We start from the raw sequence: 71815 nt of genomic DNA on the forward strand, positions 1-71815 counted from the left end.
ATTATCTCAGCCAATTTTCACAAGACCCTTCACTATAAGAAAATCATCACCCCATTTTACAGATGGGGAAACTAAGACTGCTGCTGCTGCTAAGTCATGTCAGTCGTGTCCGACTCTGCGACCCCATAGACGGCAGCCCACCAGGCTCCCCCGTCCCTGGGATTCTCCAAGCAAGAATCCTGGAATGCATTGCCATTTCCTTCTCCAGTGTAGGAAAGTGAAAGTGAAGCTGCTCAGTCGTGTCCGACTCTTCTTGACCCCATGGACTGTAGCCTACCAGGCTCCTCCGTCCAAGGGATTTCCCAGGCAAGAATGGGAAGAGTGGGTTGCCATGGCCTTCTCCCAAAATAAGACTAAAGAAGATTAAATATCTACTTGATACACTTCTAAACTGTTCAACCTTTGTTTCTTTTATTTTCACAAGTGGCAGTATGATTTTTTATAATCAACCAAAACAAGAAGGATTTTCCCTTACTGTGCTCCATTTGCACAGCTAGTAAGAGGTGGAGCTGCGACTTGAACCAGGTCTGTCTAATACCAAAGCTCAAGTTCTGCCCCTTTTGTATCATCTCAGTGAGCCAGTCCCTTGGGAGTCACAGCTCTTCCTAACATGTTTAGTACAGGTCGTTTTTTGCTTCCCTTCCCTTGTCTCCCATTCAAAACTTATAACAAAGTTGCAGTAATCAAAACAGTGACGTACAGGCATAAGGATAGACATATAGACCAATGGAATAGAACTGAACGTCCAGAAATAAATCCATATATCTATGGTCAATCGATTAAATTGAGATATGGTCAATTGATTTTTCATAAGAGTGCTAAGTCCATTTAATGGGGGAAAGAACAGTCTTTTTAACAGATGTGCTAGAACAACTGGATTTCCAAAAGAAATGAGGTTGCACTCCCACCTCACATCATATACAAAAAGTAACTCAAAATAAATCCATGACCTACGTATAAGCTCTAAAGCCACAAAACAGTTAGAAGGAATCAGTGGCAAATCTTCATGACGTTGGATTTGGCAATGGATTTATAAATAAGACACTTAAAGCATAAACAAAAGAAAAAGGGATAAATTTAACTCTGTCCAAGTTAAAACCTGTTGTGCTTCAAAGAATATTATCAAAAAAGTGAACATTTGTATACTGTTGATGGTACTAATATAAATTAGTACAGCCATTGTGGGAAACAGAATGGAAATTCATCAAAAAATTTGAAATAGAACTATCATATGATGTAGCAATCCAACTTTAGAGTATATCCAGAAAAAAAATGAAATCTGGATCTCAAAGGGATATCTCCACCCTCATGTTCACTGCAGCATCATTCACAATAGCCAAGATATGGAAACAATCTAAATGTCTGTGGACCAATACATGGCTAACAATGAGAAATTTTATATCTCTATCTATAGCTATAAGGGAATAACATTCAGTCTTTAAAAAGAAGGAAATTCTGCCATTTGGGACAACATGGATAAATCTGGAAGACATTATGCTAACTGAAATAAGCCAGCAGAGAAAGAAAAATACTCTCTTGTATCACTTATATATTACTCTAACACAGTCAAAGCCATTGAAGCAGAGAGGAGAATGGTGATTGGCAGGGGCTGGGGAATGGGGAAAATGAGAGCTGTTGGTTAAAAGGTACAAAGTTTCAGATATGCAAGAACGAATCCTGAAGATCTAATGTACAGCATGGGGACTACACTTATCAACTCTGTGTTGAATTCTTGAATTTGCTAAAAGATTATATCTTAAGTGCTCTCACCACAAAAAAAAGAAAAAGGAAAGAAAATGGTAACTATGCGAGGTGCACGGTGATAGGCAATGTTAATTAGCTTGATTGTGGTCATCATTTCACAGTATAAATGTATATCAAACATCATGTTGTACACCTTGTGCTGTGCTTAGCTACTCAGGCGCCTCTGACTCGTTGCAACCCTATGGACTGTACCCCACTAGGCTCTTCTGTCCATGGGATTCTCCAGGCAAGAATACTGGAGTGGGTTACCATGCCCTCCTCTAGGGGATCTTCCTGACCCTGGGATGGAACCTGCATCTCTTATGCCTCCTGCATTGGCAGGTGGGTTCTTTACCACTAGCGCCACCTGGGAATTCCCCCTCATAGGTATATATTCAAAGGAACTGAAAACAGGGACTAGAACAAAACGTTGCACAGCAGCATTTTCACAGTAACCAAAAGGTGGAAACAGCCCAAGTGTTCATCAACAGATTAACGGATAAATAAAAAGCAGTATATCCATATAATGGAATGTTGTTTCACCACAAAAGGAATGAAGGGATTTCCCTGGTGGTTCTGTGGTTAAGACTCCACACTCTCAATGCGGGGGGTCTGGGTTCAATACCCAGTCAGGGAGCTAGATCCCACATGTTGCAACTAAAGATCCTGCATACTGCAACTGAGACCAGGCACAGCCAAATAAATAATTTTTAAAAAAATTTTGTTTAAGAAAAAAAGAAATGAAATCTCATACATGCTACAACATAGATGAACCTTGAAAACACTATCCTAAGTGAACGAAGCCAGACACAAAAGAAAAAATATTGTATGATTCCTCTTATATACAATATCTACAATAGACAAATTGATAGAGACAGAAAGTAAGTGTTGGGAGGTTAGAGGTGCTGGGAGAAGAGGGTAATGAGCAGTTATTTGTTAACGAGCACAGTTTTTGTTTGGGGGTGATGAACAGTTTCAGAAATCTGCAGTGGTAATGGTTACACAAAACTGTGACTGTAATTGATGCTACTGAATTATACACTTAGGAATCACCAAAATGGCTAATTTTATGTTACATATATTTTGTGTGTGTGCTCAGTCGCTTCAGTGGTGTCCAACTGTGCGACCCTATGGACTGTAGCCCTCCAGGTTCCTCTGTCCAGGGGATTCTCCAGGCAAGAACACTGGAGTGGGTTGCCAGGCCCTCCTCTAGGGGATCTTCCCGACCCAGGGTTTAAAACCTCATCGATTATGTCTCCTGCACTGGCAAGCAGGTTCTAGCGCCACCCGGGACACTCAAATTGATCTACAGTCCTAAACAAAATCCCAGTAGGCTTTTGTTTTGCTTTTGTAGAACTTGAATATCTCATTGTAAAATTAATGTGAAATTTTAGAAAAAGACCCAGAATAGACAAAACCTTGAAAACGAACATCCTGGTATGTCCAGGGCTTGGATGAGAGGCCCTCTCCAAATCATCCTTCTCACATGGTTCTGACCCCACACTCTCCAAGAAACCACCGGATTTTACCTGCCGTGTAGCTTGATTTGGGGTTGGAGACGGGCCCCAGGCAGGACCACAAACACTATAATAACTGGAAAGAAATCTTCACAATTGTGGAGTAATAGATGAGTACTGTGGTTTGAAAAAGAGAAAAAAAAAAAAAAAGAACCAAGTTGAAGGTCCTAAACTACCTGATTTCAAGACTCATAAAGCTATAGTAGTTAAGACAGTGTGGCATTGGTGTCAATAAATACAAGATCAGGCTTCCCTGGTGGCTCAGTGGTAAGGAATCCACCTGGTGATGCAGGAGACACGTGTTCGACCCCTGCTCAGGGAAGGTCCCACGTGCTGCCGAGCAGCTAGGTCCATGTGCCGCGACTATTGAGCCTGTGCTGTAGAATCTGGGAGTTACGACTACCGAGCCCACGCACTGCAGCTACTAAAGCCTGCAGGTCCTACAGTCTGTGCCCCACAAGAGAAGCTGCCGCAATGAGAAGCCGACACCCTGCAACTAGAGAGCAGCCCCCACTCACCGCGAGTGAAGGAAAGCCCATGCAGCAACAAAGACCCAGGACAGCCAAAAAAAATAACTCACTAAATAAATAATTTGTTCCAAAGACAGACAAGATCAGCAGAACAGAGAATACAGAAACAAACACACAGACACATGATAAAGGAGAAAAACGTAGTCCTTCCAACAAATGATGCTGGAACAATTGAATATTCATTTTAAAAAATGAACGTCATACCATATACAAAAGTTAACTCAAAATGGAGCACAGACGCAAAATGTTAAACCTAAAACCAGAAAACTCTTAGGAGAGAACCTTTGTCACCTTGAGTTAGGCAATGATTTTTTAGATATGACTCCAGAAGTAAAATCCATAACAGCAGAAAGTGATAAATTGGACTGCATTGAAAGTGAAAACTTCTGCTCTTCAAAATACATAAGAGAATGAAAAAAAAAACAGCCATAGACTTGGAGAAAATATATGCAAGTCACATATCTGATAAAGGAATGTATCCAGGATATGCAAAGAATTCCCAAAATTCAACAATAAGGAAGAATCCAATTTAAAAAATGGGACCCCAAAGGAGACATATAGATGGCAAATAAGCACATGAAAAGGTGCTCAGTAAATAAATGCAATTTAAAAATCACAATGAGATACTACTACATACCTACTAGAACGGCTAAAATGAAAGAGACTGACCCTATAAAGTTTGTGAAAGGATATGGAAGAATTGGGGCTCTGCTTGCAAGAATGTAAACTGCACAGTTTCTTAAAAAGTTAAACGTACACCTACCGTATGATCCAACCAGTCTGCTTCTAGGTGTGTTTACCGCTGAGAAATAAAAACACATGTCCATATGAACACTTCTATAGTCACAAAGCTTTAGCTGTAATAGCCAAAAAGTGGAAATAACCCAAGTGTTCACCATCACTTGGACTAACAAATTATGACATCTACATATAATGGAATATTACTCAGCAACAAAAAGAAATGAACTGCAGATCCATGTAAAAACATGGACGAATATCAGAGTGACTATGCTGCATGAAAGAAACCAGACCAAAAAAGAACACATACTGAATGAGGCCCATTCTACCAAATTCTAGGAAATGCAAAGAAATCAGACCAGTAGGATGGGGGAGAGTAGGACTTGGTGGGGGAGGGGGAGTTGGGAGTAAGTACTCCCAGATGGGCTTCCCAGGTGGTGCTAGTGGTAAAGAACCTGCTTGTCAATGCAGGAGATGTAAGTGATACAGGTTTGATCCCTGGGTAGAGAAGATCCCCCGGGGGAGGGCACGGCAACGCACTCCAGTATTCTTGCCTGGAGAACCCCATGGACAGAGGAGTCTGGTGGACTGTAGTCCATGGGGCTGCAAAGAGTCAAACATGACTGAAGTGACTGAGCACAGCACATTATTAAGAGGCACAAGGAAACGCTTGCCTCTGTGCTGTTCCCAAATAGACACTGGGCTCATTCTTAACTGCAGGACCTTTTTACTCGCTATTCCTCTTCCATGGAACATTCTTCCCATTAGCCACACGATTCACTCTCTGGCTCTCCTCAGGTCTCTGCTGAAACATCACCTTATCAGAAAGAGTTGCCCTGACCACACTATATAGTACAGCATACTCACGACCACCCCAACCCCCATGTAGTCAGACTCTGTCCTTATACTGCTTTACTTTTCTTCTGTACACTAACCAGATCATGTTTCACTTAGCACTGATACATACATAAATATATGTATGTATATATAAAAAAACATAGACCAAGATATTATATATATATATGATTACAATTATTACATATATATTTACATATATATATAATAGTTTGGTCTATGTTTATCTCCCCCTACTAGAGTGTAAGAACTCTGGGACCAAGTACTTTGTTCTATTCACTGCTCTGTCTCCCATGCCTAAAACATTGTCTGGCATTTAGAAGATGCTCAATAAATACATATTAAATGAATGAACCTACTCAAGAGGCAGGTGTGATTATCATTATCTTTTTTGTAGCTAGAAGTTGTCACTACTCTACAGTTACATAACCAGCAACTGAGGGAGCTGGGCTTCTAGGTCAGGTGACTTTGGCTCCAAAATCCAAGTTCTGAACAATTATACTACATAGTCTCAGAGGCTGGGAGGTCACACTCACAAATAGATAATCATACAACCAGGTCGGCAAAGTGACTAAACGTGAGAATACAAATCAATTTACTCCTTTTAGAGAGAAATCTGTCAACAATCCCCAAATCTGAAACTAAGAACCCCTCTTCTAATCAAATAATCAATCACGAGAAAAAGAATGTTATCTGGGACTTTCCTGGTGGTCCAGTGGCTAACACTCCACATTTCCAGTGCAAGGGGCCTGGGTTCAATCCCTGGTCAGGGAATTAGATCCCATATGCCACAACTAAGAGTTTGCACACTGTAACTGAAGATCCCACATGCCATGAGGAAGATCAAAGACCCTGCGTACTGCAACTAAGACTGGGCACAGCCAAATAGATAAATGAATGAATATTTTTAAAGATATAAAATAAAAATAAAGTTTAAAAAAGTGTTGTCTTAAGGATGTTTATCATGGAATGGCCTCTAACAGAAAGATGTGGAAACAATGAAAAAGTCCCCACAAGGGAGTGACTGAAATGCAGGAGAAGTGATGTGGAGGCCGGAAGCTACAGAAAATCAAGCTGGATGTGACTGATTTTTCTCAAAGGCAATATCATTTGCTTAGAGTCTGGGGACATGGGGAAAGGGTCTAGTGAGAGGAGTCTTGAGTATGCTGCTTTGGAAAAGCTGTTGTGGGAAATGAGAGTGAAGGTAACCCAGAAGAAATGAAGAGATTGAGAGGGATGGAGATAGCCAAGCTGCGATGAACACCATGAAAGTGAGGACAGCCCGCATAGCTGTGTGGTTTATGTGATAGGGTTCTGGCGCCAACATAAGAAAGGTGGGTAGAGATCCAGACAGGGCTAGGGTGGTGGTGAGCATGTGTGAGGAAATACCAAGTGATCGGAGCGAGTGATTCAAATGATCTCCCATGTGGTCCTGGCTGGGAAGCTAAGAAGAAAGGCCAGGAAAGGGCTGCAGAGAATATGCAGACATGAGGCACTAAAGGACACTATAGTATCATCCTAGAGGATGGGATGATCATGTGTATGACAGCAGAGGTCAAGCAATTCCAGGTCTCAACATCTAGGCATGTATCCTCTAAATAACTGAAGAGAAGCCTCTGGAATAGGAAGATCTGGAAATTGGAAGGAGCACTAGTTTAGTCATTACATGGGCATCGAAAGCTCTAGGGATAATGACTGGAGCCTCAATAGATACAAGGTAGTTAGCCAAGTGCCAAGTTGTTGAGACCACATGGAGTTAATGATACTTTGTGCCAGTTATTTTGGATATATCATCGCATTTTATCTTCCTAATAATCAGTTGTAGAGGTAAGGACAGACAGATGAAATGACTAGACTTGGAAAGTTCAAGGTCAGTGTCAAAGTCTTGAGGTGTTCATTTGACTATCAGGGAATCTAAATAGAGAATATAGATTTATCAGGGAAGGATCTGATTTTGAACATCTTAAGTTGTGAGATGTGGAGATGTAGGGCTAGGCTCAACAAAAAGACTGGGGATAAGGAATTCCTGGGTGGTCCAGAGGTTAAGAACCTGCCAATGCAGGAAACACAGATTCGATCCCTGGGCTGTGAAGATTCCACATGCTGTGAGGCAACAGAGCCTGTATGTCACAGCTACTAAACCTGCACTCTAGAGCCCACAACCTGCAACTACTGTATACCCTAGAATCTGTGCTCTGCATCAAGAGAAGCCACTGCATTGAGAAGCCGATGTACCTCGACTAGTGAGTAATCCCCACTTGGAGCAACTAGAGAAAGCCCTCACACAGCAACGAAAGACCTGGTGTAAACAAAAAATTAATCTTTTAAAAATTCTAAAAAATTGGGGTTGAAGATATGGATTTCTATGTTAAAAGTATTGAGTTGATAACTGAGAATAGAATGGAATGGAACAGAATGGAAAAGGGGAGAGAGAGCTTTGGCGTGTGCTCACATTTAGAAGGTGGGAAACAAGAGGAGGCAACCATTTTTAAAATGTAGGCAGCATATTGTAACAAATGGCCATGAATTCTTTGCAGCTCCTCCCTTCAAGAGGTGAGGCTTATTTCTCTACCCTTTGACTTATTTTGGCCAGTAACAGTGTGGCAAAGTAATGCTGTACAAGTTCTAAACCTAGGCCCAAGAGACCTTACAGCTTCTTTTTGCTCACTGGGAACCCTTCTAGGAGTATGTAAGGAAACCTGAGTTAGCCTGCTTGAAGGAGAGAGGCCCCAGATGGACTAGCCTTCACAGCTGAGGCACCAAACATGTGAGCCAGTGTAGCCAAAAAAAGCTGAGTTTGGCCCAGACCACAAAAACTACCCAACTGCCCAGCCCAAACTGCTGATTCACAAAATCTTGAGCTAACTCAGTTATTATCCTAAGCCATTAAGTTTAGGAGTGATTTGTTACACAGCAGTGGATAACTGATACATAAATGATGACCTCAGAAGCCAAGGGGAGGGAATTCCCTGGTTGTCCAGTGGTTAGGGCTCAGCACTTCCCCAGTTGTGGGCCCAGGTTCAATCCCTGGTCAGGGAACTAAGATACAGCAAGTTGCATGGACACGGTAAAAAAAAAAAAAAAAAAAAAAATCCAGAAAACAAAACCAAATAAACAAAAAAGAAGCAAAGGGGAAAATAGCTTATATGAATAGGTTATACACAACACAGAGGTCAAATTCAATGGGAATGTGACAGAGAGTACCTTTCCAGGTTCAAAGATGTGGTGGGGACAGAGGCTAGAACAGGGTTGGAAAGTGAGGGTTAACTGTTAGGAGTGGTTTTCTCCTAGGAGTTGGGGGTGGGGGGCTACAGAATCACTGAACTTCACTTTTAATATCTATGCACTATCTGCATTTGTTGATTATGTAATCTTTTTAACAGCTTTTTTGAGGATTGCAAAACTTTTTTGAATAATTCAGTTCTTATGTTTTGAAAACTAGTAACTAGAAAATGGAAATGGGTGGTATATATCAGTGGTTTCAGCTGTACCAGAATCATCTGAGAAGGTTTACCCAAGTATTGATTCCAAGGGCCCATACTTGGACTTTCAGATTCAGTTTCTTTGACAAGGGCCAGGGAACCTGTTTTTCTTCACACAGCTCCCCAGGCGTCAAGGTTGTCAGAATGAGAAGAAAAGAGTTCTGAGGACAGAATCCCCGGAAATATCTTAATGTGGAGGGCCTATAAAGGAGAATGATGATTTTCAAACTGAGTTTCTTTGGAGAACCAGGGCTCCCAAGAGACATTTACAATACATGCGTGCTCAGTTGCTTCATTCATGTCCAACTCTTTGCGACCAGGGATTGAACCTGCATCTGTCTCCTGCACTGGCAGGCGCGTTTTTTACCACTAGCGCCACCTGGGAAGCCCACAGGAGATGTTTACAATATTTGTTAATAAAACAGCAATGAAAGTTGCTTAGTCGTGTGGGACTCTTGGCAACTCCATGGGGTGTAGCCCAATAGGCTCCTCTGTCCATGGGATTCTCCAGGCAAGAATATCAGAGTGGATTGTCATTTCCTTCTCCAGGGGATCTTCCTGACCCACAGATCAAACCCGGGTCTCCTATATTGCAGGCAGATTCTTAACCATTTGAGCTACAGGGGGTTCCCAGCAATAGGTACCACTTAATACTATGTCCCAGGCAGAATGCTAAGGCCTTTATATTTATTAATCCATCTAGTTAATGATATTTCTCCATTTTACAGATGAAGGAACAAGTTCAGAGGGGAAAAATAATGTGTTTAAGCTTAGCTAGGTGGAGTCAGAATTTGAATTCAGGCTGTGTAATTCTAGAGACTTGCTGCTTTTGTTTATTTATGCAGGGGGAAAAAAGTTTAGTTACTATATAGAATTAATTTAAATATTTCCTCCCATATATGTGTTAGACCTTTCGTATAATGCTACTACGTATTTCCTTCTTTTTTTTTACCCCAAATCAAACATAATTTTATTAATTTCTTATACAACAGACAGTAACATCAACTTTTTTTTTTAACAGAAATCTCAGGTCATTTGAGAGGCCAAATAGATCTGAGGAAGAAAGACAATAATTAAACAGTTGAATTAATTAATAGGCACTACAACACCACCTAAAACCTACTACTGTGGTGGTAGTGGGCTAAGGAAGATTAAGCTACAAATAATCTCATGCTAATGTTACAGATTATATAGCAGGAGTTTGAGTCTGCTTTCCAGAAGACTATGGTACAATCACTTGGCACGAGGGGATATTTGGCTGGGGAAAGAAGTTCAGGCCAAATGGAAAGGAAAAGGGACAAAAGAGAATCCAAGTGACAGAATCCAAGCAAAGGGTGATGGATCATGCTTTTTTGTCCCAAGATGCATTTGCTGCATGTGCTACCATGTATTTCTCTGAGAATCCAGACTGTGAGGTTAAGTCAGGAAAGGAAGTAATGTACTTTTTTATATCCTTATCTCCACGGCCCTTAGTTTGCACTCAATGCATGTTTGTTGATTAAGTGAATGAATGTGTGGTTTGGGATCTGAAAGTTTTGTTATTTTAAGGTTAATATTTCAATCATTTTAGAGTTCCTCTCCATAGACAGCACTGCCTTTAAAAGAGCAAGTTCACTGGAATTGTGAGGCAGACTGCAGGCTGGTTGCTAGGGCTGTACAATGAAGGGTGGATGAGGAAACTGCATCAAACTGATCTTTTTCCTTAAAGAAGGCAAGGAAAGCCAAGAAAGAGGCGACCCAGGCGCACCTGTCCTGCGGAGGGAGACAAGACAGATTTGAAGAGGTTTACAGGCTGAAGGGAGGCGACCAGTGAAGAGCGAAAGATGAAGATGGGTGGGGTCAGCGGGACGGTGAGACCCAGGAGGGAGGGAAAGAGGGGGGTCCCAGGGTAATTAGCCTGAGGCAGGAGGGACACCTGTTCCTCTGAGTCTTTGAACACGAGGGCTGTCAGAGATGCGGGAAGGTTTTAAGCAGAGGAGAGAGGAGGAAGGCAGGAAGCAAGACTTCAGGGAGATGAGAGCAGCCCGGCTACCGAAGTTTCTCTTCCAGCCCTCACCATAAGGGCCACGGATCAGAGCAATTAACTTCAGCTTTCTGGAGACTGACAACGGGTTATGAACTTTAACAAAAGCAACATAAAAAATCCATTTACTATCATTATGACTTCATTTTAAAAAGAGGGGTGATATTTAACACACCAAAAAAGGTAGAAAGAACCAAATCTCAGAATAAATCTACTCTGCTTTATGACCGACTCATTCCGTTGCTTATTTTTCTCATTTCATCGGAAGGATGGCTGATCCCTTCCTCCCGCACGAGTGCGTGGGGAGCTCCAGACCGCCCACGCCGGCAGCCGCTTTGCATCCCCGCGGGGAGAATATTGAGCCTGGCAACCCGGCGGGCGCGGGTGCCTCTCCTGGGGCCCCAACAGCCGGCCTCGGGCCGCCACCTCTATCCGCCCAGCAGGCAGCGACTAGCGGGTCCCCGACAGCGACCCAGGGCACTCCGCCCTGGGCTAGCCCTGTCCCCGCCGAGGCCCTGCGGGGCGCAGACCCAGACGGCGACTGCAGTGCCAAGGGGGGCGCGGCCCGTACTCGAGGGGCGCCTCTTCTCGCCCCACACACCGCGGGCCCGCCCCGCCCCGCAGTCCCTGGAAGCTCTTTTGCGCTGTTTCAGCGCGGATCGCCCCCCGCAGGGCAGCCGGGGTGGGGTGGGGGAGGGGTGGGAGGTGAGTGCCAACTCGCTGGTCCCAGTGCCCCGGTGCCCTCCTCCTCTGACAGTTCTGCCCCGCAGGTGTGAGGACACTCTCGCTCGGCTCCGGGTTCGGATATCCGAGGCTCTCCGCTCAATCGTCCCGGATACTCAAGGATCCGAGTGCACCCTGATTGCAGGAGTGGGGGTGGGGGTGGTCTAGACGATCACACCCGCTCTCACCCCGCGAGGGCCGGCTTCTCCCGCAAAAGTGCGAGCTTCGTAGAGCGCCCACTCAGGGCGGCCGGGAGGGTCCTTGCGATGCCCATCCTCCAGGCGCCCGCCCTACCTGTCGTAGCTCCAGCGGCTGTAGGACAGGGTCCGGTGGCTGCTGACACCCTCCATCTCCTCCTCCCGACTCTGCTTCGGACTACGCTGGCGGCGGCGGCGGCGCGGGGATCGGAGCTCGCCTGCTTGCAGCGGGCCGGGCCAGGGCGCGGGCGGAGGACTGTACCACTCGCCCCCCTCCGGGGGGTGACCCCCCCCCCCCGCCTCCGGCTCTGCCAATGGCGGGGACGCGCGGGCTGCGGGGACCCGCGCCCGCAGGGGGCCCCCTCCCCCGCGCTCGAGTCCCGCGGGGGCGCGGCTGCTGCAGCCAGAACCGCTTATTTATTTATTTCCGATGTGTGCTCTACGTCGCCATAGCAACCGTTCCATCTTTTCCGGAGTCACAAGGGCACGGCTGTTTTCAAACCTTCCCGGGACGGGGACTACTTAGAGGTTTTCCTTTCTTCTGCCGGGGTAGGAGGCCGGGATGAACCCCCGATAACACAGACCACCTGGACGGATATCCCCCCCATCGCCGTCCTTCTTCTTGGGATCTTTATCCATTAAACCTGTCACGGTCTATTGCCTCCCTTCTCAGGGAAAAGAATACCTATCTCGGAATTTCAAAGATTCCCGCCGTGTCCCCGCTCCCATGCCTTCAGCAGGGAAAGCCTTTAATCACTGGCGTGCCCCCTCTCCTAAAACTGTCGCAGCTCTGCGTCCTCCTTACCCTAGAGAAAACCCACTTCTTCCTCCCTCTAACCCAGCCAGATTCCCTTGGCATATTGTGTCCCCTTTGGGTTCTGAAGACCAAGTTCTGTAAACACTCCTACTTCAGGGCCATCGCTTTCTGTTTATTTTCCTTTATGCGTTCCCTCCATTACCACTCAGAATCCTTTCGGAAAAAACCCCCAGGTATATTGGCATAACTTCGTCTACACCTGGCTGAGGGTGGCCCAAGGACGAGTGTCTACGGGAGAGGAGCCCGTTGGGTGGGCCGGGCTGGGTGCACAGAGCCGACCGCGCAGTGGTTCTGCCCCGCCCCTTCTTCCGTTCCCTTCCCCCACCCCGGGCTCCTGGCTTGGGGATTTACAGGTATAATCTTCTTGCAGAGGTCGTGGAAGCCTAAGAAGGCCCTTCCAGTGCCTCAGCTGTGGGGAAGCTGCGCAGACAGGCTGAGGCAAGGTCCGGGTGGAGGTGTCAAGGTTCCCTAGAGGTGGAGTGCGCCGCCGTAGGGCCCAACCTACACTAATCCAAAGATCGGGGTCAACTCCCTTAACTAGCCTTGCCTGTTAACCTCCTGGATCACAGGGCTTGCCACTAGCAGCTCACCTGTTGCATCCAGGTCACAAACGTATTTTCATTTGTCCTGACCAGGTTTTTCTTTTTTCTTTTTTTTCAGTAACTAAGCAGACAACACTGGACAAGGAAATGGCAACCCACTCCAGTATTCTTGCCTGGAGAATCCCAAGGACAGAGGAGCCTGGTGGGCTACAGTCCACAGGGTCACAAAGAGTCAGACACGACTGAAACGCCTTAGTGCACATATATCAAGGTTTTATTTTCATTCCGAAGAGTCAGGTGTTGACCATCACATCACTGGGGGCACTTCCTTAATTAATCACTTGTGCTTCAGAGTCTGGTTCTGGAGAACCCAGCCTTAGAAAGGAACTATGTTAGCAGTTTATTGAGTGACAGGGCCTTTGGGAGGTAGGATTTATTATATGAGACCAGAGAATGCACTCACTCTAATGTGGACTAAAGCAAGAAACTCTAATGTGGACTAAAGCAAGAAAGACTTCTTTAGCAGGTTCAAGCTGAGGTTCCAGCTGCCCTGAGTCTTGGGTTCAATGACCCAAAAGTCCAATAGTGCCAGAGGCCTCTTTGTTAGATGAGGACACTGAGTGGAGTCTGTGGAAAGTTCCAACAGGAGATCTTTTCGGTCTGAGAGCTAAGCCATGCCTTCGGCAACACAGAGTTACTCATTTGAAAGAGCAGCTCATGATGTGCTACGGGGCCCAGGTAGCCTGTGAAGAGTTGAAAATGGGATATCAAGACACCTTGATCAGAAATGCCCATCGCAGACTGGGTTAGCAGTCGTTAAGTTGGCCCAGTCGTTAGCGAGGTGATTATGTTCACTAGTCTTAAATGGACGATTCATTGTATGATGACAGTGGTACTTTGGGGTCAGGTTCAGAGAGTGCAAGGACGTTGCATGGAAAGAAAAGGTGGTTTGGACTCCATGTCATCCCCCTATTGCACCAACCTGCTCTCTCAGCTCACATTCACACCTGTGGGGGTGTTTCTGGCTGCCATAGCTATAGGAGGACAAAAATTTGAGCCCCAGCCTATGGATGGGTTGGCTTCACACCATGTGCAAAACAAAAATGAATTGCAACATCACACACCCACTCAGGAGGAGTGCTAAATGTGAGTGGTGAGGGAAATCCTTCTCATGGGCAGTACACTTGGCCATCGGCTTTGCAGGTAGGGAGGCACGAACTGAGGGGAGAATACACATGGACTTCTGGGCAGTGGGGAGTAACTGAACTGGGTGGTCAGAGGCCTGGATGAAACAAGACTGGAATACTGGAGAAGGAAGTCTGGGGGAAAGGGGTGTGGATGGACTAACAGGAGCAGCTTCAGACTGGGCAGATTTTTGAATCTCAGTGCTCACCAGAAAGCGTCTGTTGCAGAGGAGGGGCCTTCAACAACCAGGTGCTCAGAATGATGTGTCTGGTGGGTATCAGTTTCTATCCTCGACTAAGAGTTTGGGCCCACGAACAGAGTGGGAAGGTGACAGAGATGGAAGCTCAGCATAGACCCAGAAACAGGGCTTTCTCTCACTGAGGCAGATTTGCGTACTGCTACTGCTGAATGCTCATTGCAGAGGCTGGATCCTCATTATGCTGTCATTCCTTGAGACTGCCCCAACACCGGGGAAGCTGATTGCATCAGACTCCCTCCACCCTGCAGAGAGCAGCAGGGTGTCCTTACTGGAACTGAAAGCTTTTCTGAATATGGACTCATCTTCCCTGCTGTAGTCTTTTCTCCAGCAGGGAGAAAAGATTTATAGAACATCTTACTATCAACCCAGGATCCTGTAGAGTGAAATCTGTTGATGGGTATGTTTTATGGTGAAGGATTATGACAATGGTTCTGTACAACAATGGGTCTTACCATATTCTTCATTACCTGGAAGCCAAGTGTGGAAAGTAGGAATGCCCTTTCAAAGACTTCACCTCAGCTCTGGGATGACAACCTTGGATCAGGTCACTGTCTTTCCAGGATGTAGTACATGTATTAAGCTATTGGCTGATAAATAGTGCTATGTCTCTGGTAGTTAGAACACACAGGGCCAAGCAGTCAAGGGGTGAAGTAGAATTGACCCCTTTCATCATCACCCTGGGGACTTCCTTGCAGGAACTACGTTCCCCATTTCTGTGACTGGTTCTGGTCTTTCAGGGGATGTCTTCCACTGGTTAACATGGAAAGTTCTCCATTTTGGGCTCTCCGTGCCAGTGGACCATCAGGTAAGGAAGGGTCATCTGACACCTGGGTGCTGGAGGGGCTCTTGATGCTTTGAGGCCTGGTGATGGCAGCAAGTAGGCAACCACAGCCAGCACCACCTGATGATGGCAAAGCCAAAGGCTCACACCCTCAGGACAAGTAGTCAGACCACTTTGGCAGCTGGGTTTTTGGGGAAAGAGGTGGTAAATATTAATAGCGGCTTAGGAGCAACCACAGCAGGGGAACTACACTTACTTACTTTATTCTACTGACTCTCCTGCTGAAAGTTTTTCTTTTTAAACGTAGAGCTTGCAGCTGACCACTGCCTTTAACAGTCCCGGGCAGATCAGTGGTTAAGACTCCGTGCTTCCAATATAGGGGGAGTGGGTTAGATCCCTGGTCAGGGAACTAAGATCCCATGTGCTGTGTAGCACAGCCAAAAGAAAAAAGAAAAAAAGTCAATGACAGAGTGGACTGACTTCTTGTGGGTCATGAACAGATCTGAGCAATGAAAGGGTCTATCTTTGCAGACTCTTTTGGTTCCCTGTGCCATAGCCCATAATCTCCCTGACTTCAGCACAGCTGTGATAGACAGCTCTTTGCACAGTGCTTGCATCCCACTTCAAGCTCCCCTAATCAGCTGGAAAAGTATGCTCAGTCCACCTGTGCAAGCACCCTGCAAGTATGAGGAAGTTAATCTCCTAAGAAATTCTTCAACCAATGGGAGAACTGGTTAAATGTCCCAGCCTTCAAGTCTTTCTGCAGGATAATTCTCAGTGAGATGGAAATGACCAGCTTAATACCATAGACTGTTTTTCTTCCCCTCCTTGTCTCCATTCACTTGTTTCTTGGAGGATATTATTGGTTGATTGTGCCCTCCTCTTCCCCAAAGATATGTTGAGGTCCTAAGGCCTGGTATATGCAAATATGACCTTATTTGGCAACAGAACCTTTGAAGATGTCATCAAATTAAGATGAGGTCAGCAGGGTGAGACCTAATCCAGTAAGAATGGTGTCCCTACAAGAGGGATATATGCACACAGACCACAAGGAGAATGCCATATGACAACAGAGGCAGAGACTGTAAGTGCTGCAGCTGCAAACCAAGGGACAGCTGGGCCTTCCAGAAGCTGGAAAAGGCGAGGAAGGAACCTCTTCCAGAGGCTGCAGAGGGAGCATAACCCTATAAATCCCCTTGACTTCAGACTTCCAGCCTCCAGAACTGCGAGAGTAAGAAAGACAGCAAGTTTGTGGTACTTTTTAAATGACAGCTCTTAGGACTCTAAAACAGATTGCCTTCCCCATCAGCTACCTTCCCCCCAAGTCCTTGCCACACATTTTACTTTCAGAGGACTCAAACTAAGTAGGTCCCTTCTCCAGCTGCATTTTAGGTCAAAATTTGGGGTTTCTCAGCTACCCTTTACCTTGATCCATCTCTCACACCCCCATCAGCTGAGTAGTCTTACCTGGGACTGTTTGGATGTGATCCTGCCTTGTACCATCTTCTTCCAACCTCCAGAGTTTGGAGAGGGCCCCTCCCTCACCTGCCCCAAACTCTAGTAACATACTGACAGGCTGGGCTCTTTCATAGGATGCCCAGGACTACTCATGAGCTTTGGTACCACTCTTTACCCCAGATGGAAAGCCCTAGAAACCTCATTTTGATAGTTGGGGCCTGGACGAGAGTTCCTCCTGAAAAGTGGAAGCTCTAAGATTTTTGTATAGAGGGTCTTGTAGATTACAATATGATGGGAATGAAAGTGGGCCCTAGGAGATTTATGAAGAGAAGTATCTCCAGGAGCTTTGTTTACCTATTTTGTACCAAGCTAGCCTCTCCAAAGTAGAAGGTGCCTTTTCTTTACCAGGCCCTTGGAAAGCCTACTCAAACTAAACTGGCAACCAAAAGACTTCAGTTGGTACCAGGGCACCCTCTGGTGGCCATGCCTCAGAAAGCCTCAGCCTTACAGCAGTGTCCCTCATGGGACTAAGTGGTCCGTTATCATGGACACAGAGACTGTTACAGAAACATCAACATAGGACTAGCAGCCTGAATGAGGCAGAAGATAGATCAAGAGGGACCAGACAGACCATCATGGAACAAACTGACCTAATCACAGTCTAGATCAGCACCAAATGCAACTGTTTTCCCTTCTGCGAGACATCATTGGGGAAAAGGGGGACAAAGCAGGATTTTCATTAGCCCTCTAAGAGCTTGAATGGATTCCTAGACATTAGTGAGTGTAAAAGCAACTCAGTTCCAGCAGCTGGGCCCTGTTTGAACATTCCTGGCAATGCTGACCATGGCTAGTATGTGGGAGAAATGCTGATTTCATCAGATAAGACTGATGTTGCAGCCACAGCAAGGCTTGCTGGAGCACAGCCTAGCCATTGCTAGAAGTTCTGTGGGTGCTGGAAGGTGAAATGGTCTTTCTGCCTAGAATGGGCTGAGCAGAGCCAAACAAGATGCCACCCCCTGCTGAAGCCTTGCCTTTGACTCCCCGCCTTAGGAGGTGGGGGGACTCAGTCTATCTGTTCAATCCTTCTTGGCCAGAGCAAGACGCTACGCCTGCTTCCCTCATAGGTCCACCAGTGATTATGGGCCATGTTCTTCACAGGATCCAGAACTTTCTGGTCCTTGCCAGAGACCTCTTTGTAAAGGCCTCCCAGAACTTCCCTGGCCCAGCTTTTCCCAGGGACAAAGCTCTAAAGTCATTCCCTCTCTAGGGACTCCAGCAGAGCCCAAGGCCTTGCCTATAGCCAAGCAGCCCACAGGCTCAACTGAGGAGGCAGGCTGGAGTCAGGAACAGGGAACCGTGTGCTGATTCCCATGTCCCCGCCATGCTCTCCAAAGCTACATTTTTTTCACAAGGACTTTGGTTCGGGCTGACGGAGAAGAGGTTTATGGTGATTACGGACCCATAGAGAGCAGAAGCTGGGGTCATACGGTCTCCGGTCCCCTCAGCTTCTCAATCCCTCCCTCCACAGTGGAGAGAGGGCAAGTGGAAGCTGAGATTTATTCTCACAAAGGTCTCTTCCCCTTGCAGAGGCTGGGCGGTACTGTGTGGACTTCCTCGGTGACAACGTGTGTCACAGAGTAGGGGACACAGATTACCCCAAAGAAACGTAAAGCCAGATGTTCATATCTGCACACAGTTGTTCACCAAGGAATGTTAGCACAAGATTGGAAATAACCCACATGTCCAACATTAAAAAATTTAGTCTGCCCACATTTCATAAAATTTAAGTTGAAATTTCAAAAAATCGACTCCTGATTCAAAGAACTTGAGATTCTGGAAGGATCTGAGGAAGCAGGTGTCCCCAGAGAGGACAGGTAACAGAAACTGTTGCGGCTGTCATGGCAACTCTATTTTTACCTCTAGGCCGCTACATCCTTGGAAACACAACTCCCTATACACGGACCATTATAAAACTGCCTAATATTTTGATCTTTATCTCACTTTCTTCAAAGCACTTCCTCTTCTGTGCCCAGTCAATTCCCAGTGTTTTTCAAGACTGAAGTCCCTCTCTAGCTTTCAGGCAGATTTAAGCCTGCCCTCTACTGTGTCTTCCCAAGACTTATTCCTATCTTTTTATAGCAACTAATCCATTTTGTCCTATTTATTTTTGTCTCTCCACTTTAAGACTGAAACTCGGGCCAAGGGGTAGAGAACATGGTTCACCTACTTATGTATCCCCAGCTTCTGATACTAGGTCTGGCACACATAAGCATCACTAAATACTGATAACTTGTAGGATGAGTTAAACAAATGACCTGTCTGGTATGCTCCCTCCCTCTGGCCCTTCTCCAAAGGATCCCAAAGCCCCTGGACTTATTATGTCCAGTGTGTCTCGAGGTAATTATCTTACAAGCCATCCATTGATTTATTCACATCACACACATTTACTGCAAACTGAATCTGTTTGGGTTGTTCTGGTATCTAACAGCCAACAGAACAGACAGTCTTGCCCCTCACAGAGCTTATGTTCTAACAGAGGGTAAAGAGACAAGTTCAAAATGGTGAGATAGATGCTAAGAACGAGACAGTTGTGGGATCGTGGCATGGGAGCACTTTCCAAGAGGAGGCAGCACCTAGACTAACCTAGAGCAGGAGTACTAAGCCAGCTAGAAGTGCTGTATTCCAGGCAGAGGGCAGAGCAAAGGGAGTCCAGCCTGTGAGTTTATGGACAAAGCTGAAGAGCCAGGCAAGGCCATGCTGAGCCTACAGATTGTGGCAGAAGTGTGACTTCACCCTGGCAGTAGACACCTATGAACTTCCTGGTTGGATTTATAAGAGCAGCGTGGCTGCTATGAGAACGGATGGAAGAGGGGGAACCAGGCAGCTGTCCCCTTCTACTCCACACTGACTACCACATCAAACACTTCTATGACCGGAAGTGCAACTGATTTCCTCACGCCAAGCGATGCCCAGACACCAGCTGAGTGTTCTCCAACCTAACTCAATTCTGACATCATCTGCCTGGAGTCAGCACCAGAACCTAAGGCTGAAGTCTCAGTCCCACAAGACTGCTTCCCCTCCATTTCCGCCTCCCACCTCCATTTCAGATACCAGTCTCAAGTCCAGGTTGACACCAGAGCTTCTCGTCCACTGGCTATGAACTGGAGGTTCCCACAACTGCCTCCTCAGATTCAGTCGACTTGCTGGAGCAGCTCACAGAACCCAGGAAGTCCACCTACCGTTACTGCTTTGTTACAAGTCATTAAAGGATGTGACTCAATGGCAGATGAAGAGGCACAGGGTGAAGTCTGGAGGGTCTGGAGCAGAGGTCCCTGTCCCTGTGAAGTTTGTGTGCCCTGTCTTCCTGGTATGTGTCTTGCTGCTGGACACGTGCCTGTTCACCAATTCAGTTCTCCAAACTTTGGGCTTTCAGTGGAGGCCTCATCACATAGGCACAAGTGATTAAGTCAGTGGTCATTGATTGACTGCTCCAAACTTCAGCCCCTCTCCTGTCCCTGAGCTGAATGTTCTAAGCTCCAATAACATGGTTGATTTACCTGGCAACCAGCCCCCATCCTGAGGTGATCAGCTGCTATACAAACATCATTCCATTAGCATAAACTCAGGTGCAGTTGAAAGAAGTTGGTTAGGGATAAGATTCTCTATCGTTATTGGTCTTATTACTTAGGCAATTCCAAAGGGTTTAAGAACTGCATGCCAGGAATCTAGGAACGTGAATGAAAAAATTTATTTCTTATTGTATCACAGTATCACAGAGGGCAAGAGGGATGGCTGAGTTGTGATGAACTGTTTGAGGCATGATGGTGGGTGGGTGAATTAAGGATTCACCCAAGGTTTCTGGGCTTTGACAACTACGTACATGGTTGTGTTATTCCCTGAAGAAGTGATTTGTTGGGGAGGAAGCGACAGTCAACTGAATATGAAATATGCTGAATTTAAGATGCTTCTGAGACATCCAGGTGAGAGATGTGGTATTTCTGGAATCAGGAAACCAGTTCTGAATTTCAGTCAGAGTTGGAGCCTAGGCATCATTAACACAGAGAGAGTAATCAGCCCCAAGCTTCTCTCAGCTCTTCCAGGCAGAGGGCCCAAGATGGAACCCTGGGGAATGGAACTTGTTAGGGGTGGGATGGGATAGGGGGGTGTCAGAGGAGGAAGGACCAGTTTGTTAAGGGTGTTGGGAGAAAATCAGGGAAGTGTGGTATCACAGGACTCAAGTAACACATGATGTCACACCCAGACACTGCAGTGTTTTCAGCAAAGGCACAACCACATACAAAGAGAATGTGTGAAAACACATTTCATGGAAAAAACAAACCTGTGCACATACAGGCAAAGCCTGGGGAAAAAAGTCATGCATCCTTGTAGGCACAGAGAGTGTTCTCGTCTTATAAACAACTCTGTGGCCAGGGTGGGCAACAACGGAGCAACGTTCGGTGACAGTCTTCCTCCAAGCCTTTGCACATACTGTTTTTTGTTTAGAATGCCCTATTTTCCTCTCTTTTCAATCTGCCTCTTTCTCATTCTTCAAGTCCAGCTTAGATTTCATTTCCTAACTGGAAGTCTTCCATGAACTGTAACATCTCATGATTCCCAAAGTGACAGTCTCTTTGTCCCCCCTGCAGGTTCTAAGCAGGCACCAGGACCTCTTGCTTAGTGTACTGGTCAGCATTTGATAAGTATTACATGAGCCAACACATAACTTGACTTCTTCAGCCTTTTCTCAAAACATCTGGTGTGGCCCCAGTTTACAAAATGTCACATTTATCTGCATTTAAGACTTCACCATTTGGTAAACTACCCTATAACCCTACCTTTGCATCATCAGCTTCCACCACTCTCGAGTAGCCAGGGTTTTCATATATGACCAGGCCTTTTATCACCTTTATCAGAAACCAGGCAACACCCCAGACTGCTCCCATCTCTCACCATCCAAGTGTCAACCAGACTCCAGGTCCTCCTTGGGTCTGCCTCCTGAACCCAAGTCTCTGTCACCATCCCCAAGGCCCAGCCTGAACCTGGGCTCTCGTCCTCTCTTGACAATCACAGTGACCCTCTGCCTAGCTCTCTGCCTTCTGTTTTTCTCCCTTTCCCTCCTTCCTCTATACCAGTACCCAGTAATCTTCCTGAAATCCAAATCTAATTATCCAATGCCTTCCCACAACTTCCAGGATAAAAATCCAAACTCCACAGGTTGTGGGCCCTTCTGGTCTGGCTCCTGCCTTCTTAGATTCTAAACAGGTTAAGCAATTTTCCATGTACTTCCTTTGTCCCAATCACCCTTTCCGGATTTCTTGGTTTTAAGAAAAAAACATCAGCTCAGATATCATGTCTTACATAGACTCTGACAGACTCTGGTCAGCCCTTATGTTCCCATTATGTTGTATTTTTGCTTTATGAGAGCAGTTATTTCACTGGGCAACTAAACTATGAAGCAGACAGTGGCACAAGAAAAAAATCCAGCCCTGGATTCAGACCACACACACACGACAGCTTCCACCAAAGTACTCACTTCCTAGTTCCTGGGTGAGCTCCAGAACTGCCTTTTCCCTTCCACCCAGAGGGAAACTCACATTAGATGGAATTCACTTACGAAAGGTACTCTATGTTTATTTAGAGTCACAAGCAGTTGATTGACTCAGTGTGACTCAGACCACAGACACCATTTCTCCTTCACTCCATTCTGGGTCCTGGGCTTGGCTGGGGCCCAGTGTAGCAGGAGGGTTGCCCGCGGCCCCTTCACAGGTTCACAAGCTTCTCATTGAGGGCAATCTGTGACTGTGTGAGGTTGGCCAGATATGTCACCATCAACAGGTCCTAGAAGAGAAGGAATCCAGGATGAGTGCGGGGCTGGGTAGAGAGTAAGCAGAAAGGCTGGCCAGCTGTGTGATGGACACTGAGGGTAAGGCAGTCCTGGGCAAATGAAAGCTGGGAGAGGCTGACTGAGAGTAGGAGGAAGACAGAAAGAAAACGCCTGAGAACACCGTCCCATCTCTGATACACCCGAGTCATGGGAAGCAAAGAAACGGCAGGAGAATCTCTGAGCACCTGTGCTCTCCTCCTCACAGCCTGGACTGCAAGGGGGCCAAACGTGCTGCCCCACCTCCTCTGTCCTCTCCAGGCCACCTCCCCCACCCCCTTCACACGTGTACGTGCTGAGGTGCAGGCTCCCAGGAGCCCAGGGACGCCACTCACGTTGATATTGCTGTTGAGCATGGTCTCGAAGTCCTCGGGAACTATTTTGGGTACTTGGTTAACCAGACTCATCAAGAAGCGGCCCACGGTATTGTCGGCTGACACCTTCCCAGACTAAGCACCAAAAGAGTCAATGTAGCACGGTTAATTCTTGCCTCTGAGACCGCGGCTTCGCCAGTGCAGCCCCTGCCGCCTCGCAGCGGAGACCCACGCCCTCCTCCTCCCGTCCTCACCAGCACGTCCTCCGCATACTGCAACACTGTGCTGAGGGCGTCCTGGATGCGAGCGGAAGCCCCGCCCACTTGCTGCAAGTCACTGGAGAGGCCGATCACCCGGTTGGGGCTGAAACAGGTCTTCATGATCAGGTCAACTGTGGGAGCGGGCGGGGTGCAAGAGACAAGAGAATTCAGCCATCCCATCAGATAACTACCTCCTTCTGGACTCAGTCAGCTTCCCTGAACCCCCACCCTCCCCCCCCACCCCACCGCCCTTACTAGCTTTTCTTCCTCTGAGAGAGTTCAACTCCTGCACCTAGGATGCTAATCACTGGTTTTGGTCTTATATGACTGGCCACGTAGCCTCTGGAGCTGATGATTTCCCACCTCTAACAGCTTCTCAAATAATTCCTTGAGTCCCATACAAACCTTAGATCAATGGTTGCTCTTAACCCACCCAAGGTCCTCCATCCTTGTTATATAGAAATCCCCTCCCTTGAAAAATGTCCAGGACCTAAAAATGGGGAGGTCACTTACCTCCTATGCGTTCAGTGTCATAGTATGTGTATTTCACTGTTAGAGGGGTGAACATCACCCCCATGGTCCTCCCAGGAACACCCATTAAAGTGCTGCGGAGACAGAAGTCAAGGTTAACAGATGGCTTTGGGGGACAGTTTCCATGTTCGGTCCTGGCTGGGAAAGCAGGCATATCAACAGTATGGCTTCCAAGGTTCTGAGATGAGAAGGTTGGACCAGATGAAGCCCAGAGGTCTGAAGAGAACAAGCCACTTTCTTTCCTTAGCTCTTTCCACACACCAAACTCTTGGCCTGAGAGAATGGACTCAGCATTTGGATGGGGCCTGGACCCTTTACAGAGGATTACTGCACACACTGAAATCTCAGTGAAGAGGACAGGATGCTGAATATCCCTGTGGAACTGGGTGCCTAGACATCCTTCCCCACAGAAAGAAGTGACAGGACAGGTCTCTTCTGGGACCAAAAAGCACTCATCAGCACTGAAAAAAAAAAATCTATTCTGGTCCATCAAGATTAGACTGGGTGCAATAATTAATCTCAGTAAAGGTGATTGCCTTTACTTAGTCAACTATACACTTTCGTTGGATCTGCAGGAGTCTGAAATATTTGGAAAGGCTAAGAAATCAACAAATAGAGTTTAGCAGTATAATAACTGGCCTGTAAGAACTGACATGCACCACCTCTATCCCACCGCATAATGGTTAACGGGTCACTTCAGCGTCAGAGATAGAAACAGCACAAAGTTAAGTGTCGTAAGAGATGCACTAACAAAGGGCATCATTCCAAGGAGAAAATATAATCCTTTCAACTCCTACAGCCGCCGCTTTTCTGGCATGCCACTATAGCCTTTCCCAACATCCCCCATCACCCAGCATTCCAGTTGCTTGCAAGCTCAATGTGCCAACAGAGCAATGTTACTATCATTCGAACTGTACTATATCCAGGATTAATAGACATGTGTAAGATAAGGACAGCCATTCTTCAATCTGTATTGCCCTGTTTTCTATGCAGTTTTAGGGATTTTGACAAACTTAAGGGCAATTCAAAAAATCAGTGAACATGGAGAAGAATCCTGGCCAGCATGCCATGTGAGGATCAGCGGTAGGAGCTGTGTATGAGTTAACTTCTGGAAAAGATGACAGGAAAAACGAGCTTGCTCAAATACCTAAAGGGCTGCCCTTGGAAACTGGCTATGAGCAATGAGCAGAAGTCTGGGCAGGCAAGGGTCAGCGAGTGGTAACTTCAGGGACAGTTTCTTTCTGAGTAAAACCTCTCCAGTGATAGCTGCCGAGAGTGAGGCAGGGGCTCCCTTAGGAGGCAGCAAGTTGCACGCTGCAGGATGACACTGGCATGGGGTGGAGGCGGGTGTCACCCAGGCTTAGCAGGAATGAAGGAGCCTTCATGCCCTTGCCACCCAAGCCCCCGGTCACCTGACGTAGGCCTTGATGCTCATGCGGCCATTCTGGAGGCTGGTGTCCACTGTGAGGTGAATGGGGTTGGGGGCTTCTCGGCTGTAGTACTCATGGATCAGCACTGAGTGCTCCGTGATGTCATGGCCTGTAGCGTACCTGGAAAATGGAAGAGTTGTGGACTCATGTCTACATGTGACATCAATACTAAACAGGATGGTGGCATGGGTGTCTCTGGGCACCTGACACCCTTGCAGTAGTTATACCCCCAGGGACAACATTGAGAAAAACAAAAAAAAGCACACTGATAATTTTATTAAATCAATTAAAACAAGGCTGACTTAAAAGCTCATGAAAAACTAAGTCACCAGCAAGGCAAAAACGACTTGCTCAGAAGCTGCAGCTCAAAATGAGTATTCTTGGCCTCACAGGATCAGAACTGCCAGCAAAACACACAGAATTCCTAGCCCCTTGAGATAATACACATTCAATACCCTGTCTCCAAAAGAGGAAGTACGATACCTAGTCAGGTGGCAAAAGGCGCTGGCAATCAACCAGAGACGTTCCACCCCTGTCCCAACTCACCAGCCCAGGATGAGCTCGTTTGGAGAGACTTTCTTGTGCAACTCATACATGTTCTTAGCAAATTCCATGTCAACAGCCACCTAAGAAGAAGGGCAGAAAAGAAGGCTAAGAAGCCACAAGTCCACAGCAAAATGGGTGAACAGGACAAAAGGCCACTCCCAACAAAGAGGAGAGGCCCGGCAAGTATGTCCAAATGGAACAAAGCTCTTTGAACTGCAGTTCTAATTATGAGCATGGCACACTTGGTGTAGGAGGGCCTCACAGAGAGCCTGGCAAATGAATAGTCATAGTCCGTATGGGGGCCTCAAATCCCCACTCACCTCATCTTCTGACTCATTGTGTGGCACTGAAAAGCAATTGGTGACTTCCACTGAGTGCTTGTCAACGGTTCCTGTGAGAGAGAATAGTCCAAGTGTCATAAAATCTTGGGCTTCCAACTGCCCCAAATGCTTTCAAGAGGTCTCCTCAAAGTCAAGGAACAACAACAAAAATCAAGTTTCAGCCATGTGCACCAATGGAAGCTGGGTTTTCCAGAGAAATGAAACTCCACAGTTATCTCCAACTCTCTTCTTTAACAGGGTCTATTCTTCCTTCCCAGGGCCTCCTTTTGCCTCACTTCCTGCTACCCGTCCTGCTCCAGATCTTCACTCTAAGATCTTCGTCTTTCAGCCTCTGGACTTTCTGCTTAATATAATTCACCTGCACAGCTGCCTGGAGGATTCTCACTGTGTCTACGAAGACCATTCATGTAGTAGCCCATCCTCAGAGAATACTTTTAGGGAGCTTCCCCTGTACCTCCCTGCAGCCATATGGTCCCAGTCATAACCTTAACCCTACCATCATCCAGAAAACTTCTCCCTGTGAACGCTAAACATCACGCCACAAACTTTTCCTAGTTCTGATATTTTTATTCCTGCTACATTGTTTCTTGACCTCACGAAGACTCTCAATCCCTTGATTGCTCCTTACCCTAACCTACTAGCCCCTCCTGCTAGGCTTCCAGTGCTTTCTTCTCCAACAAACTACAATGTTGCTCCTGACCCATCAGGGTCATTTAATCCCACTTCACTGTGGTTTCTGCCCTCTTGGCTGAAACTATATCCCCAAACCCAATGATACTTTTTCTTTTTAATTGAAGTACAGTTGATTTGCAATGTTACAAGTGTACAGAAAAGTGATTCAGTTATACCTGTATATACACACATATTCTTTTTCGGATTCTTTTCCATTAATACTAAGTATAGTTCCCTATGCTATACAGTAAGTCCTTGTTGTTTATTTTACGTTTAGCAGTATGCATACTCTGTATCTTATTTGACCTCTTGTCAACAGACTTGACCACTCGAACTTCTGAAATAGTCAAGTCTTCTATACTTGCATGCCATTATGGCATCCTTCTATTAGAGCATTTATCACATTATACTCCAGTGACTTGCATGTAAGAGTACATCTTCATCTTGAATCTAAGGTTAAGAGTAGCATTCGTTTTATCAGCTTTTGAATTCTAAGTATCTAATAGTTTTATGGCACATAAAAGGTACTAGTGATTTAATTTAACCAAATGGAATATATCTCATGAATCGCTTTCTAACTTAAAATTTCTAAGTTCTCAGCAAGTGGAATCTGTGCGTCACTCTTCAGTAAGCACTGCCTCTGTAACATCTAGCATTGTACCACGGTTCCATTCTGGAAGAGGAGCTGAAACCCTAGATGACAGTTGGTCTAACTCCGGTCACTGTAATATTTGGGGGCACCTAATACAAACCTATTTCTGCTTTACTGACTATGCCAAAACCTTTGACTGTGCGGATTACAATAAACTGTGGAAAATTCTGAAAGAGATGGGAATACCAGACCACCTGACCTGCCTCTTGAGAAACCTACATGCAGGTCAGGAAGCAACAGTTCGAACTGGACATGGAACAACAGCCTTTTCCAAATAGGAAAAGGAGTACGTCAAGGCTGTATATTGTCACCCTGCTTATTTAACTTCTATGCAGAGTACATCATGAGAAACGCTGGGCTGGAAGAAGCACAAGCTGGAATCACGACTGCCAGGAGAACTATCAATAACCTCAGATATGCAGGTGACACCACCCTCATGGCAGAAAGTGAAGAGGAACTAAAAAGCCTCTTGATGAAAGTGAAGGAGCAGAGTGAAAAAGTTGGCTTAAAGCTCAACATTCAGAAAACGAAGATCATGGCATCCAGTCCCATCACTTCATGGGAAATAGATGGGAAAACAGTGGAAACAGTGTCAGACTTTATTTTGGGGGGCTCCAAAATCACTGTAGATGGTGATTGCAGCCATGAAATTGAAAGATGCTTACTCCTTGGAAGAAAAGTTATGACCAACCTAGACAGTATATTCAAAAGGAGAGACATTACTTTGCCGACTAAGTTCCATCTAGTCAAGGCTATGGTTTTTCCAGTGGTCATGTATGGATATGAGAGTTAGACTGTGAAGAAGCCTGAGCGCCAAAGAATTGATGCTTTTGAACTGTGGTGTTGGAGAAGACTCTTGAGAGTCCCTTGGACTGAAGGAGATCCAACCAGTCCATTCTGAAGGAGATCAGTCCTGGGTGTTCATTGGAAGGACTGATGCTAAAGCTGAACTCCAGTACTTTGGCCACCTCATGCGAAGAGTTGACTCACTGGAAAAGACCCTGATGCTGGGAGGGATTGGGGGCAGGAGGAGAAGGGGACGAACGAGGAAGAGATGGCTGGATGGCATCACCGACTTGATGGGCATGAGACTGAGTAAACTCCGGGATTTGGTGATGGACAGGGAGGCCTGGAGTGCTGCGATTCATGGGGTCGCAAAGAGTCGGACACGACTGAACTGAACTGAATACAAACCTAGGGTGGAGAATTGAGAATTGTTTCTTACCATAGAGTCCATGGGGTCACAAAGAGTCCGACAGGACTGAGTGACTAACACTTTCACACTTTGGGAGATTATGAGTAGAGGTGAGGGTGGGGGTATGGGATGAAGGACAGAGTGAAAACTTTTCCTGGGAACCTGGAAAATGAGTGGAGCTTAAAGGAAAAAATAAGGGAGAACAAGCAAAGAGAATACAAAGGCTTGGTTTGAGATAGCTATGGCAATGTTCGTAAGATAACGGATCAACTGAAGTTTCCGTGAAATGCTACACTCTCAAAGATAAGAGAGAGAAAGTGTGTGTCAGGAGTGTGCATGATGCGGTGGACGACAGCAACCGACAGCTGCTTCATACCTAGTCTGTGTCAGCACAGTTAGATGTCTTCAGCAAGTCCCTGAAGGAAAGAGACTTCCCTAACTTTTGCAGAAGTCTGGCTACAACTACCGTCCTCTTCTCAATACACCAACTGTCTTCTACAATGGAAACTATTACAAGTTCAAGGGTTAAGAAAGAGAAATCATAAATGGGACTAAAGTGGAATCACAAAAGTGCCCCGTATCTGTGATCAAGATGGAGTGAAAAATTAATCTGATGGGACCGGACGTCCCCAGAGAAAAGAATACATCGTCAGAAATCCCTTTTTAGGGCTTCTCGGTTTTACTCTAACATAAAGTACCCATTTCTCAAATTTGGAACATGTCAGGGAAAAAAGTTATTTCTCCATGTAATCGTTAATACAAAGAATAGATTTGTATTGTATTAATTGTGTCCAAACGAAGAATCAGAGTCTACAATGGGGGAACGGGGGTCTATATTTCACTGGTGACTAGTATTACAGAGAGCGAGGAAAGGCGGATCAGGCTTAGACGTTTAAGAAAGCAGAATATTGAAATTCAAATGGGTTCCTGCCAAACTGGTTTACTTGCTGCGAGGGATATCTTTCTAGAGATGTCCCCACTCCATTGCCAACTAGTTAGAAAAAACTTCTCGGTTAACACTCGGAAAATAAAGACCAGTAGTACGTAAGGGGGGAAAATTTGGTCACTGGGTTTAAGGAGTCAAAAGGTTTTTGACGTCCCAGTAAGGTTGTGAACACATTTTTCGTCGATTGGGACTAATAACAGTTGAAGTGAAATGCTACTGCGAAGATTAAAAATAAAATGTGAGTCACTTGGCACACGATACTTATTCAACAAATAACTACAAGGGAGTGAGAAGAAAGGGGGACAAGATAAAACAAGGTGGGCAGTAGAGAAGAACGTCAGTTTCCCCTGACCACTCACCCAGCAGGGTCCCGATAACTCGGGCAGCTCCCTCGTTGCGTCGCTCGTAGCTGTCCACGATGGAGGCCAAAATGACCGGGTGCAGCCGGACCACGCGGCCGCCGGGGAAGGGGCCTGGGAGAGCAGGGCCAGAGAGAGACTGTGCGGGGGTCTGCGCTGGGGCTGGCGCTGAGGCCGGGGTCTGGCCCGGAGCCGCGGTCGTAGCCGCTGCTGCTGCCGGGTCTGAGGATGACGCGGGAGCCGGCGATGGAGCTGGAGCCGGAGCCGGCGATGGAGCCGGGGCCGAGGCTGAGGCTGGGGCTGGGGCCGGGGCCGAGGCCGAGGCCGGCGATGAGGCCGCAGCTGGGGCTTCGGATGGGGTGGCGGGAGGCGCGCTCGCCGGTACTGCCGGTGTGGCCATCTTGTCGAGAAAGAAGGAGCGAGGAGCGGAAGGGAGCGAGTTGAAGAACATTAGGAGCACCATAGGCTGAACCTGCACCACGTGAACTAGGTGCTTCTGCTTACTGGCTACTGATGATGCTTCTCAGAGCTACAATTTCCGGCTCTGTGTTTGTGCGCTGTGATTTTGGTCCGATGCGCACTCAGTGAGAATCAAGCTAAGTAGTTCCGAGTAAACTTGCGACCGCCCTGGGAGGAGAGAGACACTGCCACCAGATGGAGCCATAGAGCGGTGCAAAGGTCGCAGCTGGCACTTCAATGGGATAATTGGCATCAAGGAAAGAGCTTTGTTCTTGACTGCATCCTAAGGTGTCCATACAGTGTGTCATTCATTAAACAATTTGAATATGTGCCAGACACTTTTAGGAGCTATCAGAGAGCAAAACAAAGACCATTGTCCTTGAAACTTTACGTTCTAGTAGAGAGAGACAAATAAGTACTTTTACACGACTGAAGCGACTTAGCAGCAGCAGCAACAAATGTGTTAGTGAAGAGGAAAAGATAAAATTTTACATAAACTCCTGCTCGTTCTGCCTCTGTAACTCTAGGTCATGTAGCCTCAGAAAGTGAGGACTTAGAATACTAGGAACTGGAGCGTATCTCACGCACCCTTGTCCTGCTCTTTGCGATTGCCCAGCCCCTGCAATCCTGCTTAATCACGCGCGTCCAAGTAAAGGTCAGCCATTCATCTCCCCGTTTTGACCCCTGTTCCTGTGCCTGTGAAACGCCTTAGCCTGTTGGCAGCTAGTGCTGTCCACTATAGTCTGTCTATAAAAACTCTGTAACTCCTTTGTTCGGGGCTCAGAGCTTGGAGTGTTAACTCCTCTGGGCCTGCTGGCTTAACAAACCTGAGTTCTCCAACTCTCCGAGTATGGTGTTTGGTTTCTCGATTACTGGTTTCTGCAACACTACGTGTGGAAGGAGCTCTGATCCTCACTCCTTGCGTAACTTTGGGCAATCTAGAGGGTTTTTATTTTAACTTCCTGAGCCTCAGTTTCCTTTATTGCGTGAGGGGTATGATAACATCTGCCTATGAGGAAACTTGTCAATTCCTTTAGTTGGATGTGCCAGGTTCCAGCCCGCAAGGTGAGTGGGTGAGGTTGGACTTCTTAGCCCGGACTCTCATGCCCAAGAACTACTTTCTCCTTGGATCTACCTTTCTTGATTAGAATTCCCTCGATCCTGCTCCTCTGTCGGTATTCTGGGTACATTGTTTCTTTCCCCTTGAGAAATGGAGTATTTCCTGACATATCGCTAAACAAAGGAAGTCACCCATTAGCGATTAGCCACCACAGATGGTGAGCTGATGAGCTTGAGGGAATTTAGGAAGGAAAGAATACCTGCCATTTAGCAGCCTAAGACTATAGCCATGCCCCATTGTGAGCCCGGAGGAAATTCAGGATGTGAAAACACAGAATATTGGCCCCAGATAGGTGGATGCATATTAAAGGAACGATTTCAGTGAGCCTGGACTCTTGCATCTTCCCATACAAATAAAAGTGCTAAATTCCTTGAGATAGCTGGTTTTCTTTAATTAACAATAATCTTTTGACATCCAGACTTACCAGCCCTTTGTTACAAAACTCTGTAACCTGGCCCCCTGCCTGGCCTCCTTGGAGCAGCTATGTCAGGGTTACTTGAGATGTTGCCTCCTAGGCTTGAAGTCCTAAAAATTCCCATTGAATAAAACATAACTTTTAACTTGTAGGTTGTGAATATTTTTTAAGCTAACACCCCAAACACAGGTAAAGAGCCAACCCCAGGAGGACTGACGTGATCCTTGCATTTGATGACTTAGATGTTTAGCAGTCCCTGTAGAGCAGGGCCGGTGGACTTGAGGTTGGGTTGGATATAGAAGCCAGAATTCAACAGTGAGGGAAGGATCAGGTTGACTCATGGTATGGGTGCTGGCTACTCTCTCAAAGAAACTGCCTGGGGGAGGAAAGGAGACACTTAAAGCAGTAACAGAGGGAACAGCAGGACTGAGATGGGGACAATTAACCAAGGGTAAGGATTTAGAGGAGAAAGAAAGATTGAATATACAAGTGCAAACAAGGTGAACTGTCTCCAAGGGAGGAAGGAGGACTGGATGGGAAAAGCCTAGTTTAGAGGGATGGTCTTGCATGGCATGGGGGACCTGCTCGAAAGGCTGCCCTGGGCTCTGGCCTGCCTTCTGGATGCCTGGGGGCGGTGGAGGGGGCATCTTCCTTAGCCAGGGCTGGTCCCCTGAGATCCCATGGGAAAAAGTCCAGAGGCAAGAACCACTCCAGTGAAGTGTTGCTGCTCCCAAATGATCATGCAGAACATTGGGACCTCTCCATGTGTGGATTTGAGTTGGCTGTGGACCCTGCACCCTCAAGAACTTTGCCTTTATATCAGGAGATTAAGGACCTTTTTTGTTTTGGAGGGACAGAGAAAAGGATGAATCGAGGTTCAGAGACATTTGAATGGGGGAGAGAAGGGACATTGCAGGAATTCCTGTCAAATGCTTTTCTCAAGAAAGTGGAGGCAAGACCATCTGCTGAGAATGGCCGGGCAAAGGTGGAGTTCAGCCTTGGGGGATGGACAGTGTTAGGAAGAGAGATGGAGCGTGAGCCCTCAGCAGCATTGAACCATTATCTGAGGACCTAGCTTAGCCCAGAGATCTCAAGGATCCCATCAGTCTTTGTGATTTTCCTCTGCTCAGGGGCAGGAGGAGAGCGATCGTTGGTGTGGTCTTTCCAGGGATGCTGACTGGCTGGAACAACGGCATTCATACATCCAGATGCTGGCTTTTTAGTGGCTGATTGATGGATCTAGGCAGGCTGAACCATGTAAAAAGAAACTCTAGGTCCAGGTTTATTAGCAAAGGGCAGAAGGCATGGGGAGAGAGAAAATGGACTGTCCCCTTACATATGGGAAATGTGTTGTGTACACAGTGAATGGAGTCTTAGGGCTCTTCAGAGGAACCAACAGGAAATATATATTTATGACAAGGAGCTGGCTCAGGTGAGTAAGGAGACTGACAATTCCTAAGATCTTTGGTGGATGAGCTGGAGCCAAGGAGAGCCAGTGTGTACTTCTAGCCCCAAAGCTGGCAGACTCCAGACCCTAGAAGAGCCTATGTTTCAATTTGAGTCTGAAGGCTGGGAAAGACCAGTGTCCTTGCTCAATAAGGGCTTCCCTGCTGGCTTAGCGGGTAAAGGATCCACCTGCAAGGCAGGAGACATAGGAGGAAATGGCAACCCACTCTAGTATTCTTGCCTGGAAGATCCCATGGACAGAGGAACCTAGCAGATTACAGTCCATGGGATTGCAAAGAGTTAGACACGATTGAGCATGAGCATGGACTTACTCAACATTTAGGCAGGGAGAGTTCACTTAATTTGACAGAGGGTCAACCTTTTTGTTCTATTCAAGCGTTTGGTGTTACAGAAGGCAATCTGCTCTACTCAGTCTAGCAATTTAAATATTCATTTCATTCAAGAGCACTCACAAACACACCCAGAAAAAATATTTGATTGAGTATTTGGGGATCCTGTGCCCCAGTAAAACTGACACATAAGATTCTCCATCACACGTGGGTTCCTGGCTGTCCTGAGGAACATGCTTGCCAGTCCTGCCTGACAAGCCCAGGGTCATAGCTGCAGGCTCATGTTAAAGGTGGACCTATAGCTTGGTGCACCAATCTACACCCCCCGACCCCAGTAATGGCTGGAGAGGAGGGAGCCCCAGCTTCAGTGACAACCCATCACTTCATGGCAAATAGAAGGGGAAATAATGGAAACAGTGACAGACTTTATTTTCTTGGGCTCCAAAATCACTGTGGATGGTGACTGCAGCCATGAAATTAAAAGTCACTTCCTCCTTGGAAGAAAAGCCATGACAAGCTGAGACAGTGTATTAAAAAGCAGAGACATCACTTTGCTGACAAAGTCCCTATAGTCAAAGCTATGATTTTTCCTGTAGTCATGTATGGATGTGAGAGTTGGACTGTAAAGAAGGCTGAGCACCAAAGAATTGATGCTTTTGAACTGTGATGCTTTAAAAAGATTCTTGACAGTAAGGACAGTGTGGAGATCAAACCAGTCAATCCTAAAGGAAATCAACCCTGAATATTCATTGGAAGGACTGATGCTGAAGCTGAAGCTCCAGTATTTTGGCCACCTGATGGGAAGAACTGACTCATTGGAAAAGACCCTGATGCTGGGAAAGATTGAAGGCAAGAGGAGAAGTGGGAGACAGAGGATGAGATGGTTGGATGGCAACATTGACTCAACGGACATGAGTTTAAGCAAATTCTGGGAAATAGTGAAGGACAGGGAAGCTTGGCATGTGGCAGTCTATGGGGCTGCAAAGAGTCAGACAAAACTGAAGCGACTGAACAAAAACAGCAACGTGAGAGAACCTCCAGGGGGCACCCCAGGCTCTCTCAACTCTGCAACTGGGACTTACTTGGGCTGCCCCGTGGGACAGAGCCTACAGGAACCACTCCCTCATACAGTGGCTTGGGCAGTAAAGACAGCACCACAATGCAAGAGTCCCAGTTTCAATCCCAGAGTCAGGAAGATCCACAGGAGAAGGAAGTGGCAACCCACTCCAGTATTCTTGCCCGGAAAATCCCATGGACAGAGAAAACTGGTGAGCTGTGTACAGTCCGTGGGGTCACAAAGAACCAGACACGATGGAGTGACTAACACTTTCCACTTTCTGGCTGCCCTTGTGGGGCAGAGACCAGAAGAGCCACTCCTTAGTGGACAGTCATCTCATCCTTCTGCAGACTTGGACTGGCACAGGCAGGCTGGTGGGTGGCCTCCGACCCCCAGCTGGTCCCTGACCACTGCAGGCGTTTTCAGGAAGCCATGCTCCTCAGCCAGTCTCCACTAGCCTGAGACATTCCCGTCACACTGAGGCTCAGTGACATTAGAGCCCTCTGGCTGGAGGCGCTTTCAGTGGCTGCTGCAGATCTGCTTCCTGCAGGGGGCGTGTTCTACAGCAACCAAACCCCATCAGCTGATTGGCCACCCTGTCAAAAGCCAGCCTGACCAGGCGACCCGTGGCTTATCGCACTTGCCTGTTGCCGGGGCTCTCCAAGACCAGTCTCCTTGTCTTCCTGGCTTGGCACTCCCTTCGCTCGATTCTCTGGTTTCCTGATATTCATAACTTAGTATCTATACCTGCCTCCGGTCTTCCCTCCCTCCCCCTGGTTTTGGGTCAGTGTAGCTTCTTTCTCTGGCTTGTTAACCTTAACCATCCCTGACTCCTGCCTCTCCAGGACGCTTAGATTCTAGCAGCAGTGAGCCTCACCAACCCCCTTGACTTCATGCCAAGGTGCAGGCAGTGGTATGCTACCAAGTGTTTAACAACCAGCTACCTGAAAAAAAAAAAAATGTGGCCCTGGTTTTGGTGTTTACTTATTTCCATGGTATATGTAGACACAGGGTGTATATACATAGTTGATTGCAAACTATGAGCAGTCTAACAACCGGCTCTCAAAATACTGGAAAATTTAACAGTTGGCTTTTGTGAGACAGGACGAGCTGGCTTTAGCATCTCTGTTTCATACATACTATGTCTTCTTTTTCAATATTTCATTGCCTCACTACCCAACCTTAGAAATGACTATTTATTTAGGGCCTTCCCTGGTGGTCCAGTGGCTAAGAGGGTTGAGTTCAGTCCCTAGCTGGAGAACTCAATCCCATATACCATAACTATCAATAGGAGATTCCACATGCCACAACTAAGAAAAAAAACAAGGTCCCACATGTCACAATTAAGGACCCCGCATGCTGCAATGAAGATCGAAGATCTGTGTGCTGCAGCTAAGACTCAGAGCAGCTGATCAATAAATCCTCAAAAGAGAGAGAGAGAAATGACACTTTACCTGAATTTTGGGTCTATCATCATTTACTTAAAATTATGGTTTTATTTAAATTATATATATGACTAAATAATTTATTCTTTAATTTTGCTAGCTTTTGAACTCTACAAGAGTATAATACTGAAAGAAGTAAACTTTTGGAAAGTTTTTTCTTCCCAATCTCAGTTCACTAGGATGTATTCGTGGTATTGCATTTAACTACAGTTCATTCGTTTCCCTTGCTGTATAATATTTTATTGCTTAAATATATAAAATTTTATTTTCCAATTTATTGAATGGGCATGGGGTTGCTTGCATTTCTTGATATTGTGACCACTACTGCTTTAAAAGTCCTTCTCTATATGTGGCCTTGAGCACCTGGTAACTGGTGTTACTTGTCCAGTTGTGGCCTCCCAAATTCATCTGAAACCCCAATGGTTATGTGGCTTTATCTCAAGATAGGGTCTTTAAGAGGTAATTAAAGTTGAATAAGGTTATGAGGTTGGGACTTTAATTTAGTAGGATTGTGGTCTAATAAGAAGTCCACACTGTGAGGATATAGTGAGAAGATAACTGTCTGTAAGCCGGGAAGAGAGCGCCCAAAAGAAACTGACCTTGCTGGCATTCTGATCCCAGACTTCCAGCCTCCAAAGCAACTTGTTTTCCTAGGGGTTTTATCAATTTACACTCCTGTTAGCAATATATAAAAGTACTCACTGATGAATGAACTCTGCCACATCTTAATTTTTCCCAATTGAATGAATATTTAATGGTATCTACTTGTGGGCTTAATTTGCATTTTCCAGGTTACTAATGAGGTTGAGTATCTCTTTATATGTCAGTGGCCATGTGTATTTTGACTTCCATGAAAAATCTTTTCATGTCATTTGCTCTGTTTTCTATTAGGTTGCTTATTTATTTACTTATATCTTATTTATTTTATTTTTAAAAGGGATTTCTTTACATACCTTTATACCCATCTCTTATCAGTTATAAATATTTCAAATACATTCTGCAAGTTTATAGATTTTCCTTTCACTTCCCATGAGGTACTTTTTGAAGAACCAATCTTGGTTGTAGTGTAGTAAAGATTGTCAATACTTTCTTTATGGTTAGAGCTTTTGGGTCTGGTTTAAGACATCCTTTCTATTTGAACAGCATAAAGATAGGCATGTATTTTCTTTATATTTTAATGTTTTTTAAAATTTTGTTCTAACCCCTTAATTTATCTGGAATTTAAAAATTTTGCCCTTTGAATTGTTATTTCTTTCCTCATTGATCTGCCATGATACTTATATATCAAAGTTTCAAAAGTCAGGTATTAATTCTGGCTCTTTTTTTTTCTTTTCCATTTTGTCTATTCTGCACGAATATAATGATTTATTAATGACTATATCTCTGGTTTTAGAATAAGTCTTTGGAATTCCCTGGTGGTCCAGTGGTTAGGATTTTGGGCTTTCACTGCTGGGGGCCCAGGTTCGATTCCTGGTCAGAGAACTAAGGTTCTGCCAGCTGCACAATATAGCCAAAAAAAGAAAAAAAAAAGTCTTTAAATCTAGTAGAGCAGCCCTGATATTATGTTATTTTAATTGCTATAGTTTTGGAATATGTCTCAGTGTTTGGTAGGGCAGGTTCTTCCTCCCTTCTGCCATCTTTTTCTTTAAAAGTGTTTTGGCTATTCTTGGCCTTTTGTTCTTTCCTATATGTTTTAGGGTAAATTTGTAAAAATTTTTTTAATTAATTTTTTTATTGAAGGATACTTGCTTTATAGAATTTTGTTGTTTCCTGTCAGACCTCAACATGAATCAGCCATAGGTACACATATATCCCCTCCTTTTTGAACCTCCCTCCCATCCTCTCTCCATCCCATCCCTCTAGGTTGATACAGTGCCCCTGTTTGAGTTCCCTGAGCCATACAGCAAATTCTCTTTGGCTATCTATTTTACATATGGTAATGTAAGTTCCCATGTTACTCTTTTCATACATCTCACGCTCTCCTCCCCTCTCCCCCCCTCTCCCCATGTCCATAAGTCTATTCTGTATGTCTGTTTCTCCATTGCTGCCCTGTAAATAAATTCTTCAGTACCATTTTTCTAGATTCTGTATATATGCATTAGAATATGATATTTATCTTCCTCTTTTGGACTCACTTCTCTCTGTATAATAGGTTCTAGGTTCATCCATTTGATTAGAACTGACTCAAATGCATTCTTTTTATGGCTGAGTAATATTCCATTTGTATATGTACCACAACTTCTTTATCCATTCATCTGTTGATGGACATCTAGGTTGCTTCTATGTAACCTAGCTATTGTAAATAGTGCTGCAATGAACAATGGGATACATATGAATTTTTCAATTTTGGTTTCTCAGGGTATATGCCTAGGAGTGGGACTGCAGGGTCATATGGTGGTTTTATTCCTAGTTTTTTTTTTTTTTTAAATTAAAGGAATCTCCATCCCATCTTCCATAGTGGCTGTATCAATTTACATTCCCACCAACAGTGCAAGAGCGTTCCCTTTTCTCCACACCATCTCCAGCACTTACCATTTGCAGACTTTTTGATGATGGTCATTCTGACTGGTGTGAGGTAATATCTCATTGTAGTTTTGATTTGCATTTCTCTAATAATGATGGGGAAACAGTGGAAACAGTGTCAGACTTTATTTTGGGGGGCTCCAAAATCACTGCACATGGTGATTGCAGCCATGAAATTAAAAGACGCTTACTCCTTGGAAGGAAAGTTATGACCAACCTAGATAGCATATTCAAGAGCAGAGACATTACTTTGCCAACAAAGGTCGGTCTAGTCAAGGCTATGGTTTTTCCAGTGGTCATGTATGGATTTGAGAGTTGGACTGTGAAGAAAGCTGAGCACTGAAGAATTGATGCTTTTGAACTGTGATGTTGGAGAAGACTCTTGAGAGTCCCTTGGACTGCAAAGAGATCCAATCAGTCCTGGGATTTCTTTGGAAGGACTGATGCTAAAGCTGAAACTCCAGTACTTTGGCTACCTCATGTGGAGAGTTGACTCCTTGGAAAATACTCTGATGCTGGGAGGGATTGGGGGCAGGAGGAGAAGGGGACGACTGAGGATGAGATGGTTGGATGGCATCACTGACTCGATGAACGTGAGCTTGAGTGAACTCTGGGAGCTGGTGATGGACAGAGAGGCCTGGCGTGCTGCAATTCAGGGGGACGCAAAGAGTCGGACACAACTGAGTGACTGAACTGAGCTGAATAATAAATGATGTTGAGGATCTTCCATGTATTTGTTAGCCATCTGTATGTTTTCTTTGGAGAAATGTCTGTTTAGGTCTTTTCCCCACTTTTTGATCGGGTTCTTTGTTTTTCTGGTATTGAGTTGTATGAGCTGCTTGTATATTTTGGAAATTAATCCTCTGTCAGTTGTTTCATTTGCTATTATTTTCTCCTATTCTGAGGGTTGTCTTTTCACTTTGCTTATAGTTTCCTTTGCTGTGCCAAAGCTTTTAAGTTTAATCAGGTCCCACTTGTTTACTTTTGTTTTTATAAATTTGTAAAATTTGATGGATTTAGATTGCATTGACTCTAAAGATTAGAGCTGAACTGACAACTTTGTGATATTAAGTTGACCTATTTGTGCATATGATATGTAATTTATTTAGGCCCTATTTGATATAGTTCTGTAAGATTTTATAATTTTTTTTGTGTACAGTGTACACATATTTTGTTGTTTATATTTTTGTTACTTTTGTAGATATTGCATTTATAACCATATTTTCTAATTTTTTATTGCTAATTCATAAAACTGCAACAGTTAATCATGTCAGCTCTATTCACCTGTCATTTTTAATAATTTATCTATTAATTTTTTTTGTTTTCTATGCAGATGATCATTCTTTGCACAAAATAGCTTTCATTTTTTCATTCCTAATCATTATACCTTTGTCCTTCCCCTCTCCCCACTTTTTTTTATTGTGCTGGCTACAGACTCCAGAACAATAGAATTAAAGTGCTGATTGCAACTGTGCCTGTTCTGGTCCTGATTTTAAAGGGAATAATACTTTTTCTAATCTTTACCCATTTGAATAGTGTTTCCTGGGGGTATTTTTGTAGGTTCCTTTAATGAAGTTAAGTAATTTCTACAATTCCTAATGAGTTTAAGGAATTCTCTACAATAGTTCACTAAGAAAATTTCTTAAAAATAGTTATGAATAGTTTTCAATTTTATAGTTTTTTGCTCAATTATGATTATACATTTTATTTCTTTAATTTTTAATGAGATTAATATTTGTAGATTAAAAAAATTAAAACAGTCTCCCATTCTTGAGCTAAACCCAATTTGTTTACTACATATTACTTCTTCCACACAATATTGGGTTCAGATTGCTAATATTTTGTTTAGGATTTTTGTATTTAAATTTATGAGTGTAATGGGTCTGGGTTTTGTATTAAGTTCATAAAGATGAATTTAGATTGGATTTGCATTGACTCTAAAGTAATGTATGGAGCTCAGGAGGCTGTGAAAATTGTGCTCAGGGTCTCGATGGTTGTGAACCTGTTGGAGCTCAGCCACGTTTGTCGGGATGGCGAGTGCAGCAGGGGGCAGAGGAGGCCTTGGGACTCTTCCTTGGTTCATGGTATTTCCAGAGACTACCCTCCCCCCAGCCTATAATTCCTACTTTCTCTCACTCTTGCCCTCTGCCCTTGCCTGGGAGCCCCAGTGCCTCAGGGTCCTAGTGGCCTTGAGCTGAAGGCTCTGACTGACTTGGTTAGCAGTAACAGGAAGCAGGATCTCAGTTCCCAGAGATTGAAGCCAGGCCACGGTAATGAGAGCTCTGAATTCCAGCCACTAGACCATGAGGGCCAGTGGCTACTGGCAAGGCCCTGGCTTGTCTGCTTTGTAGAAATGAATTTCAACAAAGAGATGGAAAATAGTGAAACAAGTGTTTATCAGGAAGTAAAAAAAGTACGTGTAAATAGGCACACATGGATGGGGTCAGGGAGAGTTGTGCTTCTGTGTATCTTATATGGGGCATTTCTTCTGGGTTTCCTCTGGCCAATCATCTTATTCTGCCTGGCTCTGAGTCTGTATTTGGTATACCTCAGGGTCCTCCACTCTTAGCCAAGGTGGATTCCAGTGCAGAGGCCTGTGGGAAGCTTGACACCATCTATTATGGGGTGACACCCTCTCCCTTTTTAGCCTCCCAAGAACTTTTCTGTGCATGGGTGGTTGGGAAAGTCTCCTTGACCTCAATAATTGAGAAATATGTATTTTCTTTATCTTTTATCTGGGCAGGACTTGGCTCCTCTCTGCCCCTGCTATTTTGTTTATCTTGGAGTATCTGCCCACAGGGGATTCCCAGGAAGCTCAGTGGCAAAGAATCTGCCTGCCAATACAGGAGATGGGAGGGATGTGGGTTCAATTCCTGGTTTGGGACGATCCCCTGGAGTAGGAAATGGCAACGCACTCTAGTACTGCTGCCTGAAAACTTCCATGGACAGAGGAGCCTGGTGGGCTATAGTCCATGAAGTTGCTATATTTCAAGAGTTGAACTCAACTGAGCAACAGAGCATATACGCACACATCTGTCCACAGGGAACAGACTTCAGGTCCTCAGCCTGGGGCCCATCTATCTTCTGCTTCATGATCACTGCGGGGTGGAGGGTAGGTATTTATCAATAGAAAGACTAGTGTATCTTATGGTTATAATGCCCTCCTGGTCTCCAGTTGTCATACTAGAGGAGGAGAAAGTATGAGCAGCTTAGAAGTTGGGGGTGGTGTTGGTGAAGGTATTTCTGCTAACTAGAAGAAGCAGCCTCGAGCAGTGGGCTCACACCTTTCTCCAGCTTCTCTCATACAGGCAGCTCAGGCTGCTTCTCACAAGGAACCAGTGGACTGATGCCCCCTAGAGGGGGGGCAGTCATGTCGCCTAAACAGCCCCCATCCCTTCTAGGGTGCTGGTTGAGAACGGAGGGTCTGTGGAACCAGGGCTTCCTCCACAGGCTCCTTTCTTGCCTGAGAGCTCCTCTAACACAGAGACAGGAGGGTTCTGTAGACCAGGAGCTGGGGGGCTCCTGCTCAGAAGACGGTTTATCTTTAGCACTTGGCTTACCTTTACCAGGAATGGGCTCCTATGAAGTCGCCATTCTCCAGTTTCCCTTTCTCCTCTTTCTGACCTCACCAATTCACGTGGGGACATTTCACGTGAACACTCAGACATTCACACACACAGTGACTTTTGCATATACACATATTTTTACAAAGATACATGCTGATGCCGTGTGTGCAAAAATACACAAACTTTCATAGCACACTTTCATGAGTATGTGGGGAAATAAGGATTCACTCACACTGCACGAACACCCCCCCCCCACACACACACACAGAACACAGCCTTGCACACTCATATAGCTGGGCACAAGCACACCACACATGCATATATGCACAGGCACACATACACACACACACTCACATACACATACTTGAAGTGGGCCCTCTCCATGTTGCTAGAAGTATAATCTTCAGAGTGGAACACAGAAGATAAGAATAAAGGACAGAGGCCAGCGTTACTCTCTGTTTATTCCCTTCTCACTACCTAACACCCCACTTGTCTAGCACAGATTATGGATGGGAGAGCATGTGCGCCACCTACAGGAGATTCAAGAAGGGGGCGACAATGGCAACCATGACCAGCTTCTTCCAGTGGCCATGCCCAGCTCAGGGAGCCCAGACTCATCTCCCTGCCCCAGCTGGGAGCTGGAGCTGGACTCTGTCACAGTGGGGGCTCTATTTGATCCATAAGAAGAGCCCTTCCAGGTCCCACCCAGAGTGGCGCTACAGGGGTCACCTGGCATAGGAGAGATAACCCTGGCCGGAAAAATGGTGGTGGACTAGACCACTGGCACCCTGTTCCCAGGCTGGTTTGGTGATACCATATGTGAGCTGTAGAGTGGGTCCTTATATGTGGCCCTGCTGGCAGAGGGCAAACTGGACCAGCTCCTCCTCTGATGTTGTAGGGACAATCAAGCAGCTGTCACAGAGCTTCTGAGGCAGCTGGAATGGCTCCAGTTCATCCTAGATGGCTATGATGATCTGCAGGGGCCCTTGTGCCAAGAGGTTGAAGAGGCTGAGGTCCAGTCTCATGGAGGACGTGCTGCACCCTTGAATCAGGAGGACGGTACTGCCGAGGTCCTCCCTTCTCATCACCACCCAGACCCTGGCTTCGTGGAATCCAGAGCCCTTGCTGAGACAACCACACTCTGACCACATCCTCAGAGCTTTCTCTGAGGACAAGAAGAGGAGTTATTTAAGCTCATATTTCACAGATGAGAAGCAAGTTAGAAATGCCCTTGACATTGTGCAAGCAAATGATGTTCTCTACAAAGCATGTCAGGTTCTAGGAATTTGCTGGTTGTCTGCTCTTGGCTGAAGGACAGGTAGAGAGAGGCAGAGAGGTCTCAGAGGTGCCCAGCACAGTGCCCAGTCCATACTGTGGTGTAATGTGATCAATTGCAGCTTATATAAATAGTGGCTTCACAAAATTCGGGAAACTTTTCAAATTTCCATGTTGGAAATGAGCCAAGGTTTGTCACAGACCTTTAGTTTTGGAACCTGTACTGTGACTTGATTTAGCTCCACGGTAATAACATATAATGACTGTCCCCAGAGGTGCCTTTAACTGACTTTTCTTTCTGGAAATATCAGTCAGTTCTAAGGGCTAACTCATAATCTCTCTCTCTCTCTTTTTTTTTTTTTTTGGCTTTGGTTCCCTTTGTAGAGAAAAGAAGAAAAAAGGAATTCTAGATGTAGATGTGGTCAGTTCCCAGCTCTCATTTTTATGTTTTTATTTATTTATTTATATATTCATCAGCCATACTACCTGGCATGTGGGACCTTAGTTCTTCAACCATGGATTGAATCCATGCTCCCTGAATTGGAAATGCAGTCTTAACCCTGGACCACCAGGGAAGCCAGTCAGCTCTCATTTTACGGATGAGGAAATTGAAGTTCAGTCAGGGGCTCCATCAGGTTCTGGGGTTCCTCAGGCAGCTCTCTACTCAGCCCACGGTGTAGAGCAGAGGTCTACAAAGACTGTCCAGGTGCTGCAAACCTCACCCCATTCAGCAGTCGCCGAGAGCTCCAGTGAAGCTGAGAGTTTTAACACTGCCTCAGACCCTCAGACACCCCTCTTTTTGCCTTTCGCACAGTGTTATTGCTGTTATGACTCCTCACAAGTTGACTTCACATGGACTAGTTCCAGAAAGCTGCTGGACATGCTCAGATATATGAATCCAAGTTAACTCAGCCTTGAGTGATCAATGTGGGACCCCATGACACTAATTATTATGAGCTTTTCTTTACACGGAAAGTTTGGTGGCTCCACATTTGATAATTATATATGTACCTGTTGAACACACAGACTATGTGTATATATAGAATCTGTGTAAGAAACTGCACGTGTGTGTGTGTGCTTGCTCAGTTGCTTTAGTCATGTCCAACTCTTTGTGACACTACGGACTGTAGCCCGCCAGTCTCCTCTGTCCGTGGGATTCTCCAGGCAAGAGAACTGGAGTGGGTTGCCATGCCCTCCTCCAGGGGATCTTCCTGACCCAGATGCGGGACTGATCCCGCGTCTCTTACGTCTCCTGCATTGGCAGGTGGGTTCTTTATCACTAGCACCACCTGGGAAGCCAGAAAGTGTGCACATGTACTTAATTAAAGTGCAGTTTGTACTGGATTACTGAGGAGGCCAGTAGAACCCACTTAGCTAGTCTGTGTTGGCCCCTAGAGAGTTTGAATGTTCTCAGCAGACCAACTCTTGGGAGTCGTAGATATTTGGGGAACAACAAAACAGGTGCCCCAGTCAGGTTGCTGGTTTTTCATGGGAACAAGGAGATCTGTTTTTCAAAAAATGAATGTAATAGCCAACTGAAGTTTAGACATGCTATTTTACATAGGATTCACATTCAAACCAAACTAGATTAAGCAAAAATTAAATGACCCACTATTTTCTTTCTTTTCTTTTTTAAAGCTGATTTCTAGTTAGATCTGTCTGGCTTTTTCTAACAATGTTGTCTGGGCTTCCACCCTCTTCCCCTCTGTTGCTCTTTCTATAGTTGCCTTTTGCTGTTATATGTCAGAGAAGATGGCCACAAGGGGCATCAACCTAAACCATTCTTACAGCCAATAATTCCATAGGGAGGGATAGTCTTTATGAATAGCTCCTGCAGGGAAGCTGGAGAAGGATTCTGACCTGACCCTGAGCAGATGTCAAGCCTTGAACAGTTTCTTTGGTCTGGACAATGAACTCTGACTTGAGTGACTCTCATGGCCTAGGTTACATTCGAAGGGCTGAGTAAGAAAGGACCAGCACCTCCTGAAACATAGGGCATGGAAAAGTGGATCCCCTAAGGAAAGGATTCTGAGTGACAACATATCATACTGCACACTGATACAGCGTATACATCCTGAACACAGATAAAGGGTTGGCTGGCCTCTGGTCTGGTTGGTTGTCAGACTCTGCCTCATGGGAATGCTGCTGGCTGCTGTTAAGCAGGGCCTGATAACGAAGTGTCAGGTTGTGGAACCCTAAGAGGCCCCTGGCCTAGTGCTGGCTCACTGGTGGGCAGAGTCAAGGTCTTGAAGACTCTGGGGCTGCTGCCCACCCACTGGCAGGTGAAACCAGGGCCTGGGGTTAGTGCCAGACTACTGGCAGGAAGAGCTGGTTCCTGGAGTCTGGCAGCAGGGCATAGGGATCTGAAGGCCCATTTCAGACTGTATGCGGGAGATGGGGAGGTGGCTCCTGACACAGTTGTGTATGGAGTCAACTGAACACAGCTGTTGTTCAGTTGCTAAGTCCATGTCCAACTCTTTGCAGTCCCATGGACTGCAGCATGCCAGGCTCCTCTGTCCTCCACTTTGTCGTGGAGTTTCCTCAGATTCATGTCCACTGAGTCAATGATGCTATCTAACCATCTCATCCTCTGCCCCCGCCTTCTCCTTTTGCCTCCTGTTTTCCCCAGCATCACGGTTTTTTCCAATGATTCAGCTCTTTGTGTCAGGTGGCCAAAATATTGGAGCTTCAGCATCAGTCCTTCCAATGACTATTCAGGGTTGATTTCCTTTAGGATTGATTCTTTTGATGGGATCTGGAGTGTCCTGAAGGTTGCGTTGCCCTGCTAGTGGGGAGGGTCTGGCCTACATTCTGGTGTCTGCCCTCTGGTGGATGAGGCCCGTCTAGAGGTCTGCGCAGGCTTCCTGGTGGGAGGGGCCTGTGCCTGTCTACTGGTGGGTGGAGTTAGTTCTTGGCCCTCTGGTGGGCAAGGTGGCAGTGGGCTTAGGAGGTCTTTAGGCCCCTGTCTGCAGAAGGCTGGGGCTGTGTCCCTGCCCAGTTAGTTGTTTGGCCTGAGGCATCCAAGACTCCAGACTATTAGGTGGGGCCAGGTCTTGGCCCTAAATGCTGGAGGAAGGAGCCCGCACAATGGAGTCGGCCTGTCAGCTCCTCCTTCAGGGTAGAATGAGCTCCTAAATATGGGTGCTGCTAGTGTCTACGTCCCCAGGGTGAGCTGCAGGTGCCTCTCCAGGAGACTCTCCAAGACCTGCAAGTAGGTCTGGCCCAGGCTCTTATCAATTACTGCTCTTGCCCTGGGTCCCAGAGTGTGTGAAATTTGTGGAGTGGAGTCTCTATTTCCCCTAGTCCTGAGGGGCTCCTGCAATTTAACCCTGCTGGCCTTTACAGCCAAATACCCCAAGGGCTAATCTTCCTGGTGCTGGACCTTCTAGACTGGGGAACCTGATGTTGGGGCTCAGAACTTTTGCTCCTGTGGGAAGGCCTCTGGGATACAATTATTCCCCAGTTTGTGGGTTTCCCACCTGGGGGTGGTCCCTCCCACCGTGGTCTTGGTCTCATTTCTTCTTTATGCTGGTAGCTGTGGAAGATCTTTTCTGGTAGGTCCCAGTCTTTTTCACTGACAGTTATTCTGCAGATAGTTGTGATTTTGGTGTGCTCTTTTTTTCAAAAATGAATATTAAACAAGCCTTTTATTTATTCATTTATTTTTGGTGATGCTGGGTCTTTGTTGCTGTGTGGGCTTTTCTCTAGGTGCGGCAAGCAGGCGCTACTCTCTAGCCGTGGTGCGCGGGCTTCTCATTATGGTGGTTTCTCTTGTTGCTGAGCACAGGCTCCAGAGTGCTCAGGCTTCTGTAGCTGTGGCTCCCGGGCTCTGGACCACAGGCTCAGTGGCTGTGCTGCACCGGTTTAGTCGTTTCATAGTACGTGGGATTCTCTCAGACCAGGGATCGAACCCGTGTCCCCTGCATTGTCGAGTGCATTCTCTACCACTGAGCTACCAGAGAAATCTGATTTTAATGTGCTCTTAAAAGGAAGTGGGTCTCTCAAAAGGAAGCTCTGGGTCTCTCTCTAGCCTCTTGGCTGCTCTCCTCATCTCCTTACTTAGCTTCCCTTTGCGGGGTGGGAGGTGTGAGCCATGAGAAAGAAAAGGCTATGGTCAAAAGGAAAGAACTAGGAGACAGCTCTCGGGTCCTTTCTGAAAGAGTGGGGTTTGAGAGTGGCAGGTGGAAGATGAATCAGACAAAATATAAGATGTCTAGTTAACTTTGAATTTCAGATGGACAATTAATACATATTTTTTACATGGGATATACTTACATTGAAAGATTATTTGTCATCTATCTGAACCTCAGATTCAGACTGGTCACCCTGTGCTATTATTTGCTCAATCTGACCACCCCATTCGGAGGAGGGTCATGGTAGAAGAGGCAGTAGCTGTGAGCCAGGTGGAGTAAGGTATCAGCTGCTGTAGCTCCAATTACCGCTGAAATCTACTACCACCTCCCCTTGTCTTCCCATCAGGTGCCAAAATTCCCAATAATGCTCAAAATTCTCCAAGCCAGGCTTCAACAGTATGTGAACTGTGAACCTCCAGATGTTCAAGCTGGATTTAGAAAAGGCATAGGAATCAAAGATCAAATTGTCAGCATCCGCTGGATCATCAAAAACGCAATACAGTTCCAGAAAAATATCTATTTCTGCTTTATTGACTATTCCAAAGCCTTTTTGCGGATCACAAAAAACTGGAAAATTCTTCAAGAGATGGGAATACCAGACCACCTGACCTGCCTCTTGAGAAATCTGTATGCAGGCCAGGAAGCAACAGTTAGAACTGGACATGGAGCAACAGACTGGTTCCAAATACAAAAAGGAATATGTCAAGGCTGTATATTGTCACTGTGCTTATTTAACTTATATGCAGAGTATATAATGAGAAATACTGGGCTGGATGAAGCACAAACTGGAATCAAGGTTGCTGGGAGAAATATCAATAATGTCAGATATTCAGATGACACAATCCTTATGGCAGAAAGTGAAGAAGAACTAAAGAGCCTCTTGATGAAAGTGAAAGAGGAGAGTGAAAAAGTTGGCTTAAATCTCAACATTCAGAAAACCAAGATCGTGGCATCTGGTCCCATCACTTCATGGCAAATAGGTGGGGAAACAGTGGAAACAGTGTCAGACTTTATTTTTGGGGGCTCCAAAATCACTGCAGATGGTGACTACAGCCAAGAAATTAAAAGACGCTTACTCCTTGGACCCACCTAGACAGCAAATTAAAAAGCAGAGACATTACTTTGCCAACAAAGGTCCCTCTAGTCAAAGCTATGGTTTTTCTAGTAGTCATGTATGAATGTGAGAGTTGGACTATAAAGAAAGCTGAGCACAGAAGAATTGATGCTTTTTTTTTTTTTTCAATTAGTATGCTTGGTCCGGCCTCCCAAGCCAACGACCCCATCCCCTAACTCCAGTCCTGCCACTCAGTCCACCAGAATTGTTGCTTTTGAACTGTGGTGTTGGAAAAGACTTTTGAAAGTCCCTTAGACTTCAAAGAGATCCAACCAGTCCATCCTAAAGGAGATCAGTCCTGAGTGTTCATTGGAAGGACTGATGTTGAAGCTGAAACTCCAATGCTTTGGCACCTGATGGGAAGAACTGACTCATTTCAAAAGACCCTGATGCTGGGAAAGTAAAGGTAGGAGGAGAGGGGGACAACAGAGAATGAGATGTTTGGATGGCATCACCAAGTCAATGGACGTGAGTTTGGGTAAATTCTGGGAGTTGGTGATAGACAGGGAGGCCTGGCGTGCCGCAGTCATGGGGTCGCAGAGTCGGACACGACTGAGCGACTGAACTGAACTGAACTGAACCGCCAGGAAGAGACTGAATTTATGTAAGTAAATCCACACAGCTTTGAGATTGGGTTGGCGTGCTACACTTGACGATAGCCTGCACTGTCCAGTGACATCTGGGACATGGTTACCACGTAGGAAGTGACTGGCAGAGAACACATTAAGTCAGATATATCTGAGGTGGCTGGGTGCTTAGAAAGATTACCCAGCTCTTCCTGCTTTTAGTGTGTCTTTTTCACAGCAGTATGTGGACAGATACAATAAAACAGATCTATATCAGGACTCTCCCAGGTGGAAATAATGCCTCAGCATGAATTTCACCTGTGACAAAATCAAATGTACAAAATATCTTATATTGGTGTTATAAGCATGTCAAAACCGTACCAGATATAGTAGAACATTTTTGATGGCCTAGAAATGATAAATGTAAATTACTTGTTCTCATTGTTGCTAGTTGAATATACGTAAACTATCACTGATGTGAAAATCAAAGTGATTTACTGGACACTCAGTAAAGGCAAAAAAGACTTAGTTCCAAATGTTGGATCTGCCACTTTCTAGATGTATGTATGTTTTTATGTTTTTGTTAAGTTTCTTATCCTTTCTGAGAATCAGTTTTTAAAATATGATATTATAAAATAATAATTATAAGTTCATAAAAATTGTAAAATTAAAACCTTATAATAATAGCACTTTATTTTTTGCTGTCTTGCATACAGGGTCATCATTGCCATCTTTCTAAATTCCATATATATGTGTTAGTGTACTGTATTGGTGTTTTTCTTTCTGGCTTACTTCACTCTGTATAATCGGCTCCAGTTTCATCCGTCTCATCAGAACTGATTCAAATGTATTCTTTTTAACAGCTGAGTAATACTCGATTGTGTATATGTACCACAGCTTTCTTATCCATTCATCTGCTGAAGGACTTTTGGACTCAGAGGGAGAGGGAGAGGGTGGGATGATTTGGGAGAACGGCATTGAAACATGTATACTTTCATGTAAGAATCGAATCGCCAGTCTATGTCGGATGCAGGATACAGCATGCTTGGGGCTGGTGCGCGGGGATGACCCAGAGAGATGTTATGGGGAGGGAGGTGGGAGAGGGGTTAATGTTTGGGAACGCATGTACACCCGTGGTGGATTCATGTCAATGTATGGCAAAACCAATACAGTATTGTAAAGTAAAATAAAGTAAAAATAAAAATTTAAAAAAAAAACAAAAAAAACAACAAAAAATAATAGCACTTTAGAGAGATGATAAGACTTGGGACTGCTATTACTATATACATACAAATATAAAAATACATTTATTATATAAATATAGATAAAATATTAGAGTATATTTAATATAAAGATAGACATATTTATAAAATATAGTAAATATTGAAAATAGTACAATGTGTATTAATTGTTAATATATTGTACATATAATATACATAAATATTGTATAAAATATAAATGTAATGACAATTTTCAATTTATAGCAGCAGTAATGATGACAATTTTATTTTATTTATTTTTTAACTGAGAAGTTTGGTTTTTTTGTTGAAATACATTTGACATTTGGCTGTTCATGTCAGCATAAACTGAACACTGGTTCTAACACATACCTTGTGAAATTAGTAACATTATTTTAGCAGAAACGTAATAGAGGCAGAGAAGTTACATATTTGCTCAGTCATAAAACTAGTCCAGATATTTTGACTTCAAGCTAAAAAGCCCCAATTATAAAATCATCTGATTGATTTTTTTTCTCCATTAAAATTTCAGTATTACCATATTTCTACTAGAAAATATCAAACATATTGGTAAGAACATCCAGGCTTTCTACAAAGTAACTTCAATCAACTTAATGTATTTCCTATTACTACAGAATTTCTTAATTGGGGAGGTCATGGTGGAATTGAGCCTCTTGAGTGAAGAGGTGTTTATTCCCTGTAGAAACTGAGAATGTTGCTCCAAATTTGTGCAATTGAATTTTCTTATGTCCATATGGGATATTCTTATGGGCTGCTGCTGCTGCTAAGTTGCTTCAGTCGTGTCCGACTCTGTGCAACACCATAGATGGCAGCCCACCAAGCTCCCCCGTCCCTGGGACTCTCCAGGCAAGAACACTGGAGTGGGTTGCCATTTCCTTCTCCAATGCATGAAAGTGAAAAGTGAAAGTCAAGTTGCTCAGTCGTGTCTGACTCTTAGCGACCTCATGGACTGCTGCCTACCAGGCTCCTCCATCCATGGGATTTTCCAGGCAATAGTACTGGAGTGGGGTGCCATTGCCTTTTCCGATTCTTATGGGCAAATCTATATAAATTGGGAGTAAATTCTTTAGAGAAAGATTCTCCTACATCAAACAATTCAATGCTGTATAATATTATAAAATCAGTGCATTGAATCACTGAGTTGTTTTTATGGGAGTATTTCTCAAGTAAAGAAGTGAAATATATGTTTAAATGAGATGAAAATCATTAGGTTAGGAATTGAAGAGTCTACTAATGTACCTGTCAGTGGGTTTACAATTTACAGTTTTTCTCAATGATAATTGGAGATGCCTATCAGTGCTCAGGTAAGAATGCCTACTACACCATCTTTCATATTCAAGCATAAGTTTGAGCAATAATTAGAGCTCTAAGTAGTTTGCTTGCACTAATTATCGGTTCATAGAGGTTTGTAGCTGGAGTGGCAGATGGTCATAAATAAGGTTAGTCATGAGAAAGATGAAATCCAGAGGAGGAAGTGATTTGCCCAAGGTCATTTACAGAAAGTTAACATTAGAGTCAGAAGAACATGTCAGTGAATTAGGCCAGCATTTTAGTTTATATTAAAAGGAAAAGATGGACCATTTGGGTTTAGTTTAGTTTTTTTTTTTTTAATGAAGGCAGCACGTTTAAATTTGTTTCTAACTTTATCAGCCCCAGGAATTTGTATATTTTTAATATACTCTAAATTTTCTTATTTTTAAAACTAATTTGGTTTTACCCACCTGGAGTTTAATATATACTTTTGCATACTAGAAATGGTACTTAAAAAGTTTATTTTTCCAGTAGAGTTTACTAATTTGGAAAATTTTTTGATATCTAAGATATAATTATTAAAGTTGATACAAACATTTGATTTTAGTTTATCACTATGGCCAAATTCAGTAAATCACCTTGCCTTTTATTCTCTGCTATTGTCCTAATGATCTGAGCTCAAGACAACATTACATGTCTTTAGACTGCTTGTCTTTCTGTCCTGGCTTCCTCATGTCCTACAGTGAAATTCTGCTAGTTTTCAAAGCACCCTCCAAAGGCCAATTCTCGTACTAAGATGTCATTGAATAAATACCTTTGATTTCAGCGAGCCAGCCTTCCTGCTTTCACTTCATGACCCTTCTACCATGACATCCTGTGCTTATGGTTATTCACTCTCCTTTTCCATTCAGAAGTAATATTTCCCTCTTTAAATTTCTAGAGTATTTGTCCTGACTCTGGTTTCCCTTAAATGACAAGCTGAGAAAAGGCATTTTATTTTACTGACAGAAGGAGACTCTGAAGGTTTGGGGAGTGAGGGTATTATTTTGGCCAGGGTGTGAGGGATAGATTGGAGAAGTTACAAAACCTGGAGAAGCCAGTTTGGAAACCATTTAACGATGGGAGGGAGGTTGAAAGGAGAGGAAAAGAGGCAGTGAGCTGGAGCAGTGAAAGTAGGGATGAACTTGCTGAGCCCAAAGGGACTCCAGATTTTAAAGATAAAAGCGTCCAAAAGTGAGGAGGATGTTAGAGGCAGGGGAGAGTTGGTCTGGATGACTGGAGGGGAGATCAGGGGACAAGTGAGGTGCTCTGCCCAGAGAGGGGCTCAGGAAGATTGAGGGGAAGATGATCAGCTCTGCCTGGGGCTGGCTAGCCCATAGGACTCCGACAGCACGTGTGGCTCCTACATGCTCAGCCACCATGATTCCAGTCTTTCTTCAGCTTGTGTGTCATCTGAATGGAGGGGAAGCTTTGCAGGCTGCAGTTTTCCAAGAACAAATCAGAGAAACACTCATGTCAGAACCAGAAGAGATGTCTTGGGTTATTTGTCTGCTCCCAACCATACAGGGGAACCTGAGTGCAGGGAGAAGCAAGGACTCATCTTGGAGGTAGTGGCAGAACTCATTCCTCCAATCTAGTAGTATTTCCAATCCAACAATAAGCCGCTGGAGAAGGCAATGGCACCCCACTCCAGCACTCTTGCCTGAAAAATCCCCTGGACAGAGGAGCCTAGTAGGCTACAGTCCATGGGGTCACTAAGAGTTGGACACGCCTGAGCGACTTCACTTTGACTTTTCACTTTCATGCATTGGAGAAGGAAATGGCAACCCACTCCAGTGTTCTTGCCTGGAGAATCCCAGGGACAGGGGAGCCCGGCGGGCTGCCGTCTATGGGGTCACACAGAGTCGGACACGACTGAAGGGACTTAGCAGCAGCACAAGAAGCCTCAAACTTCTACAAAACCATGGACTTATTCTGGGCTCTCATTTTGAATTTGATTTAAACATTACATTCCTTAAGGGGAGAAAACCCATTCCCTGAGCTTTCCTAATTTTAATATTTATTATTCCATCTATTCAGCAAATATTGGTTTATTATCTATTATATCATTTAGTATCTATTCCAGGCCCTGAGAGTACAGTGAACAACAGAACAAAGTTCCTGTGCTCCTAGCATAAAACTCTAAGAAATATGTGGCATTTCAGTTGGTGATGAGTGTTACAGCAAAAAAGAAATCAGGGTGATGGGAGTCAGTGAATGATGGGGTAGAGAGTAGTGGGAGAGTGAGGGAGAGAGAGAGAGATTGAAAGAGAGAATGGTTGTGTAAACCACAGGATCAGAATGACAAAAGTGGTATTTTTTTTATATCCTTGAAAGTCACTTTAATGGTCACAAGGATAGGCCATGGAAAACTGACCTCTAAAGTTTCTCATTCAGGCAAATTTCAGTATAATTAGTCAGATCTACTCTGACTAGAAACTGGAGTGCTTGTACAACTTACTTGGGTTTATCTGAGATAAGTGCATTTAAATTCAACCTCTTTTAAGTGTTTCTATATTTGTTGGGGTATATTATTCATATATTTTATTTAAACAAAGTTATTATAAATGAATTTTGGCATTTATAGTAAATAGTCACCAAAATTTTGTTTTAATTTTGAATTACTAATTATAATTTTTTCCAGATTTTTTTTGCTATTTTCTATTTGTTTATTTGAAATACTTTATTTGAAAGTTCATATATAAACATGAAATTGAAAAGAACAGAGATGCATACATCAATGTATTATAATAGACAATAGATTCTAAATAATATAATGTCTGTGCATATTTTAAGGAAAAGATTAATTTTCCACCTAGCAAAAAAGTACTGGTGAACATCTACTATTATTTTGTACTTTTGAAACAAGATTTCTGAGCCAAAATGCTTCACTTCTTTATTTGTACTTGGAAGAGTCCCTATTCCAGTATATTAGCCATTCTCAAAACTGCCAACTTGATTCTTCAGAATGAACTCATCATTGTATCGTCTGTCAAGAATACCATACTCAAACTCTCATCTATTGGATTTTTACTTTATAATTTACATACATGGTCCATAAAAACAATCTACACTTCACTACTGAAATGAAAAGTGAAAACCAAAGCTCTGTAGTTGACGTCATCTTCTTGGGCTTTTCTAATTTTCCTCAACTCCAAGGGCAGCTCTTTGGAGTGTTCCTGGTTGATTTTCTGGTGACTCTGCTGGGAAATGCCATCATTATAGTCGTCATCTCCCTGAAACAGAGCTTCCATGTTCCCGTATACTTGTTTCTCCTGAACTTGTCTTTGGTGGAAGTGGGTTTCAGTGCAGTCATCATGCCTGAAATGCTGGTGGTCCTCGCCAATGAAAAAACTACGATCACTTTTGCAGGCTGTTTTTCACAGATGTATTTCATTCTTCTTTTTTGGGGGACTGAATGTTTTCTCCTGGGGGCAATGGCTTATGACTGATTTGCTGCAATCTGCCATCCTCTGAGCTACCCAGTGACTATGAACAAAAGGGTTTTCTTGAACTTAGTAATGTTCTCATGGGTCTCAGGGATCATGGTGGCTACTGTGCAGACCTCATGGGTTTTTAGTTTTCCCTTTTGTGGCCCCAGTGAAATTAATCATCTTTCATGTGAGACTCCCCCAGTGTTAGAGCTTGCATGTGCAGACTCCATTTGTTTGAGATCTACGCATCACTACGCATTTCGTGTTGATACTCTTGTCCTACATTCGAATTCTCTTTGCCATCCTGAAGATGCCATCAACCACTGGGAGGCAAAAGGCCTTTTCCACCTGTGCCTCCCATCTCACATCTGTTACCCTCTTCTATGGCACAGCCAGTATGACTTGCTTACAACCCAAATCTGGCTACTCCCCAGAAAACAAGAAGCTGACGTCATTGGCTTACTTTCTTCTTACACTTCTGCTGAATCCACTGATCTACAGCTTGCGAAACAGTGAGATGAAAAGAACGTTGATGAAATTATGGTGAAGAAAATTGGACTTACATACCTTCTGACTGTGCTGAGAAGGCATGGGGTATTTGGTCACTGCTCAACGGAACTCCACTTAAATTTAACAAATGACCAAACATTCCGCAGTTCCCAGCATGAACATATATAATTTGCTTAGTTTTTCAAGTTTGACAATACATTAGGAATTTCTCTCTTTTGATCGTTGTCATTCAGTTTTCATTGATAATATGTTTTGATAACATGGGGCAGGAGGAAAAGGGGATGACAGAGGATGAGATGGCTGGATGGCATCACCGACTCGATAGATGTGAGTTTGAGTGAACTCCGGGAAACGGTGATGGACAGGGAGGCCTGGCGTGCTGCGATTCTTGGGGTCGCAGAGTCGGACACGACTGAGCGACTGAACTGAACTGAACTGAACTGAATACAACAGTTTATCTGTTTCTCTGTTATAAGTATCCAAGATATTACTGGATTATTGTTATTAAGATGAAGGCTCAATAAACACCTAGTTCCATATGTTCATGGTCTTCCCTGGTGGCTTAGACAGTAATGAATTTGCCTGCAATGAGGAGACCTGGGTGCTATCCCTGGGTCAGGAAGATCCCCTGGAGAAAGGAATGGCAATCCATCCAGTGTTCTTGCCTGGGAAATCCCAGGGACAGAGGAGTCTGTCAGACTACAGTCCATGGGGTCCCAAAGAGTCAGACATGACTGAGTGACTAACACACTTTCTCTCTCTTTCCATATGTTCATACGTACTGCTATTTTATTTCTATATGACAGATTCCTCAAATTGAGTCTGATGGATGAAGAATATGTGCTTATAAATTTTAATGGTTATGGCAGAATTACTTTTCAAGATCATTGCAATTCTTCAAACTTATCCAAAGGCTCACTCTGCTGCTGTAACAGGGTAGGGCTTCAAGAGACCAAAAAAATAGATGAGATTTTACTTTCTGCAGTATATCTTCCATAAATATGTAAATAAAATTTAGCTATTTGGGGGAACCAAACTGTTCTACTTAAGGGTCTCACACAGATTATAATTCAAAACAGAATTTCTCTTGATGTTTTCCCATACAGTCACTCAATGTTGGGGACCAGAGAATTCCATGGGAACTTCCTGAAGTCTCACTTGATACTGTTAGTATCTTTCTTCACTTGTAGACCACAGTTTTTGGAGACTTTTGTTAAATTTCCCTTTATAGTCTGAGATCATAGACACTTTATTTATCCACGTAGGATGGTTTTTTTTTTTTTAATTGTGGGAAACTAAGTGATTTGTGCGTATTTTCTAAGGTCGTTGAGTCATATCATCAATGGTGTGATCTTCCTCAGGATAATTTCTCATTTTCCAACATCTGGAACATGGAATGCTTGCTTCCTCCTTTAATGTTGCTATTTGTACATAGAGAGGGGAGTGCATTATTGAATCTACATCATAGGAGCTTCTGCTCTCCTTAGTTTCTGCTCCAGGGGTGGTAATAAAGTGATAAAAACGATTTCCATTGTCATTCAGCTGTGAGAAAACCAATTTGTGATTACTAGAGCCTCTGCCGAAAAAGTGGAGCGTGAAACTGTGAAATCGGAATTTCACACACATAATAAAGAAATTTCATCATCAAATGGTTGTAACCAGTTTGAGTAACATTTGAATCTTGTATAATCTTCTTTTCAGAAGGGCATTAAACAGGCATTTGGAAGTCCTTTTAATCAAATGCTGTCTCTGAGTGAAGTTTCCTTCTCATAGCCCTTAGAGGGGCCAGTTAAATAAGGCCATTTAGGAAAAAAAAAGTCTCTGAAGCCTAAACCCAAGCCAAATATACAGCTTTGTTTTGATTTTTGTTCTTCTTCTTCTTCTTTTTTTTTTTGGTATACACTTTCTTTCTTTTTTTTCTAATAATCATGCAATTTATTTATTAATTTATTTTTTACTTTACAATATTGTATTGGTTTTGTCATATATCAACATGAATCCGCCACGGGTGTACACATGTTCCCCATCCTGAACCCCCCTCCCACCTCCATCCCCATACCATCCTTCTGGGTCATCCCAGTGCACCAGCCCCGATTATCCTGTATCATGCATCGAACCTGGATTTGTGATTCATTTCACATATGATATTATACATGTTTCAATGCCATTCTCCCAAATCATCCCACTCTCGCTCTCTCCCACAGAGTCCAAAAGACTGTTCTATACATCTGTGTCTCTTTTGCTATCTTGCATACAGGGTTATCATTACCATCTTTCAAAATTCCATATATATGCGTTAGTATACTGTATTGGTGTTTTTCTTTCTGGCTTACACTGTTGGTGGGAATGCAAACTAGTTCAGCCACTATGGAGAACAGTGCAGAGATTCCTTAAAAAAACTGGAAATAGAACTGCCATACGACCCAGCAATCCCACTGCTGGGCATAAACACTGAAGAAACCAGAATTGAAAGAGATACATGTACCCCAGCGTTCATCGCAGCACTGTTTATAATAGCCAGGACATGGAAGCAACCTAGACGTCTATCAGCAGACGAATGGATAAGAAAGCTGTGGTGCATATACACAACGGAGTATTACTCAGCCATCAGAAAGAATACATTTGAATCAGTTCTAATGAGGTGGATGAAACTGGTATACATTTTCATTCATTGGCATATACCATTCAGTCATTCAACGAATTAAGATGAGTTTTAAAGAGACTGTGCTTACAGTTTCTGACCTTGATGAATTTACAGTTTATTGGATGATCACTAACTTTGGAAGATCACAGAAGTCACATTGATCTCTGTCTCCATCCCAGGAGAGGAATAGAAGTTGATCTGGTAAGGTTCAAAATTTGATCGCACATGTGATGATTTCAGAGCTCCATTGTTTCTTCATTTGGTACCAACTGTGACAAAATACAGCTAATTTATAATTCTACTCCACAAAGTAGCAATTTAGGCAACAGGAGAATCCCAGGGATGGAGGAGCCTGGTGGGCTGCCGTTTATGGGGTCACACAGAGTCGGACACAACGGACGCGACTTAGCACAGCCCACCAGGCTCCTCCATCCCTGGGATTCTCCAGGCAAGAACACTGGAGTGGGTTGCCATTGCCTTCTCCTCATAGCAGCTAGTAAGACAGATTCTTGAAATCATGCTCTTCTGGCCTTGCAGATGACACCAAAATTTTCAACCACAATCAGTGTGGAGAGGAAAAATGTGAACTTTCAAAATGTAAATATTAGGATGGCTCTTCTTGCTGAAAATATCTCACTGGGTTTCTGCTGTATATAGGAAATAAAATCTTAACATGGCTCTGGAGCCCAGCTTGATTTGGTCCCTGCCCAGTCTCTCTGTTACTGCATGCTACACTTCTGCCCACTCACACAGTCATCCACTCATCTACCCATTTCTGGTTCAATATCTGCTATCAGTTTTATGAAGTCACTATCCCATTCTTGCCTCAGTTCAGTTCAGTTCAGTCGCTCAGTCATGTCCGACTCTTTGTGACCCCAAGAATCGCAGCACGCCAGGCCTCCCTGTTCATCACCATCTCCTGGAGTTCACTCAGACTCACGTCCATCAAGTCCATGATGTCATCGCCTGGGGCTGGTAAAATGCCTTCCTCCTCATCTCATATCACTCCACTTTGCTACTGATTAATTCTTATTCTTTCTTTATATTCCCCTTAAAATATGTTCGTCCCTTGAGATGACATCCTTGACTCCCCAAGCCACAACTTCCCAACCCACATTACTCACCTTCCAAATATCCTGTCCTTTCCCTCATGGTCCTTTATTAAATTTTATTTAATGCAGCAAAATGGGATTTTCTTCTCCTCATGATAACTTGCACCTGGTTGCCAAGTTAACAACCAGAAATGTCTATAACGTGACACAGGTGAGGAAGAGCAGACATTCTTAGCTTAATTGGATTGCTGCTGCTGCTGCTGCTGCTGCTGCTAAGTCGCTTCAGTCGTGTCCAACTCTGTGCAGCCCCATAGACGGCAGCCCACCAGGCTCCTCCGTCCATGGGATTTTCCAGGCAAGAGTACTGGAGTAGGTTGCCATTGCCTTCTCTGTTTAATTGGATTAATGTAAGACAAATGCTTCAAAGAAGTTAATCTTCACAGCATAAAATCTGTTTTTTTTTTCATATTTTATTTCAAAGCCAGATCATCTTCATCTTCCTTACCTCTGAAGAGTTCCACTTGCCTTCCTTCCCCAAAAATGGGAAGTAGAGAAAACATGGAAAATGAAGAAAAGTATGTACACTTGGGTAGCATCTTATGGGTTAGGGTCTAACAGGTCCCTCTGATGATCACAGAGTTGATTATGAGGTGTCCTCTGAGAGTCTAGCATGTGACCCCCACATGTGGCTTAGAGACTTTAGAGGAGCTGCTGCTGAGTCTTTCCTCTTGTGGAATTTGTACCACTTTGAAATATGTAACTTGAAACTGTAGTAAAAGACAGGATTAATATTCTCTTTGCTTCTGAATTTACAGTTGCCTGGCTGATTTCAGATACATTTTGTAGATTCTACTCTCTTTTCCATTATAAGGATATCATTAGCTTGAGTTTTCCTTATATAATTATTAACAAATGTGTGATCTGCGTATTGTTTGGTTGCTACACTCCATAATAGAAGCTTTCCGAGGGTAGTGACTATATGAATTTCTTCACCCCTGTGTTCCAATTGCTTCATACAGGGCCTGGGATCGAATAAGTCCTAAATAATACTTTTCTAACTAATAAGAAGATGGCAGTCTGAGATAAGATGTTAGTCTCAAGTCCTGGAGCAGACGTAGAGGACAGGACAGACACAAGAGTTAAGCAGGAGCTGGTAGTGGAACAGTCCCTGAGAGGAAATCTTAGGAGGGATCAGAGGGGAGTGGGTGGAAAAGATTGTTCAATAACCTGTTTTTTTAAAAAAAAATCTATGCCCAAGTTACCTAGAATGCTCTATTGTATTCAGCTCTTTCATGATGTTGTCCATGTCAATAAAATGATTTGATCACGGGACTCACAAGATATTAGGAATCTCTTGACATTTTGGTGTAGCCAGTTATAGGGGATGTTCACTTTTCTTTGACCTCAAATATGACACGTCTGTCACAAGTTTCAGTATCTCAGAGCAAAGATCATCTTAAGTATCTCAGTATGTGATATTTCAGTTCAGTTCAGTTCAGTTGCTCAGTTGTGTCCAGCTCTTTGTGACCCCATGGACTGCAGCATGCCAGGCCTCCTTGTCCATCACCAACTCCCAGAGTTTACTCACATGTCCATTAAGTGAGTGATGCCATCCAACCATCTCATCCTCTGTTGTCCCCTTCTCCTCCTGTCTTCGATCTTCCCCAGCATCAGGGTCTTTTCCAGCGAGTCAGTTCTTTGCATCAGTTGCCAAAGTATTGGAGTTTCAACTTCAGCATCAGTCCTTCCAATGAACACCCAGGACTAATTTCCTTTAGGATGGACTGGTTGGATCTCCTTGCAGTCCAAGGGACTTTCAAGAGTCTTCTCCAACACCACAGTTCAAAAGCATCAATTCTTCGGTGCTCAGCTTTCTTTATAGTCCAACTCTCACATCCATACATGATTACTGGAAAAACCATAGCCTTGACTAGACGGACCTTTGCTGGCAAAGTAATGTCTCTGCTTTTTAACATGCTATCTAGGTTGATCATAAACGTGATGTTTGACTTCCCCTGTAAAAAACATAACAAGCAGTAGTTTCATATCTTCTTGAATTCCTCTGCTAATGGGACCTGTTTGACTTTCAAAGTAGTCTATGTACTATTCTAGCATTCAGGGGAGCCATCTACATTCTCTTTGGGTTCAAAGCTGGCTCCCCAGGCTGACAGTCAACTAAACATATATATTCAGAGACCTTGTTAGAGACCTATATCCTTCAGATACACACACACACACACACACACACACACACACACACGCATGCATACAGGCCATCACTTGGCTGTTGCTAATAGAAGCTGGATGAATCATTTAATCTGCTTGATTGGATGTTAATGTAGGACACAAAGATCATCACACTTCATGCCTCCTCTATATGTCCATCTACGCGTATCTATCTTAGATCTCCTTACTGCCAAACTTCTTTTCTTTTCTTTCCAGTCCAAGGCAACAAACTCTCCTTCTCCAGACTAATGTACAGTACTAGCCACCCGATCCAGTATCCTCAGGCTCCAGTACCATGAGTTTTCTTGCCCTCTGTTGGTATAGGCCAGCTAGATCTTGCAGTTCCTTTGTGATACAGTCTCTTTTTTCATTATCTGGTCCAGTGTTTCTGACTGGGTTTATATGACTTAACTGTATGTATAGGCCCGGATTCCTAGAGCGGAGATGAAGGTAATTCATGATTATCTTCCTGAATCTACCTTATGTAGTCTTCCTGCTCTTAATGGGGGAGGGATTGGCAAATTCTGAATCATCAGAAGGTTCAGAGATATCTTGGAGGGAAAGTCCTTGGAGACATCCATCCAGCTTTCCCATTCCATATGTCAAACTCTTGGATTTTTTTCCAGTTCCAACTCCAGCCTTGGCACAACACACGTTTCTTGATTAAGCATTGAACTATCTTTGAAGTCTAGCCATTTAAAACCCTGGGTTTGATTTCGCTTTTTCTGCTTGGCCACAGCAAGAGATGAGGGTTCTTGGGAAGTACTGAAGGACTCTTTGGCTCTCATGTTTCTATGGTGTTGATTATGGTCACTTTTTTGTTATTTATCTGCAGGGATCAAAGTAATATAGTAACAACTATATAATTCTGTTATTCTTTGATTTATCAACCCCTCTTCCTTCTTACCTTTCAATACCTGAATCATTTCACTATCCAGACATTTCCCACCAGGGCTACATTATTCCAGGTCACCATCTTGAAAGCTTTTACTACTGAATTTCTCAGTTGTGCCAGGAGATGTCTATGTTTCATATAACAAAATGAATGGGAACTATCAGGCCAGTCAGATGGTAAGATTCAGTCACCACACCCTGTTTTATAGCCTCCTGTTGCTAACTACTTTGAATACTGTGTTCCCTGGCTTTTCTAGGTAGCAGATACTGAATTGGAGTTAGGAGTGCAAACATCTGGAAAAGAAAAAACGCTGAAACAGGACTGGGCAGGAATAAACCCCAACAGCCAAGGAGGCCTGGAAAAGTCTTCTGACCCCAACAGGGAGCTCTGGGTTGTCCATTGGAGTTATCCTTATGGGTCAGGGATGGATAGATCCTTGTTCAATATTCAACTCTGAGAAAAGTGTGCTCTTGGCAAACTTGACCAACAAGAGCAAAGCTAGAGGAACCACACTTCCTGATTTCAAACTATATTACAAACCATAGTAGTCCAAACAGTATGGTATTGGCATAAAAAGACACATATACAAATAGAACACAATAGAGAATCCAGAAATAAACTCATGCATATGTCATCAGTTAATTTTTAACAATGAACCAAGAATGCACAATGGGGACAGAATAGTTTCTTCAATAAATGGTATTCAGAAAACTGGATGTTCACAAGCAAAAGAGTAAAACTGGACCCTCATCTTATACTAAACTAAAAAATCAACTCAAAATAGATTATAGATTTGAATGTAAGACGTGAAAGAAAAAGCTCCTGGAAGAAAATCTAAGGGATAATCTCTTTGACATTGGTCTTGGCAATGATTTCTTGAATTTGACAACAAAAGGAAAAAAACAACAAAAGCAAAAATTAACAAGAGGGACTATATCAAAGTAAAAAACTCCACAGCAAAGGAATCATTCCATCAGCAAAATGATAGGCAGTCTATGAAATGGGAGAAGCTATTTGCAAAATAAATATCTGGTAAAGGGTTAACATTCAAAACGTATAAGGGGCTCACACAACTCAAAAGGAAAACACAACCAGCCTGATTAAAAAAATGGGCAGAGGAACTGAATAGACAATTTTCCAGAGTAGACATACAGATGACCAACAGGTACGTGAAAAGGTAGTCAGTATCACCAATCACAAGGGAACTACAAGTCAAAACCATAGTGAGACCTCTTCACACCTGTTACAATGGCTCTCATCAAAAGCAGGAGATAAGTGTTGGTGAGGATATGGAGAGAAAGGAACCCTCGAACACTGCTGGTGGGAATACAAATCAGTGCATGACTGTAGAAGGCAGTATGGAGGTGCTCAAAAAAATTACACCTGATATTAATATATGATCCAGTAATTCCACTTCTGGGTAAATATTCTAAGGAAAGGAAATCACTGTCTTAAAGAGACAGCTGCCCCATGATCATTGCAGCACTATTTACATTAGCCAACACATTGAAACAACCTAAGTGTGTCTATCAGTGGATGGATAGTTAAAGAAAACGTGATATTTACATGAAAATACATACACAATAGAACATTATTTAGCCATAAAAAAGGAAATTTTGTGACAACATAGTGGACCTCAAAGGCATTATGCTAGGTGGACTAAATCAGAGAAAGGGATATACTGTATGACCTCACTTCTATGTGGAATCTAAAATAATTAAACTTGGAGAAACAGAGAACAAATGGCGATCAGCTGAGTTTGGGAGGGGGAGTGGGGAAAATGGGTAAATGAAAAGGTACAAACTTTTAGTTATAGGATAACTATTTCTGAGGAAGTAATATATAAGCTGATGATGATATTTAACAACACTATATTATATATCTGTGAGTTGCTAAGAGAGTGAAAGTGAAAGTGTGCTCAGTCGTGCCCGACTCTTTGCGACCCCATGGACTGTAGCCTACCAGGCTCCTCTGTCCATGGGATTTTCCAGGCGACAATACTGGAGTGGTTTGCCATTTCCTTTTCCAGGGGATCTTCCCAACCCAGGGATAGAACCCAGGTCTCCCGCATTGTAGACAGACGCTTTACCGCGTGAGCCACCAGGGAAGCACTGCTAAGAGAGCACATCTTGAAAATTCTCATCAGAAGAAAGAAAATTGGGGTGATTGATTAAATTTACTGTGGTAATTATTCTGCAACATATACATGTATGAAAGCATTAAATCATGAACATTAAACTAACTCAATATTTTGTCAATTATTTCTTGATAAATTTAGATAAAACATAAAACAGCAAAAAAAAAGTATATTACCCATTACTGCTAAGATGATATGCATAAAGTATAGAAAGCATGGCTAATTGAACATACTAGGAAAATGCAGCAAGGACTGAGTAAACCTAGATCCCTATACTAGTCCTGCTTGCCATGTTCTAGGTTTTTGATAATAATAATGACAACAACAATAATAAATTTGGGCTCTATTCAGTTCATTCTCTCAGTCGTGTCCGACTCTTTGTGACCCCATGAATCGCAGCACACCAGGCCTCCCTGTCCATCACCATCTCCCGGAGTTCACTCAGATTCACGTCCATCGAGTCCGTGATGCCATCCAGCCATCTCATCCTCGGTCGTCCCCTTCTCTCCTGCCCCCAATCCCTCCCAGCATCAGAGTCTTTTCCAATGAGTCAGCTCTTCGCATGAGGTGGCCAAAGTACTGGAGTTTCAACTTTAGCATCATTCCTTCCAAAGAAATCCCAGGGTTGATCGCCTTCAGAATGGACTGGTTGGATCTCCTTGCAGTCCAAGGGACTCTCAAGAGTCTTCTCCAACACCACAGTTCAAAAGCATCAATTCTTTGGTGCTCAGCCTTCTTCACAGTCCAACTCTCACATCCATACATGACCACTGGAAAAACCATAGCCTTGACTAGACGGACCTTAGTCAGCAAAGTAATGTCTCTGCTTTTGAATATGCTATCTAGGTTGGTCATAACTTTTCTTCCAAGGAGTAAGCATCTTTTAATTTCATGGCTGCAGTCACCATCTGCAGTGATTTTGGAGCCCCAAAAAATAAAGTCTGACACTGTTTCCACTGTTTCCCCATCTATTTCCCATGAAGTGATGGGACCAGATGTCATGATCTTCGTTTTCTGAATGTTGAGCTTTAAGCCAACTTCTTTGCTCTCCTGTTTCACTTTCTTTTCTTTTCTTTTTTTTTTTCAATTAGCAATAATCGCGCCTCGGATAAACCTCATTGGCTACGATACTGCCACTGCGCAAAGCTCCTGTTTCACTTTCATCAAGAGGCTTTTTAGCTCCTCTTCACTTTCTGCCGTAAGGGTGGTATCATCTGCATATCTGAGGTTCTTGATATTTCTCCTGGCAATCTTGATTCCAGCTTGTGTTTCTTCCAGTCCAGCATTTCTCATGATGTGCTCTGCATATATTTTAACAACAATAATAATGACTTTTAGGTGTTTTTTTGTTTTGAAGTTTTATTCCAAAGTATATTGCGTGTATGACTATCAAATATTTGCATTTACTGATCTTTTCTCACTGACAAATAATCAATTTTGTAAAGATACCAGAGATATTTTGGTAGGAAAGTGTACAGTTAGCAAGGTAGAAAGTGTTCTTTCTGTTCCATAGTTACTCTCTCATTACCATGTTAAATGAAAATGTTATTAAAATATTCCCATTTCTATGTCTTTGCTTTTTATTTGCTTTGCCAGTCATTGAGAAAATATGTTAAATCTCTATTTTGATTTTTTAAAATAAATTTATTAGTATTGGTTTTGAATTATAGTTTGATATTAATCTTCCTTCCTTTGTATCCCCTTGCATGTATCTGAAATGCATTTATCTGGCCTAGTATACACACTGGAACATGTATAAATTGTGAGTCTACATCTTGATGATTTTTCACAAACTGCACATCACCTGGGTTACTATCACCTACATCAAGAAATAGAATATTTTAGTATGTCAGAAGGCCCTGGGATGGGACTCATGGGTATGAATCATGGAACTCTCATATCAGGCATCCATTCCCATGCCTGATGCTTGTGACTGGTTCAAGTGTGTGGTGTTATCCCACCATAATGAATGATATGGGAGGGATCTTTGGATTGGATTTTGTGATGAAAATTCATTTTTCTCAGTGTAACTGGTACATTTCTCACCGGATACAGATTGGATAGATTGAATCCCTAAGTGTTGTCAGCCTCATTGCTGTCAGAAGGGGTAAGCTTCCTTGAGAACAGAACAGCCTACTCTGGGAAAGCAACAATAAGAGGTAGACAAAGAGAACCTGCAATCCAGCCTCATCATCCAGTTTTAGACAAAGACCAGCCTGCAGATTCATTAATCTTTTCACTCTGCTGGACTGAGCCAATAGTCTCCTGAATTGTTTAAGCCAGTTTAGATTGATCCCAGAGTCCCCTGATTTTCAGGTATACTCAATAAGTATAATAATGCAAAATATCAAAATCTTTGTGGGAGGTGGAGCGGGAAGTCAGCCAGGCATTTTACAAACAGTCTTCCATCTACCTGTCCTAATTTATAGCTCAGCACTGCACAACTGCACCTCCATCCAGCCATTCCCTCCCCTCTGGCTCACCTGCCTTTGCTCACACCCTCCCCTCACTGCTTTCTTCTTTTCCCCTTTTAAACCTTTATTCAATCATTATTTCCACCTCCTATTGAGAGATATCATGGTGCAATTGAATCTCTTGTGTTGGGAAATGTTTATTCCTTATAGGAATATGAGGGAGTGGTGCTCCAGGTTTTGTGCTCTTGAGCTTTGTCACCTGAGGGGCCAAGTTTAAACCTCTTTAGTTATTGTGCAAAAATACAAGAAAGCATGTACAAACTGATTGCATGTTCTCCAGGGACGGGTTTTTCGGGTCATGTGATTCAATGTCATATAATGTTCTAGAATCAGTGCACTGAATCACTGAGCTGTGTTATGAGGATGTGGCTTTTAACTAGAGGCAAAACTTCTGACCATGTAGCATGAGCATTATTATATTGCAAGTTCACCCCTCCTACCTGTTTTGTTGTGGCTTCATCTTTATGTCTTCAGTTGTAGAAGATCTTTTATGATAGATTTCTGTCGTTTTCACTGATGGTTGTTTTACATGTTGTGATTTTGGTGTGCTCATGAGAGGAGGTGCGCTTAAATCCTTCTTCTCCACTATCTTGATCCTCCAGGCTCTTTTACTTGCGAGATTCAAGGTAAAAAAGAGAAGATTCTTGCTATATGCTTGTTGGTGGGTTTTTCATTTACAGTTCATCTTCTATTGATAGTTAGAGATGCTGTTGAAGTGATCTCAGTGATCAGGAATCACTGAACACAGCTGAAACATTTGAATCAGTAAACTCTTTGGTGTTGATGCTATTCAGTTTTGCTCTTTTCTTTTCAGAGAAAAAGTGTGGACAATACTTAGAGGTGTGTATTTGGAGGGCACTAATCATCAAGTCTTAGAAGATTTTCACTGGGAAGGAATGGGTAAATAAGTCCAACTTAGAGCTTTTTCAACTGGAAGGCTGAAATCTAGAAAGGAGAGTGATCTGCCTAAGTATTCCATGTCAGAGAGCTATTAAGACAGCATTAGGGTCTCTAAGTTATTAAGTGGAGCATCTATAGTCAGTTGCTATTTACATCATGAACATTTTGTTTATAACATGCTTTACATCAGTCCTTTAGAGGTTTTCCACTTTGTGTTGTTGTTGTTCAGTTGCCAAGTTGTGTCTGACTCTTCGTGACTCCATGAACTGCAGCACGCCAGACTTCCCTGTCTTTCCATCTCCCGGAGTTTGCCCAAGTTCATGTCCATTGCATTGGTGATGCCATCCAACCAACTCATCCTCTGTCACCCTCTTCTCCTTCTTTGTATGTTTGTTTGTATGATACTCTGAATTTTGTAGTGCTCAAAACCTATCCACTTTGAAAATTTGTAACTGAATATGCATCGTTATTTCTCTCCATTAGAAATTAAATACTTGGACTGCAGAGTCTATTTTTATTAATTTAGGAGTTTTTTGACAACAAAAATATCATTTATAGAGGTTTGATTTTAGTACATGCCTATAGCCAAACTTAGAAAGAAGTCAACTTGCCTTCTGCTGTTTGCTAATATTCTAATGACCTTTTTTAAAGACAGCATTACATGTCTTCAACTTGCTGTCTTTGTCTTCTTGGATTTCTCATCTCCCACAGTTAACTTCCATTGATTTTTACAATGTCACAGAGAACCAGATCTCCATTTTAGTGCTAAACTGTCAACAAATACATTTTGATTTGAGCAAGTCAGCCTTCCTCCTGTCTTTCTCCTGCCTTGTTGCCCTTCCACCCTTGACTGCTTATGAGGTAGTCATTCACTCTCATCCCTCATTCAGAAGTAATCTTTTCCTCCTTGAAGTATCTAATATGTTTGTTATTACCTTTTCCCCCAATACTGTTTATACTGATTTTACTTTTAATGTAGATAGAACATTCCTATAAAGTTGAGTCTGCATTATCCTAATTTTTGTTTTCATTTATTCAAGAAAAAATTGTTTTAGCATTTGTTATGCATCAGAAACTCTTGTAGGCATAGTGAGTATAAAGTATAATCTTTGCAATCCTGGGATTTATATTTAGTGAGAGAGACAGTGTGTGTTTATATATACATATATATACACAAATATATGGGTAAATACAAATCAGTAGGAGCTATTGAAGAAAATAGAGCACAGTGTGAGAGGTAGGAGTTATAAGTACTGGCTTAGGGAGTGAGACCCTATTTTCCATTTTAGGTTGTGTGGTTTGCTCTCTGTTGAACTCTGGTATTCAAGGTTTGTCTCAGAGTATACAGGCTAAAAATGGTGCTCAATCAGTGTTGAGTAATTAATGATTAATTGAACACCTTGATGAGAAATTTAATGGTGAGAAAGAGAAGAGAACGAAAGAGAGAGAGAGAAGGAAAACTCTAAATTATAAGTTTACAGTAAATAAAACGTGGGCTTTTCCTTAAATCATTATGTCTTAAGGTTCCACCAATGAGAACTGATACCACATGTTTCTCGTCTGGCAAGTCCCAATATATTTGACCTATTGGCAAAAATCAATGGGTATAAAGCCAGTTCACATAGTTACAGATCACCTCAGGTAGGAACATTTAAATTACACCTTCTTTGTGTGTTTCTACAGGGAGTTGTCACTTTTAACGAAGACAAGCACAGTCATTTTGAACTAATGAATAGTTAAAAAAAAGTGTATATCATTGTTGTTGTACCTAGACTTAGTAGAATCTTATAAAAATTTTTTGTGGGTTATCTTTTTCCATTTGTCACTTTTTGAGGCATTATTTTTAATTGAAAATGTTAATCCATTGAACTTTTATTGTGGTAAAATATATGTAATATAAGTTTTACTACTTTAAAGTGTACAATTCTGAGGTAGTAAGTACCTACTGCATTTTTATACTTATGGAAGTTCAAATTGTCTCACCTGTTCTGTTTTCAAAAATCTTTAAGTATTTCTTAGTTCAGAGTCTTTTGAATGAAATGAGGAGAGTGCTAGCCCACATTTGCTTTCTTCTTCCGGCCCTATGTTCTGATTAGCATAGCAAACATGAGCTTTATTTTTTGTGGTCTTAAATTTCATATTTACATAAAGTTGAGAAAATAGATGCTACCTTTAGCAGTGTTTTATGAATGGGATCTGAGTTATAGAATATTCCTACTTGCTTTAACACTGAATTTGATTTTCAAACTACATGGTGTTTGCAATAAAACTCTGATATTATTTTGTATGTATCAGATAAGATTTATAAGTTACAATAATCAGCCATTCTCCAAAACTGTCAAACTAGATTTCTGTCAGGATGGGCTCCTCTTTATATTTTTTGTTAAGATTGTTTGGGTTGAATGCAGATGCTGGCTCAGAACTGTTAGACTGTGACTTTGTACTTTGTAAACTATGTTCCTAAAACAGTATATGCTCCACTGTTGACATGAAAAGGCAGAACCAAAGCTCTGTGTTTGACTTCATCCTCTTGGGCTTTTCTAATTTTCCTGAACTACAGAGGCAGCTCTTTTGGGTGTTCCTGGTTGATTATCTGGTGACTCTGCTGGGAAATGCCATCATTATAGTCGTCATCTCCCTGGAACAGAGCTTCCACGTTCCCATGTACTTGTTTCTCCTGAACCTGTCTGTGGTGGAAGTGGGTTTCAGTGCAGTCATCATGCCTGAAATGCTGGTGGTCCTCTCCAGTGAAAAAACTACGATCACTTTTGCAGGCTGTTTTTCACAGATGTATTTCATTCTTCTTTTTGGGGGCACTGAATGTTTTCTCCTGGGGGCAATGGCTTATGACCGATTTGCTGCAATCTGCCATCCTCTGAGCTACCCAGTGACTATGAACAAAAGGGTTTTCATGAACTTAGTAATGTTCTCATGGGTCTCAGGGATCACTGTGGCTACTGTGCAGACCTCATGGGTTTTTAGTTTTCCCTTTTGTGGCCCCAATGAAATTAATCATCTCTTCTGTGAGACTCCCCCAGTGTTAGAACTTGCATGTGCAGACACCTTTCTGTTTGAGATCTGCGCATTCACTGGCACCATTTTGATTGTTATGGTTCCTTTCTTGTTGATATTCTTGTCCTACATTCGAATTCTCTTTGCCATCCTGAAGATGCCATCAACCACTGGGAGGCAAAAGGCCTTTTCCACCTGTGCCTCCCATCTCACATCTGTTACCCTCTTCTATGGCACAGCCAGTATGACTTACTTACAACCCAAATCTGGCTATGCCCGAGAAACCAAGAAGTTGATGTCCTTGGCTTACACGTTGCTCACACCTCTGCTGAATCCACTGATCTATAGCTTGTGGAACAGTGAGATGAAAAGAGTTTTGTTGAAAGTATGGCGAAGAAAAGTGGATTTACATACATTCCGACTATGCTGAGAATGCAGGTGATATTGATTCAGTGCCAGACTGAACATTATTTCAATTTAGTAGTGGTGAAAATAGTTTACATTTCTTGATACTAATATAATTTGTTGATTTTTCC

General features: G+C 43.6%; 3 protein-coding genes and 2 pseudogenes across 3 annotated transcripts; 3 read left to right on the top strand and 2 right to left on the bottom strand.

Moving 5' to 3' along the window:
- Nucleotides 1–22455: 22455 nt before the first annotated feature.
- EIF3F (eukaryotic translation initiation factor 3 subunit F) lies at nucleotides 22456–30525 on the bottom strand. Its single transcript, XM_069553650.1, has 8 exons — nucleotides 29978–30525; nucleotides 26133–26203; nucleotides 25813–25892; nucleotides 25249–25386; nucleotides 23819–23910; nucleotides 23300–23436; nucleotides 23067–23180; nucleotides 22456–22688 (listed from the first exon to the last, which is right to left on the bottom strand). Exons 1-8 carry the CDS (start codon nucleotides 30438–30440, stop codon nucleotides 22611–22613), a joined length of 1173 nt encoding a protein of 390 aa, XP_069409751.1. The 5' UTR covers nucleotides 30441–30525; the 3' UTR covers nucleotides 22456–22610.
- A 10212-nt stretch (nucleotides 30526–40737) lies between these two features.
- On the top strand, nucleotides 40738–43745 carry NLRP10 (NLR family pyrin domain containing 10). The gene is given in 5 exon segments (XM_069553291.1): nucleotides 40738–40829; nucleotides 42861–43347; nucleotides 43349–43649; nucleotides 43652–43666; nucleotides 43669–43745. Coding segments are annotated over 5 exon segments (972 nt in total).
- An 11336-nt stretch (nucleotides 43746–55081) lies between these two features.
- On the top strand, nucleotides 55082–56003 carry LOC138420904 (olfactory receptor 10A3-like; annotated as a pseudogene).
- Nucleotides 56004–65961: 9958 nt separating this feature from the next.
- On the bottom strand, nucleotides 65962–66041 carry LOC138421402 (U4 spliceosomal RNA; annotated as a pseudogene).
- A 4714-nt stretch (nucleotides 66042–70755) lies between these two features.
- Nucleotides 70756–71709, top strand: LOC138420136 (olfactory receptor 10A3-like). The gene has a single exon (XM_069553292.1). The coding sequence runs from the start codon at nucleotides 70756–70758 to the stop codon at nucleotides 71707–71709; it is 954 nt and encodes a 317-aa protein (XP_069409393.1).
- Nucleotides 71710–71815: the final 106 nt, after the last annotated feature.

Source organism: Ovis canadensis, chromosome 15 (genome assembly GCF_042477335.2).
Source record: "Ovis canadensis isolate MfBH-ARS-UI-01 breed Bighorn chromosome 15, ARS-UI_OviCan_v2, whole genome shotgun sequence".
NCBI lineage: Eukaryota > Metazoa > Chordata > Mammalia > Artiodactyla > Bovidae > Ovis > Ovis canadensis.

What these genes read in the sequence shown, in the direction of transcription:
- EIF3F (XM_069553650.1), bottom strand. Translation starts at nt 30,440, where the DNA reads ATGGTGCTCCTAATGTTCTTCAACTCGCTCCCTTCCGCTCCTCGCTCC. An exon ending in ACAATGAGTCAGAAGATGAG is followed by an intron (nt 25,893 to 26,132) that starts GTGAGTGGGGAT and finishes CCTTCTTCTTAG; the next exon opens with GTGGCTGTTGACATGGAATT. An exon ending in AGCATCAAGGCCTACGTCAG is followed by an intron (nt 23,911 to 25,248) that starts GTGACCGGGGGC and finishes CTGTCTCCGCAG; the next exon opens with CACTTTAATGGGTGTTCCTG.
- LOC138420136 (XM_069553292.1), top strand. Translation starts at nt 70,756, where the DNA reads ATGAAAAGGCAGAACCAAAGCTCTGTGTTTGACTTCATCCTCTTGGGC.